General features: G+C 36.8%; 1 pseudogene; it reads left to right on the forward strand.

The window, feature by feature from the left end:
• Window positions 1-26,651: 26,651 nt before the first annotated feature.
• On the forward strand, window positions 26,652-48,767 carry LOC113562702 (annotated as a pseudogene).
• Window positions 48,768-62,117: the final 13,350 nt, after the last annotated feature.

A 62,117-nucleotide genomic window follows, 5' to 3' on the forward strand; every position in this document is an offset into this window, starting at 1 on the left:
CAGTTAAGTAGTGTGCAGCAGGACGGCGTGCTTTGCTAAAATATGTTGTATTTTGCAAGGTTTCACGTCTGTCTTACGTGACGTCACATGGTACATCAGGTTCGCGGGAGAAGTCCCATGACCTACCCCAATCGGGACGGGTGTAAAGGCAGGGCAATATAAACGAACGTTTACAGGCTCGTTACATTTTTATGAGCTCGACGCCACAACTACGCCACTACGGCCATCAACAGAATGTCGTAAACCATCAACCAGCTCTGTCTCCCTTTCGTTTCCTCTCTCTTACTCTCAGTCATTCGTTCAGTCACTCTTACCGATCCTGTCTCTTTTGCTCCAGTGTATCTTTCACCTACCCCTCAACGTCGTCTATCCCTCCTATCGGTCCACGTGGCATTTACGCGTAACTTCCGGTCTGTGACGTCATGTCGCCACTCGTAGACCACTTAGGTTACGTCATTTTATTGACTGTGATCATAAAAGTTTTTACACGCGGACCTCCTGCGTGCCCCTACTTGAGATCGCGGTGAGTATCGGTCGTGGAGGGTTTTATGTCTCGCGCCGCTTTATTGTTTTTACTACTCGCAGACACATTGACCTCCTTTTAATTCGCCGATATGAATACAATGTAACAGTGTTATCTTATTCAAATGTTTGTGCTTTACCTAATCGATATTATAATGTATCGTGCATAAGTGCATAACAATGCGTTGAATGTACTTTAGAATATTCTTACAAGACCGTATTTTTCATGTGTTTAAAAGGTTTACAAAAATATATCTCTTTCGCATTAAAAAAATATTTTTTCTATGTGTATATAAATCTACTTTTTTACATTGCTGTGTAAAATTATTCTTAAACTATTGTACGGAACAGTTATGTTCACACATTCTGATAGAAGACGATATATTCTGTCACTCGCATTTTCCCTTAGTGATCTAAGAATTTTCACGTAGCAGCTGCAGCATGTCTGCCGTAAGAGGTGCGCCATTTTGTTGATACACCGATCTTCATCAGACACCACCCTCTTGACGTCATTGGTGGTTGTGTCGGCCATCATGAGACTCATTATGCAATCGTCTATTCCTGGAATTCATGATGGCCGTCGTCGGCTGAGCCAATCCGTGTGCTTTCACTGGCAGCCATCAGGAAAACGGTCAATCCTGCGCTCTGCCGGCCTTTCTCGCAACTTCCGGCTTCGCATCTTCTCCGCTAGATGTCTCTACCGCTTAGAACCCTGTGCCGATTCTTTTTGACAATTAAAAAGAAGTTTTTAATGATTAATTAAGTAATACATCTTTGTAGCAACAATGATTGTGATATGTATACACAAAACATATTTCTTTGTGCATGTTTCATGCAATATAAATTCATTTGTATATTTATTGTCAATCATTTATTGTTGTGTGAATATTGTTTTATTATACATAAGCAATAAGTAATATACAGTTCAAATTTTATATGTTTTATCTATTTTAAAATGTAACAACATAATATCTTTGCCAAAATACATATTAATTAATTTTTTCTCACTTCAATGATTAAAAAGTTATAAAGTACAATAATTTCAGAATTTATTGCTTGAACGGCTTACATTATGTATCAAGAAAATGAAAGTATTCGATAAGGTAACAGTAGATTGTGCGATTAAAACTAATATGTAAGAGATAATGTTAATTGTACTATATCAAATATCATATATGCTTTGTTTTTTTTCTCATTTTTATAAAAGATTTTATTATCCCGACATACTTTTTCATAAAAGTATTTTATCAGAAATGTTCAACAATAAATTATTGAAATATAAAACAATATATAATTCCATATCAATATAGATTTATATTTTATTAGCATGAAAAAGTATTTATTATCATATTTTATAACTTGTATTGAAGTAACATTTTACACACATAACATTAATTAAATTATTAATTGATTATTATCACTTTATATCATCCGATAATAATCTTATACCGCTACTAAGCACATATGCTTATTACATATTGCTGTACTATGTTTTTTAGTAAATAAAAGCACAAGATATCTATCATGATATCATCTAATAAATGCATCTCTTGAAATATGTAATAAAAATTACAAGTGAGAATTTTGCGATTGACGCAATGGCGCTACTGAAGGTTTATCTAATTAAATATTACGACAGCGTCCATAATGGATCTAGAATAATCTAAAAAGATCAACAACCTGGCTAAGATATAAGCGAGGAAAACGCAATGTGTTAACGCGGTCCGCATACTTCTATTTGTGTAGTCTTCTTCCATCTTCAACGCTATGCGTGCACCAATAGGAAGATTAAATTCACGATACTTTCTTACGGACGTACGGCTTGTAAGACAAGCCAATGCGAAAGTGAAACGAAAATTTACAGTAACCCTACCCACAGAGGCATCGCGGTACTTTAAAGGACAGCGGGGCAACCTTATCCGCATCTCAGATCCGGATAATTATGTCGGCGTGTTTATTACGCTCGGTTATCCGCGACTTTATTTCGTCGGATAAAAGGATAAAAGAACGCAGAGGCAGATATCTCGCAGCCGTTGCGGAGAGACGTTTGCAAAGAAAAGTCACGACTGGAATTCATGATGGCCGGTCTTCTTTCCCCCGTCGATTCCGAAGCAGTTAGCTTGGGCGTAGGTAGGCGAGTGCGCGCGCCTCCGTCTACGCGTGTGCATATGCATGTCGCATCGTATGTGTGCGCACACGTGTAGTCGTCCATATCCCCTGTCTGGACTGCGAACCCTGGGGCAAGATAGGTAATTTCGGTGCGACTTCTTCCCTCACAAATTCTATGCGCAAGACTTTCTTCAGGAGATAAAGCCCTTGTTCATAGCATTCTTCTCCGGATTTACATTTGTTGCAAGAAAGAAGAAATAGATAGAAACTGAAAATATACTAAATGGACATTTCGCTTTTTGCTTTGTCTATAATAAAGGTATGGTTGAAAATTAAAGACTGTTACTCGCACATTGGTGGTTCCTCCGGTTACCACAACTTACTCTTGTCCTAGACATGCTTACTTTTCTATGACTTAAAGCCACCGCTAATTTCTGATCTGGTCGGTGTAACAAAAAAAAGTGCAACTCCACCTGTGTTACGATTATAAACGTTATCAAATTCAATTGCACGCCGATGCGCTTCAGAAGGGTTCAATTTATTCTTATCGGACATTCTGTAGAATCCTCTTCGGCTCTCCGCCGTTGAATTTGAAGCGACGGCAAAAGAACGAAGAGGAACGTCGGCTAACTTGCGCAGAATGTCCAGGTAAGCTGTAGGGATAAACAACCAGCTTGAACGGATCCTTTGAATCGACGAGCTTTGAAGATCCAATGAACCGCTTATTTCCACTTTCTTTTCCCCACCGCCGCGATTCCATATAAAAAAACATCGGAGAACAGAAATAGGAGGAGAGTCGATACGTAACTGAATGCTAGCACCTCTTATATACGATGTTATAAAATTATCGAGTTGATGCTTTAAATTGGAATAAAACAACTGTGTCGCGAAAGGACAGTTCGCGTTCGAGCATTAGCCAGTTTTCTGGTCAACTACCCGTGGATTAACAATGTGAACTGATTATTATATCTATTGTGATGTCATTTGTAACTCACTTGGCTGTACGCTTAATATCTGAGAAGTATATATGCATTATTATTATTATGTAATTATTGCAAGAAGTTTTGTAACTTATTGCAACATTATGAAACTAATCTCAGTTTATGTGCGACTGCAAGAAACACGTTAACTGTGTAAATCTTATCTGGATGTTGCTCTGTTTCTGGATAAAAAGAAAATTTAAAAGCTTCTCTATCAGATCTATCTATCTAGATTAAATAGATTAATCCGGCTCGCGCTAAATGAATTATAACTAAATGTAGGGATGTAGAGAATTTTGTTCCTTGGTTTTTAAATGTTACCTATTCTGCTATAAAATTAATATACGACAAGCTATGTTGTGCTGTCATAAGTATGTGTTTAATTTGATTCATCGCGACGTAATCCGGATTACTTAGTTAATGACCTAATATATCTCATTTATTACGAGATTGAAAATGTAAAGTGTATGATAATGCATACAACAAATGTAAAATACGTGAAACGTAAAATATATGTGATAAATAATTGACAGATAATTACATATTTTGAGTACAAAAGTTCGTATCGAAAAACAAAAGTTTCGCTTGTAAAATATCGAAAATTCATGTTTTATATCAACGAAAAAGATAAATTATATAGTTGTACTTTTTTTATAGTTTTTAATTTTTATATTTTTTATATTTTTGTATTTTATAACTTTTAACGTATTAGGATAGGTCAAAAATCTCACATAGTGTGGATCCGGTTGAAGATTTTGTCGTGTCTAAAGCAGGGGTGGTCGGCACGTGTGTCGTTTCACGGACCTCGTAAACACTCGCTGGAAGATGCAACCGTTATACACACGATCATTACAAGCGCGAGTTGAGTTACGGTAATATCTCCACAAAATGGGTCTGGATCCATTGCGGAAGAGTCTGATTTAAAGGAACGCGTCGAAAAGTGGAGCGTCGTACGTGGTAGTTATTTATATCGAATCACCATGGAATACGTAAGAACTATAAACCTCTTTGGTATCGCCGTCCCAAGAAAATTGGGTCGAGATCAATTTTGTCTGTGCACTACACGAAAAGAATTTTATTTTTTATCCTGTTCTTTTGTCGCGCATCGTCCGGTGAATCATCACTTATTGTTCCACAGCCGCGCGATTTCCGTATGTTTTTGTATCTGAACCAGGTCTACGTGTGTGATGGAACAAGTAGACGTCGAGCTTATCGATAAAGTCTCAAGAGAGTTCTAAACTTATCAAACGCGACGAGAGTAGGGTAGTTGGTTTCGTTGTGTTACGCGGCCCCGCCATTTTCATTCCCTTTCTTTGCTCCTTCCTTTCTTCGCAGCACTCCTTTGCCGGACCATATGGCCTGTGCATATCGGCAATCAAGCGTCAACGTCTTGTGGCAAACCTCGAACCCGTTCCATAAGGAACAGCGACGATTTTCTTCTGGTCGATAATTCCTACAGCTTCTGCGTCTCTCATTGCTCTTTCTTACACGTCATCACTGGTTGTTCGCCATTGGACAACTCATATAATGCGTACTTTTTATATCCAAGAACTCTTGGCTCTTTAAGATAGCATCGAATTTTTGTATCATTTCTTCAGATAAAGCTCGTATTAATACATATTAATTTATTTATTTATTCTGACGTTACACTTGTTCTGGTATTCTGACAGTTATTTAGATAGTCAATGTTATTCTTCATAATCAGAACTTTATGTTACGCAACAAGGCATAAGTTTCTTTATTTTATTCAATCTATACAAGTCCGTATAAATGTTACAAAAGACTATTTTACATAAATAATATTTTATATATTTTATACGCAGCATTTATGAGTAAATTGCGGTACTTAGCCATTTGTTGCTGTGTGATATGATGAAGCAAACAGGATTTCTCTCATTTACAGCATGACATAGGTTATTGATTTACTGCTTGAAATGATTTTTTAATGAATCCCATTGATTTCGCCGTCCATTTCCGTGTCCATTCGATAGATATTGCAAGAATCACGTAATGAGAATCTTTATATACAATCGTCGGTTCCCGGGCTCCTCCGCCGACTAACGACTCTTATCGGATTTTTATACCAATTATATGAGATAAGAATTCGTTAATTATTCGCCGAGTTAGTTACTCCAGCTTCAAGACAGTCTGGTTTTTTACATTATCTATACGTAAAAGCAAGCTCATACTTTTGGCGGAAAAGGTACAGATGCAAACATGCTTATTATGCATACTACCTTGCATCCTTGGACGCTGATTCCGACAACGCATATAGTAATTAGTTAATTATGTAGCCAGCTTATTAGGGCTTCATTGAGGCTCGGAGCTGAAGTTACCGCTCTAATTTACCCTAAAGCTATCGATCCATTTCGCGCTGAAATAAGGAGCTAAAAGGGATTGGCAAAGCAATAAAAAAGATAATCGCCTGCAATGAACAATAAAAATGCCAATTTGTGTCCGACAAAGCCAGCCGAAAAGGTCAATTCATTCCGCAGATGCGTGACTGCAACTTTCGACAACTTCCCTTGAAATGATACTATTCGTTCTGTATTCTTGGAATCTGGGAATAATTTTTTATTAAAGCGTTTTGCAAATACTGTCTCATTTACGCAATAGATTCTGTGCAATCTGATATAATGTTTTATATTCCACTAGGGAAATTGAAGGAAAGAATGTCCATTGCTCTATCCAATATTCTTATGACGCATTTGTGCGAAATGGCAATTCTATGGTATTAATTGAAGCGAATTTATATAAAATAGCCACGCGATGCCACTGAATCAATTTTCATGTTACGATATCTAACGTTTTTCACAGTATACGAATAAATAAGAGCAATATATAAAGTAGCAACAAATGAAGAGCAATAAACAATTGCAATACTCTATGAATGTTAAGATAAAAATTGTGTTGAACGTATAGAAATGTATTTCGTTCTCTGCCATACTAGTACGAGAGTTAATAATCGATGAAGCTCGAAAAATCGGAAACGGATGTATCAGTTTTGATGCTCGGGCGTATCATTACTACAATCCGACGGAACCGACCAGTCCTTTACCTTTACATACTCAAAGAGAATACACGGAGGAGTACGTGGATGGTTGCAATGCCAAACTGTAGTCGAATAGGTGAGCCGGAGCCGCGTATCGATCTGGGTGCTATGCTGTGGACCTGCTCGGGCTAGAGGGGCGAATGGGGAACATGTTGGAGCGACCACTACTACCACGACTGCGTACCAGCATCCACACCCACCTCAAAAGCTGACACAAGTGCTTAGATTACCTACACAATCAACTGTGCTATCACCAGGAGCTAACATGGACCTTCACATCTTCGGGTTACACAGGCGCTTCGAGCGTTTGCACAAGCTCGTCTAACGACACACATCTACCGAATGCACGTATAAGTTTCGTTCGCACTACTTTGTCCAGACATGTATACATAGGTACCAGCAGCCCAGCATCGACACCCACATCATCCCCTCCGCTGCGACCGTGGCTGTCGGCAAGGGTTTCAACCTCCAAATCGACCCTGCCTTGTAGTCAAACCTACCCTACGTGAGTTTCCGTCGATGCTTCCAGGATAGAAGATGAAGGCGTAGACAGAAAGAGAGAGAGAGAGAGAAGAGGGAGAGCAGGGCGTGTCGTTGCGTCTGCAAGGCTCCAGAGAAAAGGTCTGAAAACCTCTCTGTTACTTTCTCCACCCTCGTCCGTTCTTACCCCGGCACGCACAGCGGGCCAACTTTTACCATTTCGCCGTCTGGCAAGATAATCTCCCGGTTCCACCTATAATCCAGCAGGAGGGAGAAAGAGGGAACAGAATCACAATTCCCTATCTGCCTCTGCTTCTGTCGGGTCTTCTGGCTTTCCCGGGAAAAGGGACCATCGTTATTTCAAACTTGCGCCGTGCAGGTGCCGCGAGTTGTTTCACGCTAATGACATAGGCGTCGTTGGAGTTTAATGGAATCAACCTGGAAGAGTAGAAGATTATCAGCTCGTCTGGCATATTAATCTCTTACTGAAGTAATAGGGAATTATAGAGTCGGGCTACATTTTATTGCTACACGTCACAATACTTTGCATATTAAACCGTTACTGTGTAATTATTAAAATATTTCATATTAAAATGTTAAAGTACTTAAGAACCCGGCAATACTTCGTCGATATAGCGTGGGCAATGTGCAGACAACAGAAATCGTGTAATTTAAGTAACTTAACATATGAGGCGTTTTTATTTCAAAGAATATACTTTATATATATTTTAACGTAAATGCAAATTTATAGCTTATGGATTAACGACACTGCGAAATCTGCAAACATAAAAATGATTGTAAACAAGTGTTATCGTCCACAACAATCTTTTTTGAAAATTGTAGAGATTATTGCAGCAAGATAAATGAAAATCTGTCGACGATGAAAATACGTGTATTTTCGGCTGCGAAACATAGATAACTGTGAATTGACAGAAAGAATAAACAAATCAATATTAGTAAAAAGAGTACGTACGTGCGCCGACTGTATATAATGTGGTCGAACAAAAAGTGACGCTGCCGAAGTGCGAATGTTCATCATTTATCATTATTGTATTCCCAACATGTACTTTGCCTGAAGACAAATTCCTCAAGTTGTCTTTTGCTAATAGCGTAGGTGTGGATGCAGGTGCAACATACATATTGCAATGGAATGGAGTCGTAAGTGGAGGGTGTCCGAGAAGTGGGATTAAATTGCCCCTCGTAGACTCCAATCATGGACGCTCAGGGAAAATTAGAATGAACAAGACTGTTCGTGGCTGCGCAGCGCGAATTAAGCGAGCTCCAAGATTTCGAAGCCGGCATTGAAACGACCAGGATTACAAATCGAGCATTAGGAGTACTTTTCCGTATTTATGTGCGACGCATGAGCGAACCGAAGACTTCGCAGCAACCTGCTTAAAACGTCTTTTGGAATGCATAATATGTCGCATGGCTACAGTATATAATTTTCTTTATAAATGACTCAAAAAGGTTCAATGCACGCAATCTAGGTACACAATATTCAGCAGTTGATTTGGAAATACTTCGGATAATTAGCAGAGATACGAAATATTGGGTTGTTCGGAAAGTTCGTGCGGTTTTTTAAGAGATGGCGTTAAAACATGTTTATGTACGTCTTGAGTGGCTTTAATATATAACCTATGTAACCTATAACATATTCTGAAAGAGGACATTTCAACGCGTCATTTACGAATAAGAACATTTTGGATCGATTGAGTTTTGTTAATTTTACATCAATTTAAAAATGGAAGAAAATCAAGTGCATTTTCGACACATTATGTTAGTTTATTTCAAAAAAGGCAAGAATGCCGTTCAACAAAAACGATTTGTGCCGTCACGGAAGTGATGCAGTAGCTGAAAGAACTGTTCATAAGTGGTTTGCTCGTTTTAAGCGTGGTGATTTTAACGTCGAAGACCAAAAATGCTCAGGTAAGCCTTCAGCGGTAAATAACGACCAAATTGCAGCATTAATTGAAAGTAATCCACGCTACATAACGCAAGACATCGCGGAGATACTCCACATGTCTAATTCGACCGTTGCACTACCTAGCATCTTGGAACACTTGGCTATGTGAATCGTTACGAAAACGGCACGAATTTTCCGAATAACTCAATACTTATTGTTTCGTGTCTTAGTATTAGATTATTAATTAAATCACCCTGGTCGCGTCGATGACGATACAAATATTGGGTTGGCCAAAAAGTAATTGCGTTTTTTTTTTATATAAATAAAAGGCGAATTTTTCATGGGAAACCAAAACTTTATTAAACAATATATTGTCCATTTTTTTTTATTATCTTTTGCCATTTTTCAGGCAACTTCATGATTCCGCGCTCAAAAAAGTTCTTATCTTTTTTAGCAAAAAACAATTCCAAGAACGATTTCATATCCTCATCAGCAGTAAAGGTTTTACCATTCAAGGCGTTTTGCAAAGAACGAAACAAATGGTAATCCGATGGTGCCAGGTCTGGCGAATATGGTGGATGTGGTAACATCATGGTAACACATCCCATCCAAGCTGCAACAATTTTTCACGAGTGACCAAACTTGTACGTGGTCTAGCGTTATCATGGTGAAACACAACACCTTTGCGATTCACCAATTCTCGACGTTTCTGTTTGATGGCATCATTTAATTTATCCAGTTGACGACAGTATACGTCTGAATGAATGGTTTGATTCCTTGCAAGCAGCTCAAAATACACAATACCTTTAAAGTCCCACCAGACTGACAGCATGATCTTTCTTTGGTGAATATCTGCTTTTCAAGTGCTTTGAGCAGGTTCATCACGCTTGCTCCACGATCTTTTTCGTTTGGCGTTGTTGTAGACGATCGATTTTTCGTCGCCTGTTATCATACGTTTCAAAAATGGATCATTTTCCTCACGTTTCAAGAGAGAATCGCAGATGTCAATACGCTTAGTGAGATGAATTTCTTTGAGCTCATGTGGTACCGAAATATCGAGCTTACTAATGTATCCAAGTCGTTTTAAATGGTTTTCAACACTCGATTTCGATATGTTAAGATTCTCAGCAATCTCTCGTGTCGTTAAACGCCGATTCGAATCGATCAGTGTCTTTATTTTGTCATCATCAATTTCGATTGGCCTTCCTGAGCGTGGTGCATCTTTCACATTAAAATCTGCAGATCGAAATTTAGTAAACCAATTTTGACACTGCCGCAGTTTTAAAGCACTTCGCCATATACATGACATAACTTTTTATGAGCTTGCACAGCGTTTTTCCCTTTTCGGAAATAATAAAACAAAATATGACGAAAATGTTCTTTTTGATTTTCCATTTTGCAATCGACGGCAAACAAACAATTGTTAACGAAATCGTGTACTTTCTTTTTCTAAAACAAGCTTGAACTGTGAGTTGTTAACCTACATAATGAATTTGCGGTTTAGAATGAAGTTAGTTACATTTCAAGATATGTATGTCCATCTATTGGAAAAAAACGCAATTACTTTTTGGCCAACCCAATATTACAGCGTTTTTGTTTTGTTTTTAAAGGCTGTCTATTTTGCTATAAAATTAATATACGACAAACTATGTTGTGCTGTCATAAGTATATGTTTAGTTTCATTCGTCCTCCTAGTTAATAACCTAGTTAATAATCTATACATATGAAATCCCTATTCTGTCTGTCGTTGAATTGATCGGGTACTTCCCGACATGCTAGAAACACCAAATTTCGCATGGTGATAGGGGTTCACCCCCAGGTAATGGGAAAATTCTTGAAATCTTTAATTTCAACAATGATACGCCTGGCGTAGACAGGCGTTTCCCTAGTATTAGAATGATATGGCATGATTTAATATTTTGATATGGCTCTTCCAGATTGACATTGCAACAATTCAAGATGCATGTTACGTTCATATCTATTATTTACTTTAACATGTATTATAGGAGGGAATCACGTGGAGGATTATTTCATCATCGATAATACAAATTTGGTTCGTTGCAAAATCTTCTTCAGCACTGGCCTTGAAAAGAAAAGAGACTGATAAAGTTGCTGGTGTAAAAAGCTGCTTGTTTGAGCTACCAGGGATTACACGTTCCTTCTACGAAGGACTATCGGCAAAATGGCGAGACGCGGGAGCGCTGAAAAGTTGGCAAAATCCGGAGTGCTGCGTCGTAAAGATATGCTCGGTGGGTCGCTCGGGAGTCGGGCAGAAAGTATGAAATTGCTTATATTTTATAAAAGCGAAGGAGAATGAGAGGGAGGTCTTCGTTCGGGGCGAGAGATGAGGTGGTATCGACGGGCAAATAAAAAAGGCGGCGAAGAAGAAGGCAACGTCTTCTCGTGAATAAACAACAAGCATCATGCATGGCGTGGTAACGTAGGCTGAGAAAATATGGACGCGAGTATAGACACGTTAGTCGCTTGTAAGGCTTGCATTCCGAAAGTGTGGCGCTTTTGTGATTGTGTCCCAGACAAAAGTCCCTTCATGAAATTAGAGCTACACGAACACATGCTACACGAATGATGCTTCACACATCCATGTACAGATGTATATCAAATTTTGGTGTTGCACTTGCAGTAAGCAATTGATAAAACGAATCAGAATGTCAGATAATGTTTATTTTAATGGTTGCGTAATAATTGCACATAGAATATATCACGCCTACTCAGAGTATGTGGAAAATATTTTTAAAGTCACGAGAAAGAATAAAGACACTTTGTACAAGCTCTGTATTATTAGACCGTGTCTATTTTTAAAGGTCGCCTATTTTATATTGCTATAAAATTAATACACGACAAGCTATATTGTGCTATCGTAAGAATGTGTTTAGTTTGATTCACCGGCATCTAAACGCGATTCAGATTACTTAGTTAATGACCTAATATTTATCTATTATTGATTGGAGTGGCTAAAATAGAACAATTTCTATCTTGAACAAACTTTTCCAACGCTTTGTTTAGTTTAATAATTTTTCGAATTTTTGAAGCACAGCTGTTCTCTTTTTATGTTTTATGAGTAATTAAATTTTTCTGGGAACGTGTAAGATCTAAATTTAACATTCGGCATTTCTATAGAATTTTATACTATGTTTTGAGTTATCTTCATAGGAAATAAAACGAGATATCCATCTACTTTAGTATATTATTACTGTCAACACGTCGGTGCTATTTTAAACCATTATATCTTAGGGTAAGATCTTTGGATGTCCTATATTTATGCAGTTTGTAGACATATTTTGGCCCTACTCCAATCCAAAGTTATATCAGATGAGTGGTTGATGTTCTCATACGATTAAAGCTTCCATAATTCTGTTTTATATTATTATCACCTCAATTATTAAATAACTTCGTATCTTTCTCCGTATCTCTCTTGTTATGAAACTCGGCACATCATGAAGATAATGTAATTCTGCGAAATTTACTGCTTACGTGCTTTCTGCAATTAAAGCTGTGAGATATTATGCTTAACGATAAATAATATCGAGTAAAATCATATGTGTTGTACATCGGCGATTACTAATTTATAAAATTTTTAAAAATTATATTAATTATTAAAGAAGAAAGAGAGTCATAATAGCTATACTCCATATTTCTTGAGAAATATTAAGTTTAAAGTTTTTCTGCAGTTGTAATCGAGGCTAATAAGTCAAAATATTTTGTAACATCGCAAAGAACGTATGCAAACGTATGCTGAGATGCAGGTATCGATTTGTTATCTATATATATTTGGAGCTTTTTCACGAATAGCGTAGTCCTTGTCGCTGCATTGTCAAGCTTGCGAAGCGAGAGGGAGGAAATGAAACTATATATATCACTCTACATGTATTACATTCCTGGCCAATATAGTTCAGAAGGGACGAGATCGTGTGTGATCAACGCGCAGACAAAACAGAATATTGTTTCGAAAGAACAATTTACTTAGGATGGGTATACCAACGCTGTGTTGAATTTATTATTAGGGATCTTGGTGAACAACACACTTGCGCCAACACATCAAACCTTATTTTTCAGCGTATCTCAAAACATTTATTTTTAAATTATATAATGATAAATTTGTTTTTTTATTTCTATATTCGCGCAAGGTGCAATCTATCCTTAACTGCAATATATACAATATAAAATGTGTAAGATAAAGCTAAAATATATGTATTCAACTCAGAAATATATTTTAACTTCGAAAGATATTGTCTGCGTGACGAAAAAATGCAAAAGTTTATTGTAACTAAAATAAAATCCAATTTTGATGCAAGATTAGTGAAAAATAGATGTAGAATTTCCTTTTTTTTTAAGATAAAAATTAAAACGCATTGTTCGCAGAACACAATGATAATATACCAGAAAAAATTTTAATTTGTGATAGGAACACACATATTTAAATTTAATTCATTCAATTATTGCTTTTGCAAACATCAATTTGATTCGACGTCGCTATTACCAGTTATGTCAATACGTTGTATGTATCGTAAGTCAATAATTGGTCGGGTGACATGCGCGGTATCTGTCAGGATTTGTTTGAGGAAGCGTACTTTCGGCAAAAGTTATCAATCGAAATAGAGTAGACTAACTTCATACTCCGAATGGACTCGCTTCGTAAAGAAACACATTACTATCTTGTAAATAACTCGCTGAATTAATTTGTTGCAATGTTTACGTGGTGATTCTCACATATTATGTGTTTGCTTCCATGTTATGAGATGGAGCTGGTCACGGTTCGAGACCTTCCACATTGTGCACTCTTGTTGGCAAGAGATCATCTACGGAGATTAATCAGTCGCCTTCGCATGCGGCATAGCCCTTCTGAATTTTCGCCATTATGGAAGCGCCATTTTATCTGACAAATTTAGGACTTTATCTTCTTCTTCTGACCGACTGACATTTCGCCAATTATTTCCATTGAATTATTTATGCTTGTCTCCAATCTATGCTTCTTCTCATGTTTATCATTCTATGAATTTTCTGGCTCACGGAAAATTATTATTTAATTTCACCGAATTTAAGCGCGCTTGGTTTCATCAGAATGAATAAATAGCCACGATCTCCATCTGTCGATCGAAGTTCAATTTGCAATAAAAGCAAAGTAATAGAATTATTGATGTGCAGTTATTCTTGCGTTGTGCATCGATTTTGATGTATTATATTTTTGCTGCTTCACATTCCCTCTTCCACAACGATTCTACAGTTTGCCACCAAAACCACGATGGCTGGAACGACTTTGTTTGCTCATCTGGTCTCCGCGTATCACGAACTCGTGCGAACTCGCATACAAGGGCGGTACCTATCTGTCTTCCGTATCTATCTGAAAATCCACGCGTATTCATGCAACTCCACCTCCATGGTTGCGACGTTGAATTTGCAGCCGAAATCACGGACGAAGGTGTTTGAACGGGTTCATGTATGCGTATTTATACATGTAAGCGCACGCGCATACGTTCACATGCATGTGTTTGCGTGTGTGTTTGTTGCATGCGTGACCGAGCACATGTACGAGTATTCCTGCATTTATGTGTTTCCCGCTTTGCTATTGCAATGTACAGTTCCCCCTCGTCTTCTCTTCTCTATTCGCCGTGTTCAGTTTCCATGTCCTACCAACAATCCAATTTATACGCCGGATTATTCTGGGAAACGTGGAGAACCGAGGGTGGCTTTCAACCCTCTCTCTTCCTCTACCTGGCCGCTGCTTCTGTCGGATCTCCACGAACCCCTTTTTCTATGTGCCTGCATCGATTGCTGCTAAATCGCAATGGCTGGATCGAGGGAGCATACCTCGGCAGCATACCTCCATAGCATACCTCGGCTCGATCGAGTTGGTTTCGCTCAAACATGGCCGATCGTCACGTTTTTTCCTTCTTCTCCTCCCGATTAGATCGGCGCGAGATAGTTTCTCGTTACTTCTCCGCTTTAATAAGATACTGGATTCATTTTAGAAAATGCGCTTGCAATGCAGTTTACACATGCGATGCGATTTTTTCTATTCCGCCATTAGATCAGGATTTCTATAAAATTTTATTTGCGCGTGTAGACTTTGCGTAGAAGCTATCTTTGTATTATTCCGGAGAAAATCAATATTACTAAAATAAGCAATTTTGATGCTGTTGATTTGATTTTATTTAAATAGCTTTGCACATTTCATTGTTGATAACTTGAAATAACATCGGCGAGTATTCTCTCTTTTACTTCCAGTCTCTTCCACGACTTGTTTCTATACTTAACATTCCACTACTTTTTATCTCTACAATGTAATGATATTTATTTAATTAATTAATTTTATTTAATTAATTAATAAAGTTTTAAATAAAAAGTTAAAAGCGAAGTTTTTGTAATATTACAAAGATTTCAGATTTTGTAACTCTCTCGTTACATATTTTATCGCAACATCGGAATCTTTTGCACGCAAATTTTGAAACAAGTATAATTATAAGAATGATAAATATTTTTAATGAAATTTTAGTTATTTCTGTGTTGTGTGATTTATATTTTCGTCTTATCTACTGCTAAAATATCATTTTTATAGATATGTTGACACATATTTAATTCGAAACTGGTTTCAATGAAAAAAGTGGCTGATTATGCTTCTTTATTGCTCTTCATCAACGGCTACAATGTATTCCTTTTCGATTTGTCAGCTTGATTTCTTTATCCGCTTTGTCCGACAAATTCTCCAGCCAACGTTCCCAAGTGGAACAAGCTGGGAGCAATGATATTATTTTCTCATTGATGATTACGCTGTGGAACTCTGAATCTTTATAGAACATTTATGATATGCTACGATGTTCCACGATCGTAAGGTATTTTTGTATTTCTGCACGTGTAGAGAATTCCGCAATATCTTAAGCACATCTTCGCTATACATTACGCATTTTTTGCGATTCTTCTTCTAACTTCGTTGACATCCTTTAAATGAAGTCAGAGATGTTGTGTTTGATAGTCACTAAATAAATAATAAAACAGACAGCCTTTTTATTTTATACACGAACAAATGTTAAGTAAGCGCTCAATATCTTCCACAATTAAATGGTAAAAATATTAACGCAGCGAACGACTGAGATCTACAGATACACTATATTTTCGTTATGTGAACCACCACGAGGATTCCATTGAATTTCTACTGGACTTCAGCAGATATCGTCAATATCCCGCTACCGAAATAGAAAACACTTCACACGAGAGCCACGACCATTTGATTTCGATATTTCTTGCGCATGCAGGATCGACTGTTCTTCATGTCTGGTACGCACTGGCAAAACAAAAATCTACTATCGAAAAATAAAATCGACGCTACCACGAAATTTCTTTATGAAACATTTTGAAATTTTTGGCAGATGAGCAACAGAGTATCTCGATTCGTACCGGTTTTGATTGAAATGCTTGCTTTTAACTGCAATTATGTATTTCGAGTGTTCTCTTTTGGAACTTAGAAGCTTTAGAACTTTGCTGGTTTGCAAATAATTCGATTTTACCGCTGACTCTTTTTCGATTTTTATGATATATATATATATATATATATATATATGCAGACTAGCTTTAATATCTGGCCTTGCCCGGTAGAGTTTGCATTAAACAGTGTTTAATTGACTTGTAGTAGGTATAGATATATATAATAGTATAGATAGATTATTTCCTCTAAAAAGAATTATTAAAAAAAAATAAAGACATTAAGACCTTCTTCTCGTCAAGAGGAACAAAGTGATATAACACACTTGTGGGTACAGTTCATGTTTATTGAGAAAACGCATTTAAAAATTTTTAAATTTATAATAGTATAGAGTATAGATATAGATTTTATGAGAAATATATTAAAAATAAATCTATGTATGTATTAGGTCATTAATTAAGTAATCCGGGTCGCGTCTAGATAGAGATACAAATGTAGCGATGTTTTAGAGAATTTTGTTTTTTAAAGGTTTCCTATCCTGCTAAAAGTAATATAAAATAAGCTATGTTGTGCTGCCATAAGTATGTGTTTAATTTGATTCATCAGCATCTAAACATGACTCGGATTGGTTAATGACCTAATATAATACATGATGTATATTTTATGAGAGAAATGGTATTAAAAATATACCTATGTATATACATGCATCTCAAGAGATATTATAAGATTTATCTATCTGCATATAAATTTGCAACGTATGAAAAGAAAATTCTTATTTATTGACTTTTCGTTAGCACAAAATTGCAACTCATCTTCTCTGCGAAATCTTTAACTTCGATCTTTCAATCTGCAATCCGCCAGGTAAAAATTTATAAAATTGGGACTTCACCGTAGCCGTTATCGGCTTATAAATATCGATTTCCTAACAACTGAGTTCTTGAAAAAGCCGTGTATAACTGCCGAACGATTTATATCGCAGCAGGTGTAACTAAAGGCGGATCTTTATTTACAGGCACGCGGCGGATACGCATCGGCATTTCTTTTTATTGAGATGCACCTTGTAAAGAACACGGATATGTAGCCATCCAAGAAAACAGAAGCGCGCGGAGCGGAGATGTGCGAAGTGTACGTGCAGACGGTTGCGCCGCTTTAGAATGAGGATTTATGTTCCCAAGCGAGACGTAAACAATGCGCGAGACGCAACGATAAATCCGCGGCGAGGCCTGCTCCCTATGTTATACGTTACGTAGGTCTAGAAAAATGCCGTTTTCTGCTCTATTGCCGAAATTACATGTCGCCATTACCCTTGCCACGCAAACGTGTGCATGACGTGAAACTCGTGATTCGCTAACATTTAACATATTTCGATAAATTATAACAGATAACACTCGTAAAAGTTTAGTAACGGTATGATATGACGAATGCTATTAAGCACGCTAAAAGAGAAGGATCGAACGTTGCGAGTTAATGCGCCATAAAGTTGCAACAATATCACCTATAGTGACGTTTACAAGCGCGTTAATGGCCGCGCTTTATTAATAAACTATTAATACAGAAGATGCATCGACTCTTACTCATCGGTCCCCGCTATTATGCAGCAAAACTCAAATGAGAAAGAGGACGAGAAATGTTAAGTACTTGTCTCTGAATCGCGTATTTAGCCATGTGTATTAGTTTGGCGTATACAATGTTGCAATTACAGCGATTACAGTAATTTTAGACGAGAGATTTTAAACGAGAGAGAGAGAGACAAAAATATCAGAATATTTTCGAATAGCAGTAAATTCAGCATCGGCTCCCGTAATGCCTGCGCATTTGTATTAGAGTAAGACAATTTGCATTTAATTGAGCGAGGTTTATTCCTCCGTAATAACACGTCGAGTATGCCGACTTGGACTTGCGAGTGCAGCAAGGTTGCACCGTGGATTCATCGACGGACATATAAATCGTTCGCGTGAAAGGGTTCGTGATGGCGAAACCGCGACGGAGGGCTTCGCCCATAAGGTACACGCGAATACCAGCGGAGATGTCTATGGCGATAAAATGACACTGGCGATTATACTTAAACGTCTCTCCCCAACCTCTTCGCACAATTGTCTCCCATTGACACACAATCCCTTAATTGAACTTTTTATTAAACACTGCACACGTGCGTCGCTTCTTGTGCTACTATGGTATGTTCACTGTGACAACGGACGACAACGAAGAATCAACGATTTCGTCATCGAACCGAATAAAATGTCATTGTTGAACACGGCAGATTTGGAGAGCTTCACCCGCGAAACTACTTTGAACATTAATGAAACTAATTTGAATATTAAATATTTTACTTCAGCTATATCCATATTTGCGACACTTAAAAATAATTCCCGACGGATCTGCCGACACTGCGAAGTTCAGTTTGAGTACTCGCGGGAAGACCATCGCGCACTGTCAGAGAAATCGCGGTATGCCGACGGCGATGGTAAAAGGTTTGATAGAAAGACTCGACTTCGAAAGAAGAACCCTTTCTCTGGCGGTTTTACAACGTAGTAAATAAGGAACTTTCTCCTAACCCTTTTTAGCGAAGAGTCAGGTGGCGCATCAGCAATCCGTGAGGCTGCTTTCACCATTCCAGGTCATCTCTTTATCCCTCGTATTCTTACAAAGCGTTTCATAAAGTAACTAATAATTAAAAAAAGTATCTATTGAAAAACTTCGCCACGTAAAAATTTATATATTGAAGCTTACAGTTGATTACCATTTTTTATTTTATTTCTAATTGCAGATTATTAGCATGCTAAGCTGCCAAACTACCAAACTCTGAAGAACGGTAAGTCTCGAACGTTGCATGAAATGATTGTAGATAATTGCAGATTTTCCGGTAACATTAGAGAAATACTAGCACGGCGAAGAAACGGGTTATATCGTCAAGAAATTTATCATAATTTGAGGTAGCAGCCATTAAAGCGGCGTTATGCTCGTCTTATTTCGCACAGACATAATCTGAATTTGTAAAAAGCGGTTTTTATAGTCCTGTAATTTGCGCTGGTATGCATATAAAATAGTGCAACGGGTTGCTGTAAAAGATTCACAGGGACGATTACGTGGAAATAAAAATGACAATGTATCAAAGAAATGGATTGCATCCGCAAGAAACTAGTCGTAATGCAACAAGAAGTATCCTAGTAATTTTCTCGGCGCTGCCGACTTTCTAGAATGACGATGAAGAACCGCTGAAGCGAAACCGCACGTGTTTTATTACAGGTTTAATTGCAAGTATCCTCGTAGTTGTACTTTACGCTGACCATAGCCAAGGAAAATGTAAAATATAGTCGTGATTATACAATGCCTTTAAGAAATTCTTCTCGTTTATCGTGTCATGCATGTTTAGTGTGGCATGTATCGATGAAAAATAACATTACAGAGTTTTGTCGTTCATGACAGTTTATGAATTTTATCTTCTTGGCTCGTGATAAACTCGAATATTGTTCTCTCCTCAGTCCTATTGGTCTTGACAGGGGGTAGTGACTTCTCTTTTTCGTATATACGTGTTGCGCATACAGATTATGTACATATATATCGAATATTGTATAAGATAAAATATATGTAGATTGGATTATACATGTATACAATATCAGATAAAACATCAATCAATCTCAAAAGTGAGAGATATCATATTAGATTATTAACTAACGTAAGTAATCCGAGTCGCATCTAGATGCCGACGAATCAAACGCATACTTATACTTATGACATCATGATATAGCTTATCGTATTAATTTTATAGCAGGATAGGCAACCTTTAAAGAACAAAAACTAAAACTCTGCGAAACATCGCGACTGTCTAGACGACCTAAACGCGATCTGGATTACTTAGTTAATGACCTAACACATATAGAGAAAATGTTTCAAGATTACCTACAATATTACGTGTTGACTATAAATGTTTTTTTAAGAACTTTAGATTCTCTGCTTCCTGCGTTTTCTTCTCTTAATTTCACGGTAGTGCAAAAATATTGCAAGCGAATTTTCATTTTCTTCGTCTTCGTAAACTCACCCTCTCTCGCGTGCCCACCCCGATATATCTCTTTCCAATGATTCCGTTAGTCGTGGGAGAGATGTAATTTATAACTTCCCTAAGAGGTAGTTTGTAAAGTACAACGCCATTATAAATTCATGTTTACGTCGGGCAGCGAGTCAGTGGCGGCGGCCACGGCGTTGCAGTTCGAAAACGCGCACGAAGAACGCGGCGTTTTGCACTTTGCGACACACCCTGCGCCGTTAATTCGTTACTTTACTTCACCCTTTACGGCGGATAGGTACGATTTTCTTCGCAATTTATAGTAACCGATATCGTCGATGACCATTCGTATTCGAAAACGAGCCGACGCTCTTCTTATCTTCTCTCTCGCTTTCGCGTGAATTCTCTCTTCTTTTCAAACGAAACACATTTCTATCGCGACGATTTAACGCATATGTCGATATACTCGCATGTACTCGAAAGCTGGTAACCGCGTAACGCAAGTTCGCGAGCACTCTAGACGATTCCGTGCAATTTCGAAGAGTAAGTACACAGCTTCATAGCGCAACCCTTTCACGAATGCATCTGAGGGATTATACCGATCATAGATCTTTCGAAACTACTCTACGGCGTTAAGCTGAATCTGTTTCGAATCTTATTCGTCAGCTCGTTGCGAATGTATGAGAACGCGGTTCTTATTAAAGTGTAGCACGTAATATTATATCACAGTTATCTAACACTAGAATTTCACGAATTTGCAATTGCAAAGGCTTGCACGATGGTGTATGCACACGCGAACGTAAGCATATTAGTGATGTACGTATGTGTGCGAGTTACTGCAGAGACGGGCAGAAATTAATTAAGCACAACCAGCATTCGCTATGAATTTCAGGGTTAATATCGTAAGACGAGCAAGGTAATTGCGATTCCATTTTATATCGAATTAATTGACGCCGTTATGCTGTAGTTTTCGCGCTTCTCCACTGTGAACTTTTGCAGTTCTCTCGCGCGATACGCGATGTTTCAAGGCATTTTAAGACGCTTTAATACTTGCATGGTAGACATGTCGCCGCGTATCTCGTTTTGGATAACTGTTAAGTGTATTTCATTCTTGACTTTGCGATATAATAAAAAACGTTTGCGAGCGTCCGGTCTCAATTTTGACAAGATTTAGTCGTTTTAGGACATTTTAAATTAAGGAGCGTATTTTTATAAGTAGTTCTTCATGTAATTCCTCGTGTAATACACTAACAAATTGAAGCAACGTCAATAAGAATTTTGACTAAGACATTTTTTCATATTATATACTCTCGCATCGTATGTTTCGATTAGATGATAAAAACGCAGCCAATAAATTTTTAATATATTAATAAATACTATGTAGTGTAATAGATCAGTTTAATAGTTTAAACAGAAATTTTCTATTAAGAAGCCATATGTGTGATGGAAAAAAACAAACGTTGTCCAACCTGTCTTTCGTAGATATTTATATTGATCTATTCCTTTTTCATGCAAGAACGCAATTCCATTTATGTTGCAAGATTATCGAATATCTCTTCCATGCAAAGATATCTAAAAGATAGATGAGTCCCATCATGCGCGGCAAAAACATAGCAATAAATTATTCAAGTAATGAATTTTCGTATCGATGCGTATCTCTGCAACTTTTAATTAAATATATTGCAAGTTTCTAATATATGATAACTGTGCAAATTAATTTCATCCACGTACGGTTGTGTTATCAGCATTGGAAGGTTTCTGCTCGAACACGATCCAATTAAGACGATATTTGTCGCGGATACCAGCGGAGCGACGACTACCTCGACTATTTAGACGCAGAAGTCGTGGATTACGTTTCCATTATTTCGAAAGTTGCCAGAACCGTGGAGATACGGAGCGTTGCATTTCCTATCCCACGTTCCATGATGGCTGACAACGACGACGTCTCGTACGCCCCACTCCATCCGCGCGCGGCTCTCTCACAAAAGCGACGGGTCCAGAAGGACGAGCCTAGCCTAACCTAACCCTTACTTAAGCTCCCTTTTGCACTTGGCAGCCATGTTGCTCCGAGGGTTGGGCCACCAAAACGACGGCGACTCATTGGCCAGGAGAAGAAGGAGAGAGAAAGAGAGAGAAAACTGGCTCCCTCCATTTCCGTCTTGCTCCGTCTCTCGCTGTCTCTCATTCCGCCTCCGTCCCTTCCGTCACAGCTTTCCTTATCTAACATCCCCTACAGAGTGTCTGTCTGTCTTCTTCCCATTTTTTTTACTCTCAACTGATGACTTTGCCCGTCTCCGTCCGTTTCATTCTAAATTCCGTTCCTGTCTTTACTCTCCTTGCTCTTGCTCTTCTCTTCGTACCCGCAAATTTCACCTCTCTATCTCGCCACTGGTCTCTTCGTCGCGGTAAAGATAGTTTTATTTTTTATTATTCCTCATGTTTGTCGGACATGTTCAGAGTCATCCTCCGACTATGTAGCTCTTTGCGTCCTGCCATGGGGCTACGTGAAATTTATTTCGCGAGTTCGATATTCTAGATATCGCGATGTCCATGAAGGAAAAGCATTGCATTTGTGAGTGATGGTAACAAAATATCTCATTCGAAAATCTAAATTATTCTTTTAATTTTTTGTATATTTTATATATTTAAGTGGTACATAAAGCCTTTCAGTGATTTTATCTACATAATTGTTCAAAACTCACATAAGCGACAATTTTTATTTTTATATAATATTTAATAAGAAATTATATTTATGATAATGTTCTTGCATTTTATTCAACTGCAACTGTTCTATGATATTAAATATTTTAATCAGCAATGTCTAATGTTCCTCTAATCCGGTTGAAGATATTATATTATTATATTATATTATTATTATGATTTTGTATGGAAGGAAGAAATTATACGAATAAAGAAACTTTTTATAATAAAAATATTGAGTAAAAATTGAACAAAACCAGTTATGATTTTATGAGTTTCATGGAATTTTTGAGAAGTTTACTGTGTATAGAAAAACATATAAAAATCATATAAGCCTTCATAATAAAATGATTAACTTACCTGTCACTGCTAATCTCTCTGAACAACATACATTTTGCATCTTATACATATATGAATTCGCTCAATTCGCTTACCGGAAATTGAATGACTCTTAGCTTATTCTAACAAAAAAGTGAAATTTACTCTTATATTAACCAATCCTTTTCTGACCATCTAATAACTTCTATTTTTATTGCCTACAACGAAAGTAGATACTTTCTCCAACCCTTTTTTTTCAATAGACACACGATCCGCCGCTCACTTCTATTCCTCCTTACGGTTTTTCTTCTTTTTAACCCTTTCATGAGAACCTTAAAAGAAAGTTATTCTTGGAGCAATAATACCTGAAGAAAATTTTGTTTTGATGATATTATGTTCAAATAAACTGAGATTTACTTTTTGTTTATTTCGATAGCGATCTATTAATACATATTGTAATACATATTTTATTCTAATTTAATTTTAATAAGGAATCTACACGATAAAGCTAACTTTGTAACTTGTAATTTTTACGTACCGTGAGCGTATGAATATTGTGTTATATACTTGTTTTTTCGTATAAAAACATATTTTGTGGTATTTGACAGTGTATATATTATATCAATTAGTATAACATAATTAGAAAAATGAAAAGTAATTAACTTAAGGTGTTCTTTATGTATAATTATATTATGGTTATTGTAATTAATGTGATTACACTATACTTTAAAAGACAAATTTCATAAAATTTATAAGATAAAATAATTAAAAAATATGTGAAAATATTTTTCATATTTAAGTTTTAAATATTTAAAAACAAAATTAATGTAAGTCATGTAAGAAATTGAGAGAGAATACGTTGTAATTTTTTATGCATTTTTCTTAGTTCATTATAAATTGTATATACATATATACATATCTTATTTTCTTAAGATATTACTTATCATATATTTAATTCTCATTGAATACTGTATATAATGTACATATGTTTAATATATTTATCTAAACAAAGGATATTTATGTAGAAAAAGAGAATTTAAAAGTTTATTATTGTTTATATTATTTTATTTTTGTTTAAGGTTTTATTTATTTACTAATCATGATCTATAATGAAAATGTAATATTATCATGTATTGATATAATATTATTCAATACAGAATGGGATAAATATGTATACATTAATATTAAAAATTACTTCTATATGTGAAAGGAAATTTAACGTTTACTTATGTGTATAAGATAAAAAATATATCATATTTTTTATAAATTATATTATATATTATTACTAATATTTCTACAGCATTATGCTTGATTTGAAAGATGCAATAATCATTAAAAATACTCGAAAAATAATTTACTTTTGTGTTTACAAAAGATACATATATTTATCTATACATGTAATAATGTCATGGATATATAATCTATCTCAAAACATATATCTAACGTTATAAGTAATAGAATAATAATATCTTAAATATATCAATATATGTAATTATGTTTACAATGTTTACATTATTATATTTTATACATTTAATGAATTCGTTATGTACAATGTAACATACAACTATCAAAATTTATTATATTAAACATTTTTAATAAATACCATACTCTCAGATTTCAGCAATTGAAGTAACTAAAGTACGCGTACACTTGGCGCAAGACACTACCGTGCCTCTTGTTATTATGTTCTACTCTTATCTTTCTATTTATATATTCTCTATCTTTTTAAGATTTTATATTTTATAGCATGAAGATTATTGATATCTGGAGAATTGCGCTGATGAAAAAATCCAACGTCGTTCGGTGTAGCCTCCTGTTACGTATACTGAAGGTATACCGGACAGGAATACACTCAGGATACATTCAGTATACGTACAGGGGGTTTCACATTCCTCATCGAATAGTGCTTCATCATCAATGGGTGCCCCAGCCTCAGGATGTCAATGCTGATAAGATGGACGACCGTCTGGTATTACGTATAGTAGTCTAATGTTACATCTCCCGGAAGTGCTGGCACGTTGCGACAGGCGACCTCGATTATTAATCCCTTCCATTTTCCAGTCAGGTAAAATTTCGGTGAAATATAAGTAATATGAAATAATATCATAGATTTGCTCTTCGATTTCGTGTTCATATTCACTTTACTGCAGACGATGCAACGATGTGAGCGATAATTTGCGATGACCCAATTGAAATGAACACGTTTTAAGCATCAGGACGTGTATTCATATGCGTTTCATGGCTGCACTCCCTAGTTTGCCTACACATAAATAACACCCAAGTTATTAATGAATATTAAAACCTGATTGATAAGGTTGGGTAATCGAAAGATTTATCTCAGAGTCGCTTGGGGACAATAGGTTGGCAGATCTAGTCATGCATCTCTGAAAGAATTTCATGCAAGTAAAAGGGCAGAGAATAATAATTAATCGGCCATAAAATTTTATCGTTCCATGGCCCATGAACGAAACCATGATCTCTTAAAGCCCATGAAGTTTCGAAGCCCAACGTGCCGGGATGTTAGACCGGTTGCCTGCTGTTTGGGCTACTGCAAGAGTCTTTCACCGAAATGAAAGCCGTGTCGAGTGAAAATCGATCAATATTCGTCTACTTGCAAGCATGCATTGTTATTCGTGTATATATATATATATATATATATATACAATATATGTTTACTATTTTATTAGTAATTTTATTAGTAATTATCATAATTAAATTTAGAATTATTTGTAGACTATGAAACAGAAAATTCGAAAGTATACTGACCTGTCATTATTGTTACACTGTCGTTTCCTCCTTTCTCCCTTCGGTCAGGTCAAGTTCCATGGCGTCATCATCGCGTAGATGTTGTATTCAAGCGTCGCCAACTGAAATGAACCGATACGTGAAATCTCTGACGTCGAATCCTTTTGATACATATTGAACACCGCACACTAAGGACTTCGAAGTTGTCGCGGACATTCAGAGTTCTCAATCACAACAGGCACTTCGACTTCGTCTTCACAATGTACGAATGACAGCTCCGCTCGGTTTACATGCTACGAGTGACGTTCACGGTGGATGCGCTCGGTTCGTTTCGTTCGCTGATTCGCCGAGTCGTGGTTTAGTGCGGAGGAGAGCGCCCAACGTAATGAGGAGAAAGAGAGATGGATTTCAACGACCGTGCGAGACAGAAAAGGAAAAAGGAAGAAAGAGAGTGAGAGAAACGGATGGGACGGAAAAGAGTGCGCGATCGGAAAGCGAAAATCGAGAGAGGAAGGTGAGCGCGGGAAGAAGAAAGACGAATAAACTGTCGTTCATACGTTAAGTGCCGACTGGAGGGCCGAAGAGATGCAACTGGGGACGGACGTTTCCTCGGCCTCGAGACGACGGTGATGCGTCTCGCGGATGACTGTCGGCGTCGCGGCGCTCCGGCGTTGCACGTCACTCGCGAGAATCGAGTCCCTTCGTTTCTTCGCGTTGCCGGCTGCCCTGGCCGCCTAGATTTCTCGTCGCCCAGGAACGTGCCGCGAGCGACGAAGCGGCTTCCTCTGACAGCGGTTGGCCGACGATGCCGTAAGAGTAGTGCCGGGCCGACCTCGCGACGCCGACGCCATGCGGCGTCGCTCTGTGCCCGGCTGCGTCTAGGGACGAGCCACGTCAATGTTGTGTGGGTTTTCACCACCGCACACACGAATGCATGTACTCTTTGGATGCACGGGGGGTATATAAAGTCGGGGTGGATATAGGGGCGACCGGGAGGGGCGGCTCTTGATAACGCGCAGGGTCGACCAACCCCTCTCACTCCATTTCTGTTCTGGCACTACCTCTCTCCCTCTTCTAAGCTTCCCCTCTTTGTCTTTCTCGCTGCATCCGAGCAATTTCTCTTTCTTCCGCATATCTGCTCTATCTATTCTTTCTCTTCATCTCTCCCTTCCTTTCTTTTTGCCCGCTTTTTATTCTCCTTTTCTTTCACGTTCATTGTCCCTGTTCGTTTGTATCATCTTCTATTTCTGTCTATTTCGTTCCATCTTCTTCGTTTTTATCAGGGTCGATCAACCCTTCTCCGTTACCTGTTTTGCCTTTATTTACTTCTTTTCACTTCTATCTCCTCGTGTGTTTTCTCTATCCACCGTATTCTCTATGTTCATCTTTTTCTTCTAAATGTTTCTCTTTCTCTCTCTGATCGTTTCTCCTCTCATACTATATTCTGTTTTTCTCGGCGCGCAGTTCTGCCGCTTTTGCCCTTCCTTCGAAGCGAGCCGGCGTCGATTTGATTTTGCCGCGTCTCTGTGTGCGATATCGCTTCGCTCCATGATCTCCCCACTGCTCGCAGCCTCTTGCGTGCGACAGCGAGCATGAGCTTCGTACAACTCCCCGTGGATCGAGAACATGGTGTAGCCTGGCGCCACCAGACGGCGTCTCCACAGAAACTCTTCGCCCCTGAATCGTGATGTTTTTATTGGGCGACGCTCTGTTTCATGAAAAAGAGAAAGAGAGAAAGTATATACGTACTGCGGTCCTCTTCCTGTACTTTTATCTCCCCCTTTCTCCGTTTCTCTTTCGTTCTCGTAGACGCCAATTCAGTTTACTCTTTATCCAGTGTACGAGTAGAGTTGCGTGATATCATGAGTTTGTTACAAAATTTCATAGTGGTGAAAATTATTAACTTGGTGTGTAAGTCGTTTGTGCATCGTAAATTGAAGAAATGGGTTGTACACGTCGAATTGAATCTGCAGACATGCCAAAAACAATTAATCAGATTTTTACGCTAAACCAAGCACAATATCAAACGTTGAGACATTATACAGTTGACGTAGTTTTACATAAGCATTTATAACAGAAAGAAAACATCAAATATTGTAGTATAAAACATTATTTTGAAAATAAAATGTATCTTCAGGTCTAATATAATTTATTTAAAAATTTATTGTTTTTGAAATGAGAGTAAAGTAGCTTGATAATTTAATTTAAAAATTTTCGCGTGCGTAAACCACATTAATAGTCTAAACAATTCTGAGTTAGCTATTGACTAAACTTCTTCCATGAAAATCGGGCAAATGGGACTTCAAGTATTGAACTTCATACCTTGTTAGGTGCTGCCATCTGTACGACACAATTGAAAGTATCGCTTACTCTTCAGCTTCAGATATACGTTTACATGCATGCATACTAGAGCAAGCGATATTACGAAGGAAAGTTTAATTGAAAAAGCAAAGTACTTGAATTATAGACAATTAATTTCTTGTTCTACATATTTACAATATATTGTTAAGAATATTTATAATTTTTCAATTCAACGTTTCAACACATCAGCATTAAATACAATTAGAATTATTTTGATTAAATGGGCAATTTAGTATCATTAGAAATATTACTGCGCACTTTTGTTCTTCCGCTCTTTTATATTGTGACCATTAAAGCGTGTACATTAAGAATTATATGATTCCATTATGACTATTAATTTTGATTTATAATTTTAGGCATTAATATATATGTTGTAATTTATGATATAAAAAATATAAAAAATTATTCATAGCATATATATATATATATATATCTACTTCGCATATTCTTCGCATTATCGTATTGACTTATTGTGTGTTTTGTCTTTCAAAATCTACTGTATAAAAAAGTAATTGTTAGTTATTATTAATATAACTCGAGTTGTCAGTTATTACTGCAACTGAATTAATATAACTTATATTATTCAGTTATAATTACTTTGAATCTTTACAATAGAGGGAAATTTGAAAGCAAATGGTTTAAATACGGATAGTTTATTTAATTCTTTACAATCTTCTTAAAAACCAGATATTATATGTATATAAGAGAGAAAGTGTTAAGTATTCTTTTTTATTTATTTAGTCATTTCTTTTTTCTGTTTTTTTTAAATCATAGGTATATTTTATCATATCGGATTAGTGAAATGAATGTCTTGGCTAGATTATTTTCGTACATCTTTCAGTTATTAAAAATCTATTTGTAACTAACACTATATATAAGTATTACACGCGTTTTAGAAATAACAAATGTATCAACTTAATTGTAGTGGTGTAGTATCAATCTTGGTGATAACAAATACTTCAAATATCAAGACACGTCGTACTGATGCATTCTACAGGGAAGAAGAGAGTCAGATAATATAATCTCCTTTTAATTTCTCTGTCTTACTAAGCTCATATTTTTAGCTTTGCCTACGCCACTGTACATCTCTTGCGACTGAGATCCTAATATATGCAAAGGAATTCCATGGTATCTAGTTAAGCGATACCGCATAAAGAAACGCGGCTGTAAGACGCCACCATGAAAATCCGAACTTAATCGTCCGGATCCCGTGAAAAAAGAAACGAGAGCGAGGCCACCGACAGAAAACTCGATCCTCCCTCGAGGTTTTAACGCGAAGCCAGGTTGTGCCTTCGGGAGTCGATGTAGTCATAAGCAACGTAGGTACACTAAAATCGGTGGCAATAACTTCGCACGCATCTCTCTCGGTAAACCGTCATAAAAATGGAAAACGAGCGAGAGGTAACTTGAAGACACAAGGCGCCTGAACAGAATGGGATAAGGACCGCGCCGGAATAATAGGCAAGAGGAGTATATATATCAACGTGAGTTTGATAATTATAATAATGACCACCGTGTGGCGTGCGTTCATAAGCAAACCTGCTGAAGGAATATTCAGTAGAAAGCAGCAGTTAACCTACAAAGCATACACGTACACATTTGCTTATTATTATCTGTAGCTTTTCTTCCAGTCATAATGTAGCCGAGTAGCCAGAGGTATTATTACGCAATTACTACTGCAATTTTGGTCGCGCTTTATACGAATATAGATCTGTCCTCCTTCTTCACGTAGCAACATGTTGAAGTCGTCTGGTAAACCCAGACATCATATACTATCGCAAATTTATGTTCTACCTGCATTTATCTGATTATAAGTAATGAAATAACGATTATAATATAAAGTACTTCAGTTTCTAGTATAATCTTATAGCAATATAATTTATTAATAGAGGCGAATTCTTGTTTAGAAATTATTATTGAGCTATGGGGCAGTAATGTAGAATGGATGCATTTATCTTAATCCACCAAGTGTTATTGTCAGTAAGATCTGTGAAATATTTCATATTTAATCGCGAAATTATTTTACCCTCACTCTTTCTAACAATATCCTGATATCTTACTGCGTTCACTATATATTATTTTGTTTAGCTTTTATATACATATAAGGAAGATTATTTTGCGACACTTGTATATAAATATATATTTCTATCATTTTCTAGTGTGTTGGCAATATTATCAACTGAGCTAATAATTCCATAGTTCAATAGAACATAAAAATTAAGCAAATTAATTATTTCTATAACACATTTACGTAACATAGAACTAGACCGAAGAGAGAAAGAAAGACAATATAGGATTAGCCCGGGCAGAGATCCGGTATCGTTCTGGTTCGAAGGGGCGAGCCTGCCCGAGGCAGGCTAGAGGCAGCCCAGCAGGCAGGTTCGCACAGATGTGCGGCGGCCATCATGAATGCCTGTAAAATATGTATTCTCGTGCAGCCCGGTTGGTAAGAGAACAGAAGGTGGGGAAGGGATAGTAGTGTAGCAGATGAGAAAGAGCTGGTAGGGAGAGGCGAAGTGGGGTTTGAGCGTTTGGAGCAGGGGAGAGGAAGAAAAACCGTCGGAAAAGAGAAAAAGGGAGGGAGGAGGGGAATGGGACAGCAAACGCATCCAGCTTCGGATGAGCAGAAGAGAGGAGAGAAGTGCCGAAAGAGGGAGAAGCGTAAGGTGAGCGAGGAAAGAGGAAGAAAGTGAGTTGAGGAGAAAGAGGGAAAGGGACCGACGCGCACTGTGCATGCATCGCAGTTTTGTTTCACTGCGAAATAGAGGCAGAAAAGGGCGAGAAGATATTGAGAGTACGCTATGCGGAATAGAGACGACCGGGCGCATTATAATGTCTCTGCCTATCGTGCAATATCCGAGCACCCGACGGAAGGGTGGGTGCATCTATTGTTGAAAACGTGTGACACTGGTAATACGTTACGACGCGACGGCTCTCCAACTAGCGTATTAAGTACATGTAGTACCAGTGATGTTTGTGACGTAGAACAAGTATATTTGCAACATTGCATATTACATCGACGCGATGCTCTTGGGAATGAGTACTGAGAGAGAACGAAACTTATAATATCATTTTCTTATATTCAGACAAACAATTCGAATAAATCGAATAATTGATATTGTCACGCCAATGTATGCAAATGTATACAAAAACAAAGATTACAATTCCTTTATCTCTGTTTTGCCTTTTTTTATACCATTCTCCTTTCGTCTATAATTATCAGGGATGGATCATCTATGAAATATCGTATAAGATACCTAATCAGATGCTCGATATTCCAATCTAAGTGTCCTGTTTCCAATTTTATATCAGTATTCATATCGAATTTGGTCGAGCAATAGGTTTATGTACAAATTCACAAACGTACCGAATGACAAACAATATTTAAAAAGAAGAAATATTCCGCAAAAGAGGCAGACACTGTACGTGTGTATGCCAGCTGAACAAGTATTGTGAGCGGCCGACTCTGTGTAACATGTTCTACGACTTTACAGCTTTGTGTAATGCCCGCGTCACCGCAACGATATTTACGATCGTCCACGGGATTATAATATCTTATTTCTGCGTGACATCCCGGACACGTATCCGGTTCTCCTAGAGCGCATGCGTGGGCCAATGCAAAATATTTTCAAACTACGCGCGGTTATTCTGTCCGCCGTGCCGTGCCGCACGTGAGCACGTGCAACGCCTCAAAGGAATTGCTGAACAGGACGACGCTCGTCTGTGGAACGTATCGATTTAACAATATTGCTATCTTCCTTATTACCTTCGGTAAGGTAATCCGTTGATATCGCTGGATTTGAAGTGGGGGTTTACAGCAGAAAGGCAGAGGAAGAGCAGAGAGGGAAGAACGTCAGTGGGGAGTTTAAGATGGGGTATTCGAGAATCGAGCGAGACGATCTAGCGTCGTCGTACGCTCGCTCGCAAACTTAGATACGCACATACCAGAACCCAAGAGAGATGCTCTCGGAATAGGCCGTTATTTACAGCTCGCATGAATCACGGATATGCTGAGATAAAGCTAATGCAACACTTGAATATTTGCCTACTACTTTTTATAATGGGCAACCTCTCCTTTTATCTGCAGCTATGTAATTCACAGTCAGCGTGCAATTACTTATTGCACACTACATGCTGACTGTTATGACAACTGCAAAAGTGTTTCATTAAGATTACATGACTCGTCACTTTTTTATAATTGACTGTACAATTTTCTGCAGTGATTGTAATGATCGAAATATAAATAGACTGACAGACACAATCACAAAAAAGAAATGTGAAATTGCAATTAACGAAATGATGGGAATAATAATGGGAATTAAATATTAATATGATGATAAGATAATAAAATGGATACGAATAATATAAGGAAAACTTCAGATTTGTAATGGAACCATTATTTGTGAACAATTCAGATGATCAAATATCGGCATAGCTGTTGGTTGCCTCTGTTCTAGTAAGTTTTATGCTGACCTTTAATATCCGATCCCATTTGGCCGTCTGTTTGCCAGCCTCCGCATTATTTCTCCCTACACCGCAACTAAAAGAACATACATGCTCCTCTTCACACGCTCTTCCACTTATAACCTCTATTCCAATAAAACTTCCCCCTTGCTGAAAATGGTAGTGGTAGGAGGTGGAGGGGTACCTGCTATACCCTGGACTGTGCACTCGGTTTCATAGGATGGTCACGGCGAATGGGCCATCCCCCGACACCTATATCCTCGTCTTTATTTCTGCCGGCTCTCTATATAAGTTCCTCTATCTCTTTCCCTCTAGCCGATCCTCTGTGCAAATACAAATAGGAATGCATATTGTGGAACATAACTGCGATTATCTTGCGATATCACGTTATAAAAGTTCGAATTCTACTAATGTACAGTTTATATGCTTATTCTTGAAATATTATCTTCCTTACGGCGTAAATGGCAAAATGAAAATAATAATGGAGTATTAATCGCGCTAGTAAATATTATACAATCGAGGCTTCCATGAATTAAATTAATAAGATCAATAATATATCAGCAAGAAGTTTCGGAATGTCAGAATATGCTACGTACAATTGTAGTGAAATATTGAAAAATAGAAGGAAATTGGAAAGATGTACAGGCGAAAGAGAAAGATGATCGCATATGTATAAAACAAAGTGCAGAATTTAAGATTGTAATAATAAAGTGCTTGAAATACTAGTAGGTGCGATGCAATTGTGGATGGAACCGGTATTAAATAGCCCATGTTAATATCTGTTTTTATTCGTTATTTAATTACAAGGTAATGCGGAGAATCCAGAAAGGAACAGATTACTCCCGGACGAATGTAAAAAGTACACTTGTGTTCTCTTTCTCTTGATTTTATTCAGCACTACCAAACCGGCTACTAATAATCCTGAATGTCTTGACTTGCTGCCAGACTTCTTAATCTGCTGTTTAATTTCTATCCCATCAAACAATATCAATATGATCGATTATGTTTCTTCTTAACAGATCAGATTGTGATTGTAAAACTGCTGTTTAGTAATCTCTAGTTTGAGCTTATTTAAAATCAGATAATGTGAGTAATAAATTATTAATAATGATTAATAGTTTATTAGTTAATTAATTTTTAATAATTTATTTATTAATTTAATAAGTTTAATAATTTATTAGTTAATACAACTAATTAAGTAATAATAGTTTACAGTACGTTGCGTTTTATTAATCTGTTTTGTTCGCATTTCTTAGCTAGTTACTTCATTATTTATCATCTAAGATAAATAATGTAGAGATAAAATTTTCAGGATAGCGGCAATCAACTTTGACAAAGGCCATCTACGTGTGTGTGTGTGCAATTTTGTATTCGAGCGAGTATATCAGTATGTAATTATTAATATCAGTCATCGAGTCATTGGATTTTGACCACCAGTCCATTTACGATTTCGATTTAGTTTTATACAAGGAATCTTATCTGTAGTTGTACCTCTTTTATCGTCGCACTATGTATGTCTATATGTATCTACGTGTGTGTGGGTGTGTGAGCATGCGCGCGCGTGTGTATTATGCACCAATGAGGGCGTGTAGAATAATATTTATATATACAGATACGTATACACTAATAATATATTGTACCTATTACCTATTTGTACGTGGCATTATCGGCATGAACGAAATGAACGGAGTGAACGATAAATAACAGCATTACACGCGGCTTGAAGCGGCGCGTTCAAGCTTTCCGAAATATATCGGATGAAATCATCGCCGCGTCGCGCACTCGCGCGATAGAAGCAACGAAAACAATTCCGCCGCATTAAGATACGACGTTTCACGTTTTTGTTAAAAAGGTGAGACGCGCGGCGGCCGATCGTCAACTTCTGATTTTAATTAAAACAGGAAAGAGAGAACGACTGGAATTGGAACGTCGGATTCCCTTTCTGGTTGAATCGAGGAACGATTACAGTCGGTCTCCCGTTTCCCTTCTGTCCGCTCTTTGCCTCTCTTCCCTTTCCTCCGCTCACGATTCTCTCCTTTTCTGCCTCTCTCTTTCTCTCCTGCTCTTAAGTTACCTACGCAGACAGAAATATTCGCGGAGAGCTCCGCCTCGTGCCGCCATCATGCTCTCAACCGGCGTGCGATTATTAGGCACTGTAATGCGTATTTTCTGAAGTGACGTCGGTCTTTTTTTGGGCCGTCCTACGAATCTCTATAGCAAATTGTTCTCAATTTACAAGAAATTCTCAAATGGCACGGCTTATCTGTACGAAGTGACGATTTGTTTCGAACTCTATTTTGCTTGTTAAAATTCGTATTCTTGGTGCGATTGAATTAACATCAGGACACGAGCCAAAAACTTATATGTGGCACACAACGTGGATGTTCCGCTCGAAATACAAATGTATTCGTGGAACACTGCATTTTATCTTGATTAAAATTTTCTTAAATATACATTTTAGGTGCGCACTAATAATACAAATTATACATTAATTTTAATCTTTGTTATTAAGATGATGAAAAACAACACTACCGCACTTTTACAGAAAGATGTGACGAAAAACTGTAATAATAATTATATATTGTTTCTACATGCAATTCTGGATAGAAAAAATGAGAGAGAAGGAGGGGAGGAAGAGAAGAAAGAAAGAAAAGAGGAAAGAGGGAATGTATAGCGTTTTAATGTTGAATCGTCGGTACTCGATCATTATTATTTCTCATTTTGCCCGTTCTTCTCGCAACATCCACAGATATTGATCGGTGCCGATAGAGAATCGCTACGCATGTCTACGTGCACATACACGCTCGGTCAAATTCCTGATGTCCTTTTTGCTCGTTCATTTTGGCTGCCCACAATCTCCCATAGGCGAAGATTATATTCCCCTTTCAGTACGAGCCAACTGAATCGCCCATTCTCCTCGAGGAATCTTCAGAGTAGCCCGACTACGTTCCACGGCAATTTGCATATTTGGGTAGGTTAAATCTAAAAACCGTCCGGAATGCACGACCAGTGAGATTGGATAGACGCTAAATGAGTTCATGGCAATCTTATAGTAAAGAGATAATGCGTGCGTATGGCGTGTTATAGGTGCGCTTCGATGAGGTGATTCCGCGGTGTCACGATCGCTCATATATCACTCTGATAACGCTCTTGAGCCACGAGTTATGAGCCAATGGTAATTTCAGCTATATAAATGTCCTCCATGGCCACGATAATACGTTGAAAAGTCCAAAGCCTATGCTTTCATCAATTAAAATTATCATGCTGTTTTTTTCGTCTCTTAATTAATATCTTGAAGATCTAAAATCAGGCAATGAAAATTATGCAACCCTCCCCCCACACACAGATATTTGCATTAATTAGAATTTCATGAGAATAATGAGTAGTATTAAAGTTATTTGAGATGCTACTACAATTTGGGCACGTGCCATGGAATTTAACTGAAGCTCAGACTTCAGAAGACCCGAAAGTTGTCAGTGTCTTCTCACGCTAATGCGGCGTAATTGACGGACATGTAAGTTATTAAAACAAATGCAGCACATTCCAGGTGGAAGTAAATCATGGTAAACTCCAATTCGTACTCGTCGCGGCCGATCAGATTAACGATCATCGCATGTCTCAGATTCTCATCTAGCGAGAATTTCAACCACGAGGTGTTCGGTTATAAATGTCATAGCGGAATTTACGATCGGGCTCCCTGACTTTTGACGATCGTTAAACTTTGCCTCTCGACATTCCAGTACCGTGTATTCTATTTATTTGCTATTAGCGGAATTATATTTTTGACTTTTACCGACCAGAATTTCATCGTGTGGATGTGGATCAATTAAAGGCGTACGCAACAATCCTAATTTTATTAATAAGCTTCAGCCACCATTAGATTTAACTTTGAATGCCTAATTCATACGTGATTTACTTCTCATATTAGCAATGATTCATTACTTTTTATAATGCTCTACTCAAATTTGAAATTATTATTTTATTACAAATTAATTTTATACAATTAATATTAATTGCAATCTTTGTTACATTGATGATGAAAAATGACACTCCGCTGCACTTTTACAAAAAGATGTGACGTGATGGAAAAACGCTTGAAGTTAATCGAAGGCTTGTATCGGCATGAAATTCGTTTGAAGAAAGAAAATGTTCATATATCCGCATGTAGGTGATCGTAAGAACGTTTGGTCACAGCTGCGAACAAAAGTTTCCCATTTGCGGAACCGTGCGCGAAACGTACAGCTGGTAAGTTTCATTGGGAAAACTGCACGGCGTGTGCTGCAGGAATGTAGAACATCCACGTCTCGAATCTCTCTAATTGAACTCCGCAGCGAGCGCCATATCCGCATGGCATTTTACTTGCAAATTAAAACACCTAACGCCCGCTTGGAAACAAAGAGATAATTACATTTACGCGTACACGCTGTTACACCCTCCGGCGCGAGATCATGTAGGAATATCTTGGGGCCGCTTCGAGAAAACCTATTGAGCGTATCGCAGCGTTTATCTGTCAGCCGAGACTACGCACCGACATGTTCGATGTCGTCCGCCACTATCCGAGATCTTTGATAGAAGTAACAAGGATAGCGAACGAGTGCGAGGGAGACGTCAGAGATCAGTAAATGAAAGAGAAGGAGAGAATCGTAGAGATCCTCGAGAAACTTTCGAACTAAATGAGCTCTGTTCAGGCGTATATTTCGCCGACGAGATTCTCCATTTTCCATTCTCGGCTACGCGATAGCAAAAGTTGAAAATGGCCGGCCATTGCGAGCATCCTGCGCGCTTTTAACCAGGCTTCGACCTTCCACTCGCTCCCACCCGCCTGTGCATGCACATGTACCCGCGTACGTACACGCATCCCCGCAGGACACATCCGCGCGCGCGCGCGTGCGAGCGTGTACTCTATGTAAACGAAATGTTGTATGCCGAGTAAAAAGGCGGGCAAACTTTGCAGAGAGGCACCGACACACGCTTTTACCTACCGACTCGACGTAACCCGGTTCATTTCCCGTCCACTTTATATGCAGACGATCCTCCGTCTCTCTCCTTCCTCCTATTCGTTGCTCCCTCTCTCTCTCTCTCTCTCTTTCTTTCCTTGCTTCCCTGTTTGCCTCTTCTTTCGCCTAGTGCTTATATGTATTCCCTTGTACTCGAAACTATCGCGCGAGGTGAGCTAGCGCCATCTTCGCCCTTCTTGCCCCTTACAACGGTAGTCCTGTTCCTTTGTTTAATCTCGCGCTTGAATCTCCGCAAGAACGTTAGAGGCTTCTTCTTGACGCTTCCTCTTTGTTCGGCCATTATAGTGCAGCCCCTATTGCGACTCGCAGCCATCTCAGACGCGGCCAGATTGTTCACTTTTTGATGCATCACACGTTGATTATTTTTATTATTACGTGACATATCATACTAGTCTCATATCCCGATTTTGCGGGCGGATCTTCCGTTTGCCTTTCGGCCTTTTTTCGTGTTATTTGCATATTCCTCGTCTCGCGATAACTCGTGAGCAAGATAAGACATGTCGCGCTTCTCTATTCCTGTCTCGAACTACCGAGACTTAATTCGATTGTTTATTGCCGTGTCTGCGTGTAAAGCACGTAGGAAATTTTTTGGAGTTTGAAGAAGGAGGGAGCACATACATTATATTACGTTAATGTCTTTTCGCACATTATATTTTTGAAGAGAAGTGTAATTGCGAGGAGATCGTGCGACTAATGATTTTAATAATATCCCTGAAGAAAGAAATTTAAAAAAAGAAAGCATTAAAATCAAAAGAGAAAACATTTTTGAGCACAGACATGTAGGAAAGAAGAAACGAGAGAAAGAGAGACAGATCGTTGTTCGAGCCCACCATGTTGCATACCAGCAGCCGAGTATCATCACACGGACTACACTCGAGTTTCTTAATGTAATTTTCCTTTTTTGCCTCCATTCGCTTTACGAGCGAAACTTTTGCCTCTTTCTCCTTTCTGGAACCGTGTTCCTACCTCCGTTGCACTCTGCACCACCTCCACCTTTCCAATACCACTTCTATCTCTATCACTCCGTGGCTCCGCTTAGAACATCTCATTCTCTCTTTTTCCTTCCTCCCCAACTCTTTCTCGCTTTCTCTTTCTTTCCCTTTCTCTCTCTGCCTTTCTTCTTCTCTTACTCTTTCTCTCACTTTTTTTATGCGTTCGTGCGGCCGTTCGCACGAGTTTGCAAACTTTCATGATTCCACGTTGCGTCTCTTCCATCCTCCTTTTATATCCCGCTTGCCCCTCTTTCTGTCGCAGCGTTCAACTTCGTCGAAATGTGTAGGGCGAAATCCGTGGCATCGTTACGTGTCGAATTTACAGGTTAAGGGGTTGCATCCGATAAGTCGTATGTTCAATAATTCATGAATGCGCCCCGCCGCATTGTTCACCGACATGAAACTCAAGCTTGCCGAAGACCTTCCCATTACCTAATAGCAAATTTGTCACCGTTGAATCGCATGGAAGATTGTCAAGCAATGAAATAAAATTATATCTAATTAAATGTCAATTATATTAATGATCGTTCATGTATATTTATATATAAGCAAATATGAAATACGTGTGATATACGACATCCATGTAAACGGATGAATTTCTTTTAATTTTATTTGAAAACCTTCCGAGGTTGTTGTTATTAAATTAGCGGAAACTAAGAAAACTGGTTTCTATATTTATCGGTTTGATCTGGAGATTTTACGAGCGAGGAACTGCTATAAATAGTATATTAATACGCAGTTCATTAAATGACGTCATTTTACGACGTGTACTACTATTTTAGTAAGCAATACTTGGAGGATGCATGCTGTTCTTTGACGATAGCGGAACTTTTCAGTCGAATATAACATCACATATATCATGTTTTTCCATATATACGAATAGTTTTGGAAAGAAGACATAGTATTTTCTTTTTAAACTGCATTTAATAAGTTTGCATTGGCATTTATCGAGAAATAATATTTATTGAAAAGATATACACATTAATTTGATCTCATTTATTCATTGATTATATGGGGCGTATACGTAGACTAAATTTTAAGGCAATCAATTTAATTGCCATAACTAGCAAAAAACATTTTGTATTTCTGTTAAAAATAATCTTCGTTAAAATTTTTATGTTAAAAACGCGACATATGTAAATTTAATTAAATTGTCCTCGTGTTAATTAAATTTATGTTTATTAAATTTATAATCAGCTAATGTGAGAGCAAGAATTTCATTCTACAACAGTCACCATATATGTATGTTGAATCAATCTTTTTCAAATATTAACGCAACGAAGACACGCAGTGCAACATTACGCGAATCACACGAATAACATTTTTCTTAAGTAAAATTTAACATTATAAATATTTATTTTACATAAAACTTGCTTCCAAATATTATATTATGTAATTTTCCTACTAATTTTATTAATTAAATTACTAATTAAATTATCTACATAATATTGATGTCATTAATTATCAATATACAATATCAATATATGTATATGTATTGGACAATACTGATATCTTAATGAATTGACATATTCGCATTACTTTAACTCAACACAAAAATTTGAGTGGACTGTTTAGCACATGTGAAATGTATTGAACTTGACACAAACTTTTTGCTATATACATAATAAAGTAGTATATCTAACTAAAAACTATTCACTGTTCGATTCCAGAAACTAATCAAGTAAATCTTTTCAATGGAATCAATATCCCATCTATATTTATGTTCACATTTATATTTACTATATTTTTACCAATAGACATCTATATTTGTTGATAAAGACTGGAAAATGCTGTATAAACTATATATTGCTTTTAATACATCGTAGGATTTTCATCCTTCCGCTTCAGTTCTTCATTTACCTCTGCCATCGCGCAGCAAACGGTTGGGACAAATGTTCCGAGAACGATGGTTAGGCCATGTCTCATGGATTTATGGTTTAATCGCCTTGTCTCGGTCGAATATATACCTGATAGCTTCACTTTTCCAGCAATAAGTCCCGACATCCTTTCTTCTCTATTTCTTCACCCGTTTGAGAAACCAAATTCTCCTATAAATACCCGTAGGTATGTCAAAGTTAATTTCTGCTAGGGATTTTCTTGAATCATCCAGTTACACCGCAGAGCCCTTCGCATTTCTTTCGCACCCGAATCCCTCTGAACGAGCTGAGCTAAGTGCTCCGACAGAGATAGCTAGAGAGATTAGATTACGCTCGTGCGATACAAGCAGGATCCAGGGGTAATCCTTATTACTATGTGAATCCCATATTCGAGCCACGATTCGTAGGGTATAACCGCTCCCTAGGAACACTCCCCAGTCGCGTGTGCTAATTGCTGAAATGTTATTTACGATTCCCAGCCGTCGCGACGCTTGACTGGCGCACACGTTTCTGGAATGGGAATGCGGTTTACCAATGCTCCGACATCGAACATACTTTATGGGGCTCTCACTTGAAATCGCGAAACTCAATTCGATGAATCTCTCGGTGCACAGGCTGGCACGCAACGAATTCCCCATTTCCATAATCTTTACGACGTAATTTTGCCTCGTAATGTTGTCGTTTAATGGACGATGAGAATAGAGCAAATAACGCGTTAAAAACTTAGTTCAAGACAATATTGAGTTTGATCCAAATGTTTGGCAATTTGTAACGTGAATATTTTTAAACATAATAGATCTGTATTAAGATGATTTAATTTATATTAATTTATTGTTAAAAATTACAACTGTAGCAGAAATAATCTGTGACGTAAATAACAAAACTGATTTCTACATGAATTCTACATGAACGTAAAAATATAGTTAGAAAAGCTGTCCATCTGCGAAGAACAAAAGTTGTGCAAAACTTTCACTATCCTTGAATGTTAATTGTTAACTAGTTTTACGATGTCGAATGTAGTGACGTTGTAGCAAAGCCGGACGTTTCCAGAATAGAAATGCGGCTTACCTATATCCGGACGTCGAGCGCGGTTTATTACATTTGCACGCGAAATTGTGCATTCTCTGCAATTATGCCGAGTCGAGCAATCGGTACTCCAGTTGTGAATAACCGTTATAACGTTATTGCGCTGACGTCTTAATACTGAAATATCACATTAGATATAACGATGAAACGCTCCGACAATATTTTAATTTTTACAATATCGATTATACGAATTTTTGTTACTTGATCATTTCAAGAATCGCAAATAATGTAATAATGTACGTAGCAAAAATAATATGAAAATGAAAAGTTGTAATAAAACATTTATTCAAGATCTAAACTTTTGCAGAAAGAAGATATTAAACCATGTGCTTCTATTTAAAGGAAGATAAATAACACTGGAAAATATAGAACGGTTGTATTTATATGTAAATTGTATTTACATGTAATTATGTTTGATTAAACATATAAAGTTTAATAGAACTAATATCTAGCGGTCTTTCAGTTTATACTTCTAAGTTGAGCGGTAGTAACAACATTATTTATGATGCTTCTGCAAGTGACAAAAGTGACTGAGACCGTCAATCCTGTCACACATTGATGATCGCGCACATCGGACAAGTCGCAAATTATCCGCCATTGCCAAAATGTTTGTTGTGAGAAGAATCACCGCGGAAAATTACGAATATGGACATTAACACGGTCGTAAATGCAAACGATCTCATAAAACGTGTTATTAGATGAGATTTATTAAGCTATTTGTAGGACTTTGTCGCACATATAATTTCCGAGTTAAAGATTATGTAAGTCAAGTGAATTTCTCGATGTAAATTGTATTACTCGTAACTTATAATTTTTACGAATACAAAATAAGTTTAAGCAATTTTTATTGGCTTTCCTGACTGTTTGGAACAAGTGTAGATATATATACATGAAGTAATATTATAGAATTAATTGCTAAAATCTGATCATAATTAATCGGAAACAATTGTTATACCTCGAATATGGTAGCACAGTTCCTGATTCACCAGAAATTACGTAAAATTACGTAAAATCCAGTGTTAAATGGTGAGATATAATAGCTTTGTTGTTTGGACATCAGCACGAGCTCAGTCGCATATACTTAAAGCGTTATCGGTTCATAATAGCAATATATCTCCAGTTAAATGAATGCTAATTTATGTTGGAAAAGTTACATTACGAGAACAATGTTAACCATGCCAAAAGGCTGTTCCCATTGTCCATTTAATGTAATACGTATTTATTGTTAAGTAGATAGACACAACTAATTTATGTCGTGACGCGAATACTATAGTCGCACACACTCGCGGAATAGATTATGTCTGATGATTGCGCCGATATGTATCGCGTATCTTTCTCACAATAGCGCATGTGCTCCACTGAATGTTCTGCTTATTTAACATTTCACGTCTATATTTTTCTATCCGTGACGTCGATCCGCGGTTACGCCTCCGGTTAATAGAAAAAGAATGCAAAAAGCAAGAGAGAGAAAAAGTTACACCACAGAGATTGCATGCGAGAAAGCCATTAATAAAGTATACGGTCTCTTAAGATTCTTATCGTAATATGTTTTCCACTGTATTTACTAGTGCTTTACCGAGAGAATGGCATAAGAGAGATTTGTGTCGATGATATCTTCCTTCACGTAATTAATTTACATTGTAATTTAAATGATAGATTCACTATTGCCGAAGATGCTTATTCCCAAATTGTCTTAAAGATATCAAAAACCTAATAAAACCGTAGTTTACTTGTTTAATCGAATATAATAAATTACATTGCATGTTTTCTTCTATCAATACAATACAAAATACATCCATCTAATTATCGAATCCTGGATTGTCAAATTTCCTTCTCTCCTTTGCTCTTTCTTCTTTCTAACCATTTCAATTCATTAATAAAAAAACGTTAAACAAAACTGTCGTCGCTGAGCAAAAGGAATTTGCCTCCACTTGTGTGCCTTGAATCTCAACTCAACTAACCCTTTCCTTCTTTTAATCGCTAACAGTGAAGCAATAGAAGCTGATGTAATCTTACATCCGTTAATACCCTGGTAGAAAGATCAGTTTATTATTGAAAAATTGTTGAAACGAGTGCATCGCTTGCCCGAAAGCGGTTGCCATAATATCAATCGCGGCAACATCAAGACCCATCGGATCGAGTTGAAGTTGCACAAATGGCCGCCTTCCCTTCTCCGACCGGTAGCGAACTACCACGAAAACTTTGAGAGCCGTATGCGCAACATGATGCGAGATTGCGTGCGTATTCTAAGATGGCTGCACGCAATGCAACGTAGCATTCATGGGTCCATGTATCTGCCGAGAATGCTGAGACGTCCTGAGAGTCAGTTCCCGCATAGAATGGCGTACAACGCACAAGCGATGATTTTACGAAACTCTTTCTCTCTCTCTCTCTCTCACTCACTTTCTCTCTTTCTTTCTCAACTAATATGAATCGAGTATCCACCGAAGATATTTATACATGAGCGTTTGCTACACTGCAGAATATAAACAGCGAAATGTACGATTTAGTTATTATGTATATAATCGAAATAATTGCCGGTACTATTGCTTGTTAATAACAATCGCATGAGATAAAATGACATTTAGAATAAATTGGACGCGAACGGCTGTTAAACAAACTTATCCGCAATCATGAATTTGATTTTGCAAGTTTCCAGTTAGAATAATTATGATATTACGTGATATTATCGTACTATGTTTTTATAAATTACTTTATTAATTGGTCCATTAATAATTCTTTATTCTTTCTTTTCCGTCTATCGTGTTTCTTATTTTTCTTTCACTCTCTTCCTCCATCGTTAACTGCGAAATTATCGGCAATATGAATTTCGACATCTCATTATGTAATGCATATTCGTATTATTGCATATGCGCGTTACAACGTCGATATATTACCTTACGAGAAAACTAAGAAACAACATTTACAAAATTTTCACATTTTACGATTATTTTTCGTAATAGCTAGTAATTAACATATTTTTTGCGTGAATAACAAGTAAGTGTTTAAACCTCTTGTACGCGTAAATAATTTGAATTTTATTTTACTTTACATATTACTTTTATGTATTACTAATGTGTAAGAAGTGTTACTATTTTGTATCTTTTATTAGACTAATGTTCAGTAAATGTTGGTACAGCAAGTATTTATATATTTATATGTATATACGCATTGACAAGAAATTAAAGAACTGTTACATTAGGTAATTGTTTAGAGAAAATCAAAGATTAAATTAATATAGTTATTATTTTATAATAAAATATATTATAAATATTAATTTATGATAAAATATAGTTAAGTAAAGTACAATAAAGTTAAATCGAAATTATTAATTCTTATTATATTTGAAAATAGTAACATCGCTTATAGCGCTATTAAATATCGTGTCTGCCATATTATACAAGTTACTGATTTGCATTGATTTGCATTGATAACATTGATGCGTTCATTTCTTGCAATTTTTAATGTATCATAGCCACAGTGCAATACGAAACGATACTCCACGCAAGAAAGGGATAGGAGGTTACAGTGGATACCTTGCAGAGCACGAACGAAATTAAGTTAATTATAAGGCTGTGAGTCCGAAACGACGTAGAAAACAGATTGTAGAATAAACGGGAAATTCATAATGATAACCTGCGGGCCGTAAGAAACGCAAAAAAGTAATGGAACGCCAAGCAAAGTTTGCAATACCGGTGAACGCTTGAAATTATTATTATAGGAAGCGTATTCGTGGCGTTATCACAGCGACCAATAGATAGTAAAAAATTTTCAGCTACGTGAAATTGGAATGTAGCTCAATCGAGCTGTAGCCGAAACTTCCATTACGCGAAGAGGCAACCATTTTAAACTATTTCAACTGTTGTGAGAGAGATTTTCATACTAGGTCGAAGTATACGTAAGAATTGAATTTATATATAAATGTTATATACATGTAACATATGTATATGCATGATATACATACATGTATTTATTTTATTTCACATTCAGATATAAAGTGATAATTAATAAGTATAAGAACATTTGCATTATGGATGTCTTGTAAAAAATATATTTCATCATCTCATTATGTGGCGAGTAATCGGTTTGCAGTTCTATTTCTTTTGGCATTAACGAGAAGCAGGATTGGGTAGTAACTAGTTAAATAGTTAAAACTTAAGGTACAAAGTTAAAAAGTTATTAACGTTTAACTTAATTAATTTTAAACATGTTAACTTTTAACTTAAACTAGTTATTTTTAAATGCATTAACATTAACTTATTAACTTGTTTTATACAAATTAAAATAATTCATCAATATTAAAGTCGTGTGAAAATGGTTGGTCGCAATGCGTCAAAAAAATATATGTTAATTGACTTTTAACTTTAATAAAACTTTAATAAACTTTAATAAAGTTAATTTAAGTTTTTAACTTAACTTCAATTGAGTTAATTTCTGTTTAAGTAACTTTTAACGTAAACTTAGTTACTTTCTGGGTGGGTTAACTTTAAACTTAACTTAGTTAAAGAAAAAAATGAAGTTACACAACCCTGACCAGAAGTAATGACGAGCAAGCGTGTGAACGTACCTTTTCTACGATAACACCGAATGCGACGCAGTTACACGGTCGTCCCGTGAGTTGCCATAATTTTGAGGGAATACCGTAATCAGACGAAATGTCTTAATTAAAATCTAGCATCAGGCTTCGATCAATCGCTAACAGCGGCGATGATTAAGATCGTAAAGGTCATACGTATATTTGAGATATCCACATTTAACGAAAATATGTGCATGCATGTAGGTACATTAATGCCGTCGGACGTAAGGAATTTACTACTTGCGATATCAGTCGTACATAAATGACTTTCCCTGGTTTTCCTACATGCGTTGGTCACCATCGAGATGGGCAATAATGTCTATTGATTTTTTATAAAGGAATCAAGTAGGCGGAATAATAATGGCAATCACGGGATCATGTTATTTCATGAAATATTACGTGCTATCTTACGTGTACAAACGTCTTTTATGTAACGTCTTTTTATTTGACTTGAAAAGTAAATTATATATGTACGTATCTCTACGCGAGTGCGTATGTTTATATCTAAATTTTCTTATTTATGCGATTAAGTTAATAGTCTCAAGAACAGAAGCGATGGCATGTAACATCACTGAATTACTTTACACACGTTGCTTCCCGGGGCATTGTCGATCAACGTAGTCGTTTGGTGTCCAGCCAGTCCATCGCATGGTACTGATTGGCTATCAAATAATGCACTCAACAAGTCGTCAGCGCCACTCGCAGAACGTCACCCCATCCGTCGACAATCAGTGTAATAAGTGACACGTATTACACAGCTCCACTATCACAAGCACAGCGTCCGAACGAATAACGATAAAGCGCGAAACGCGATTCAATCGCGAGACAACGGTTGATCCATGCTTCTTAGACAAACTTCAACGGTAGAATGACAGAAGCGCAGCGACGCGACACGCATACCGACGCGAACACTAGCACACCGGTTGACGCACGCACTTACAACACAGGACGAGACATGCTAGAGAAGCATTACGGCGAAGGTTCGGCCCGAGGAAGGCTGATTACCCCTTTACGACGCGCCAAGGTCTCATGTCCTACATGAAGACTCTGTCATTCCGATAGTCGGGGTATGTCCGCGCCGCCTTGCGTCCTCCATCATAAAAAATCGAAACACTATGCCTTTTTTCTGCTTCGCACCTCGACGTTGTATCTAGCTAAGAAAGAACAATTCTGAATGCTGAACGGTGGGCGGTGGTTAAACTCTCCGTGGGACGAAGGCCGAAAAGAGGATCTTTTTATTCCGCGTGTATACGGAAGCAAGGGTTGCTATTTGCTACGGTGGTGTCTCAGCCTTGACGTGTCTCGACAGTAAAATGCACAAAACAACCCTTTTCCGCTGACCACTCGTTGGCGATCCGGGTCCGTGACCTTGGCTCTGCTTAAAGTATGGTTAACAGCACCGCGGGCTCTTTTAGTGGGTTATTGGCGCTTGTTAAAAAATTTCCGGTTGCACCAGCTCTTCTCGCTCTTGTATGAAACGTGCGAGTTTTTATCATCACGCCGTTCGTTGTTCGTAATCAGAGAACTGAATAGATTTCATGCATATCTCGAGACGAATGGGTACGTTATCATGTGTTATATAAACTTACATGCGTGTGTGGAGTATATTTCTTGAAATTCTTCTGCAGCATAATTTATTACATGTGCAACGGTCATCGTTCTTGACAACTAAGCGTTATAATTTGTTTCAAATTTTGGTGTATTTGTGATATATCAGTATTTCTCATTCCAATCGATATTCTTCGTGATAAGATTTGTTCCGTGTGTACAGAGATTTCTCGTACAGCTCTTCCGCTATTTCTTCGTGTCAACGTTTCCCAATCAGCCACGCCCTAATGAGCCACGAGCTGCCCGTATGATACTTCGCGGTCCTTTGTCCGAAGGTCTTATCCCTTTAGTTAAGAAACACTCAGGAAGGTATTGATATTGCGACAAGGCAAGGACACAGTTTCTTTTCAGGCTAGTATATTTTCTAGCGCGTTTTGTCGTCTTTTACCTGTCGGAAACAGGTTAGAAACGAAAAGAAATTTTCTCTGTTAGTACAGAAGATGAAAGGATCAGGAGATTTGATTGGCAATTCTGAGATCGTTAGTCGTGAGAGTTTTAAGTCGTCACACATGATTCTTTTTGCGTAGATCAGTAAATCAGTCATTGTGCGAATCTATATACTGTTGAAAACAAGTTAGGAACGAATTTTCTTCATTATACAGAAGATGAAAGAATCGAGGGACTTGATTGGCAATTCTTGATTATTAGTCATGAGAGCTTAAGTGGTCAGATATGATCCTTCTCGCGTTTATCACGTAAATCAGTCATTATGTGCATCCAATATACTTTATTAATGCCATATATTTTGTTTAAAATGCTCGATAAAAGGTTCGTTAACATACATAAGGTTTTTTTAACAACGTTTAAAATATTGCGACATAATGAGCTCTCGCTATACAGAGTTCTTTCATAACTGCATAAATTTGGCGCCGATCATTTTGTTATTTATGTTGTTGGTGGTGCTAGTAATTTACAAGATGCCTACTACTGCACGAGAGTCAATGTTGCTTAAACATAAACGCGGCCGTCGCTTCGTGACACAACGAATTACTTCTCACGTATCAGAATCAAGGTGACTCTCGAACACACTCCGTGTGTTTCACGGCATGATTTATGCCTGGCTGATGGTTTGTGTGTGCAGTCACTGGTTTTATGCGAGCGTTTTAAATGGGAGATAAACATAAAGAGGCCTTTTATGGCGCCATCAAATAAACAACTTGACTCCTCCTTCTGCTTTGCTTCTCTACTTCGCTCTGCTTCGACAGGCCCTGCTCAACGTGTCCCTCTTCAGGATCCTCCGAGGACTTTCGAAGCGACGATTCGGCGGCACTTGTAAATCGGTTAGGCTCTTCCATTTTATGAGGATAGTGCCCTGCTTGTTTCAAATCGTTCATACATCTTCTCGGTAAAAAACGGGCTCTTCTCTTCATTAAGCCGAACGCGCATGGTCGAACGTGCTCTGATTGAAGTACGTACTTTCATTGGTTATCGTCGGAGTTCCTTAAATGAGGCGCTATCGGGTACGGATCGATACCAGATTTAAAGTCAAAGGTTACAAAGTTCGTAGTGAAGAGCATTGGAACACATCTTGTTTATCGGCACGTTTTCACATGAGATAATATCCGAATGGAAAGATATACGTATGTATCTTGAAAGTTACACATAATATATTTTTTCTGACGGCATCAAACTGATTATAATAGTGAATTCTTCTATCAAGCTACATAAAACCGATTCGAATCAAAACGACGGCAATACATTTATGGTGGGAATCATGGTGGGAGTGGATTTATCCGAACTTGCGTGTTTTCACAACAGAAATTAATGTGAAAATTGCCACTTACCGATGTCGCAGTGCAGCCAAATTCGGAATCCAGGAATAAGCTGAGGGCGCGCGGGCACACACGTACGTACGCAATGGCGACCATGACAGGCGCAGAATTCCGGCGTCGCGACGCTTGTCGGGCACGCGGCCCCAAGGTATCGACCACCGTGGGTGCGAGCGGTTGGTCGGTGGAGATCAAGTAGCGTGGAGGTCGGATGGGGGGATGGTAGAACGAGTAAGAGGAGGTGGAAGGTTAGAGGGTAGCGTTAGGCACCACGCCCAACCCTGAGCGCGATCTCGAACCCCTATCTTCCTCTCCCAACCCCCTGTGGAGACAGGCTGCCAGCCACCCTAGGAGCGCATTATCATATATTTTCCTTTTATATCCTTTTCCGAACTGCACTCTTACTTATCGTTGTCCCTTTTTCGACTCTTACTCTCCTGCTTTATCCGCCACTGCTGCCGTCGCTGCGCGCGGTCCTTGTTTTTCACTGCTCGATTCGCACAGAAAATGACATCTCGCCTTTGGTCACTTTATCGAGAAATAGGGATTAAAGAGGTTTTGGTTTTTTTCATGATTGGGGAACATTTTTCGAAGCCTCCGTTTACCAAGACTAGCAGTTTCGTATCGCTTGCTCGCTCTGTGTTTCATTCTAGTCGATCGAGCGGCTTGAAGGCTGCCGAACTTCATCTTTCTGGAGTCTAAATTCTAAAACGTTCTAATTTGAAAAAAACAAAATTTTCAAAAACAAAAATAAAAATTTTTGATAAGCAGTATATTAAGATTTTGTGTAGAAATAAAGGTTTTAATATGCCGAACATTAATTATAATGTCGATCGTAACAAACATCTCAACTCAGTTTTCATATGCATACACTAAAAAATAGAAATTATACTATATTAAAAGAATAAAAAAATAAAACGTATAATAAAAAATCAAATTAGATTAAAATCTTTTTATTGCAGGAAGTACAAAAAATTTAGTAACAATATTTGTATAATTTTAACATTATCTTAGTTTATTTATATTATATAGAAATTAAATAATTCTTTCTCTCTCTGGTACACTTAAATCGGGAACTGAAAAGTAAAGGAGGTAGATAAGAAATTCAAGCGCAATTATCATTTGAATGCTGCAAGGTTGCCTGCCATGAACCTTCGGTTTTCGTTTCCACACAATATTATATATTCGTACTAAATACTTCTGGCCTGTGTACGCCGTCCGCGTTATCCGGATGGGATTCTATCGCACGTACTTTGGCGGAGAACTTATTTTCTCGTGCTGTTGTTTGTTATCGAATTTACTATAGTCGCGGCTAAATTTTACAACAATCTCGCATGTGAACATAAGAGAATCGTATGGTGCGGCGGGCTGATAAAGTCTAAGTTTTCTCTAATAAGTTAGTGCTGTTGACGCATAATTTGTAATTCAATACAATGCAATTTGTAACGCTCAATTATGCTAATCGATCGATGACTCTAAGTTTCTTTGATGATGTCATTCGTTTAAACTGTGCTTCTGCAAAAATACAAGTCTATTTTCCATATGATTTAATCCGCGCATTTAATTTAAGCTTCTATCGTTTTCAAAGCACAAAAAGCAAAGATATTTGTTTATTAAGTTTAATTTAAAAATGTTATCGGTGCAATGTAAGCCACACATGTTTTGAACAAAAATATAGAAATACAACTTAATATATTTTATTAACTTAATATAACTTATATCTTTATAAACGGAAGTTCATGATGACAAATACAAGAAGTAGTTTCAGTGTTTCCTATTTTAATACGTTACATATATTGTATATATTTTAAAAATTCAAAAATTTCTTTTATTTTCAATCAAATAAACACGATTTTGTGTTTATTGTCACTAATGCGTTGGACATTTCTATGTTGTTGAACTTTGTTGTGATATGTTCGATCTCAGAAAAGCCGTATGCGCGCACGCACATAGTAAGCCTACGTCATCGTCGCTTTACGACACAAGGCCGTGCAATCGCGAGCGATCATCCACCGACCGACATCGTAAATTCAATGGGGGTTCTCAACCTTATCGACCCACCATAACTCTGCCGTGTTAAGTCTCGCTGAACGCACAGTTTACGTTGTTAAAGACCAGTTCACCGCATTCTTTACCGGAGACAAGCCGTCTTATACCTCGCTTAAAACGTATTACAGTAATACGACGACGCTATAGTTTACATAATTTTAATTGTACTTTACTCTCTGATAAGGGAACAAGAATCTGCAATCTATTAATGTTTTTGTGTGTATTGTATATTGTAGGCGTATATTTTAAGAACAGATTTAATTGTAAATTGTAAAAGATTTTTTCATTCACGAAGATTACATTGATAAGTTAAATTATTTTACTGAATATAGATATTGTGTTGTTTTTTCTGTATATTCTTTTTTTGCATTCAGTACTTCATATTCTATGTTGTTCCCCATCATTTTTCTTCATACTCATATTCTTTCGATACAAACGCACGTTACAGTTCCTAGGATTTCCGTAAGAATTCTCATCACGTCGCAGAAGTAACAGTTTGCATCCGACTTGAAATTAAAACATAGGATGTGGCAGGATGTAACTCAGACGAGGTGATGGGATATTTTGTTGCATTTACATACTAAATCATTTTCTAAAAGTGTAAACTGCGTACAAGTAATTTATTTCTTACACGTTGCTTTAATTTAATAAGAAAAGAAAGTATAAAATTTGTGCTTAAATAAAATACACACTTGGAAATATTTGGATGACATAAAACACTAAATAGTTTAAATATAAACATTTGTAAAAATTATATGATGTCGTAAACATAAAGTTACAATCATTGCACAATGAATGAAAACTCATGTGTACTGCGTATGAAATGAGCATAATGCAGCCACCGAGATTCATGCATTTCTCGAAGGACCGTACTCCACGGTGGCCGTTTCGTGCGGTGTGGTCAAGAACGGTGCAAACGACCCTCCAAGGCCAACCACGCAACCCTTCTATGGATTCGAGCAGCGCCTATGCACTTTACTTTATGTCACCCTGGAAAACCGCTTTACTAGTATCCCAGACCTTGGTTTCTCAACAACGCAGAATTTTCTAGTGTGTTTTCTATAGATCATCTAAACTAAGTAAAACTAAGTTGAAGAAGCTTTTACATTATTTTTTTGCAAATAACGAAAAACATGCAACATACATTTTACATATCAAAAATTGCGTATGTATGAAAAGCAGATAAAATATATTTTTTTGGAGATGTTAATAATATGTATATATATTATTGTGTTGAAGTAAATTTTTAGAATATCTATGAACTTCTCTACTACGCAAAATGTTATAGAATTTATAATACGAGTAAAGAATTTTTAATATAAAATGTTAAAACGTATTGTAGACCTGCTTTTAAAGAATTTATTTATTAAATATGCATTTTTGTTAGTATCGCGATTAAATAGCCGTTCAAGTAATGCACACTCTTTTCTTCCGTGCAAAACCAAAGCATCCGTTCAGTCGCTTTGAACGCCGGCGCCTCAGCGCGCTATGAACAACGATTTGGCTTTCGGCGTTGACTTTTTGTGCGAGACAGTGGCTCGTATAACGCTTTTATTAAGCAGTTAAAGTTTTATGAATGTGTCAGTCGACGGACAGCTACTGCGGGACGGTTTGCACCGTTGGATGTCTGAGAAATGCTACTGCCACATGTTTCGGCGACACAGCAAGAGATGTCACAAGTTGCTTCTTTGAATCAAAGGAATCGACAAAACTTTACAAAATTTAATAAAACATTGACTTTTAATCGATTAATTTATTTCATCTCCTTGAAATTTCGAACATGATATGCATGCACGTATGCACGTATTTCTTTGGAAGTTAGATTCGAATGATTATAAGGATAACATAGCACTTTTAGGATATTGGTGGAGCAACCAAAAAATGTGATGCAATAAAAATATCATTAACGACGAAGTGGCGATATCAATCAATACTTTTCATAATACATTTTCCTAATAATATTTCAATAATAGGGAAGACCTAAATATAGTAGAAATTTTTTAATAGTATCAAATAAAATGTTATCATTTGTTCGAAGCATAGAGTGGAAGATGCGAGCTTTTTATAGCCTCTTAAGATTTATTGGCAATAATGAGCATATATGTGTTTATGTGCTTGTGATGACCGACAATTTATACTTGTTGAATAGATACTCTTTAATAGATATCAGGGAATAACTACGTAAACAGAACGTATCATGTAAAAGCAATAAAAGTGCTATTGGTAGTTTTTAACAAGTACATTAAAATTCATGTTAAGATTATAAAAGTTCAATATATCGAAATACATGTGTAAATTGTTTTTGAGCAAGCGATTTTCATATTGAATTATTTAAAATTACTTAAAAAGATAAAGAAACGGAAATACTTTCTTGAAAATTAAGAGAGAATTGCACAATCATTTGTTTAAGATATTTATATCAAAATTTACGACTAGCAGGAAAGCTAAAAGATAAAAACATGTTATTACAAATTCATATTTTAGATAAACTTCGGTTTCCTACAATATACGCACACACATAATTTTGTACATGTGCATGCATAATAATTTTATCTATATGCATATGTTTTTCTAAAAATGTATTCACGTAATTCAAACCGTTTTACAAGTACTTAGCTACAAGTTAGTTTTGTTTTCAGGTAATCATAGATGTGCGAAGAGTGAATCTTTTTACATATATTAAAACAAAAACTTTGCCTCTTTATATATCGCAATGTACAAAGTTAAAAATAGTCTAAACAGTCTAAAAAATAGTCTAAAAAATAGTTAAAAATAAAATATGGATAATTTTTTTCTAACGCCATCCTGACGACATTTGGAAGAACTATTTATCTCTGAAGGTACACCTTAGATTTTCATGAAAACTGCGGAGTGCAGGAGTAAGGGAAAATCTTGCCAATCGGATTCTGTTTGATCGGCTGGTTCCACAGGGAAGTTTGAAAATACGTTAGGAAGGGTGGTATGTCAAGGATACTAGTCTCTCTACCCCACGACAGATGACGCTAGTGTGACGCAATATTTTCGCAATCACTTGCAGAAGCATCTTATTTCTCCTTTTTCAAATTAATTTATGTTTTAATCAGACGTACAATCTCGCTTATAAATCTCCTTTTCTTCCTCTCTCTGACTCTTTCTCGCAGTATATACATTGAATTATTTAAAATAGATAATATACGATATACGATTCATCCAGTCCATTCTTATAATAAAATCATAAGTATAAGGTATTAATAACTATATTAATTACGATATTAATAAAGCGTTTTCATTACATAGATTAAATATTAATTGCATAGATTAAATGTACTAATTAAATAGATAACAGATATAGCAGATAGCTATTATTAAGCAGATATAAAAATCAGATTACGCAAAACGGGATTCCAAAATATTTCCTACAGTCCAATTATGATCGAGCTTGATGCAATTAATAAAATTTGCAACTCCAGCTTGGTCAATTTATAAACTTCGCAGTTCAATAAGTTTTTCATAACGCAACTTCTTCAGGTGCTGAAAACGTATTACCTTTCGACGTCAATGTTTATTATACGAATAAAAAGAAAAATTAAAAACCGAGGTGAAATGTACAAGTCCATTGATTCCATTTAACTGAAACCTATAATATTGGGTTGTTCGGAAAGTTCGTGCGGTTTTTTAAGTAAAATTCAAAGATATTTTTTATATTCATATATATATTTAATCAACCACATATGTGCCGTTTTGTTCCACTACCATTTGTCAACTGTGAGGAAGTTTCATGATTCCGGATATCCAAGTCATCATTTTTCTGAAGAGTACCTACCTGAGCGTTCTTGGACTTCGACGTTAAAATCACCACGTTTAAAGTGAGCAAGCCACTTCTAAACAGTTCTTTCATGCTACTGCATCACTTCTGTAAACGGCACAAATCTGTTTTGTTGTCTGAACGGCATTCTTGCCTGTTTTGAAATAAAATAACATAATGTGTCGAAAATGCATCTTACTTTCTTCCATTTTTAAATTGATGTAAAATTAACAAAAGAGTTTTCTCAATCGATCCAAATGTTCTTATTTGCAAATGACACGTTGAAATGTCCTCTTTTAGAATATTATATATGTTATAGGTTAAAGTAGGACACAGATAAACATGTTTTAACGCCTCTCTTAAAAAACCACACGAACTTTCCGAACAACCCAATAGTATTTGCCTAGTATAACTAGTATGAGCACTCTGTCATTTGTTTGGCTTTGCGTCGATCCCTTCTGCGCATCGCCAGTTTTTTGGGAGCGATCAATGAGACAATTGTTGTATGTGCAGTAGTGCAAAATCAGTGAGGCTGTGGCATGCTTTGACGGATCAAGCATTGGATTTTAGTCCAAAAATATGGCGGAATACCACGTGATCAAGAACGAAAAGATCAAAGGGCCGACAGAGAGTGTCCATACTGGGTACACTATGGTATTTGTGCGTCTCATATGAATGCTATCTTATTTTTATACTATTGTTTTACTATTGTTGCATTGTCATACTATTCTTTTACTTTTGTTAGGCATTGATATTGTAATTAAATATAATAAGAACATTGATTCGCCGATTCATATCGTTTCGATTAATAAACTGAGCGTTGGAAAAGCAAAAATATATCGTACAGCGAATTTAGTTACGTTTATTGTCAGATGGTGACAACCACGTGACTAGATGAGATGAAGAAAGCAGTTCGTTTCTACGAATATTTCTTTCACCGGAAGAAATCTGCTATTGTTTATTAAATTATTTTGAGTGACAATCGCAGTGTTATTAATTATGAATCATCGACTCGTATTTTCAAGTTCTAAATTTGACGTTCACTGCTCGGCGTTGTGATCGCTGCGTTGAAAGTCACTCAGAATCGTGTTTCGGCAATTGAACGGCAACAGCAGAGAGAGCAAAATTTCTCAAGACAAGCTACGAAACTTCGCGATAGCTAGAAAGGGCGCGAACTTAGCGGCAAAACAGAAAAAAATAGCAGCAGGGAGCCATTGACCATTCGGAGGGAGAGGAACGGAGACAGACGGGGAAAGAAAGGATATGAGATAGCCGAACGAGAACGTTCTCTGGAGCAAGAAATCGGGGGAATGTTGCCCGGTTTAACCGGCAGTCGGCGGTAAAAGTGAAGTGGGGGTGTACCCACGCGCATGCACGCTTCCCGACCGGGCATTTTATGTTTTGATGGTGCAATAAACCGCCGTAAAGCAGCAGTAAAACGCATCGAGTCACAAGTCCGACCGTTTTGCCTCGCTCTCTTCTCTTCGCGTCGCTTCTCTATTTCTCTCTCTGTCTCTCCCCGTCGCGCTCTCTCTTTCCCGTTGGTTGTTTCTCGTATCTTCTCGCTTCCTCGTTCCTTTCTCAGCAGACGTCGTTAAGAGGCCCGCCCCGTCCACGGGATTGTCACCGTCACACGCCTGTTCACTCGCTCGTCCCGCACGTTCCGGACCTTCCGCACATCATTACGTCACTAACGTCACGGTTGTCAGACGATCGGTTGACTATCACGTGCTTCGTGGTGGACTCTTTGACGTCACGTATACTGCTTCGTAATTAGTACTTCATAATATACGAAGAAGTACAGCTCATTGCGCGAAATGCAAGAAACAGGCTCTAAATTTTGCTAAACTTTATAATTTATTCCATGTCGCGCTAGTTTTGAGAATATTGCTTGAACAAGTTAAATGAGTTATATTCATATAAATTAGTTGACGAAATAATTATCGTCATGTGTAGAACAGTGTCTGTCATATGAGATTACAAAATAAAATAGAGTTTCATTTCATAAAGTTATATGGTGATGTAACTTCATTTCTCAGCGCACATATTGAGAAATAAATTTATCCTTTCTGTTGGTTATTATAATAAAGATTATGACGTAACAAACAATTTGTGTGACATGAATATTGTTTGTGAAGAAATATGAGTAAAATATTTGCATTACTTTTATCCTCAATGATGACAATTAGTTTTTAATTAGTTTCACATTTATGGGGTGAAGTGGATGAATGTAATGGGGTGTACATAAGTTTCTGTCGTTAACATTTAGGTTACAAATACAACATTAGAAATAACTTCAATAAATTTGCTTCTAATGTCTTATTTCTAAATTCCTTCTATTTGTTATAAAGATTTTATTGTATACTATAATAATTTGTATGCATTTTTGTAGATAAACTGTCTACAAAGTTCGTAAATCTCTCGCTAGGTAAAATGCACGTTTTTTTCCATTAGAAACTCAGTCGATAGTGCAGACGTGAAACCTTGACCTTGGCGAATCTTACATTTTATTGTTCAGTGCATCATAAACTGTAGATTTTATTATTTGTCAAGTTCTTTTTATTCTGTGATATTAAGCAATTACACAATATTATGCAATTGTTAATATTAAAGTGTTATACACTTGTGCATATTGTTTTTAAGTGATAAATCTGACATTTTTGAAACTCTAAAGTTGAAATAGTATACATATAATAGACAATAGTCATATAAAATCGTATTACGTATACGTAAGAAGTATTTATTTATTTGTTATTCATAGTTTATACATAAAAGATGTCTATGCCAAAATCTGTGTTTAAAATAAAACACAGATACAGATACAGATGTACATGCGCGCGTGCGAAAAAAACGTAAAACGAAACATCATTAAATAACTGAATTAAAAACAATAATCATTTTATAATATTAATTGTGTGTCATGTTAGTAATGTTAAGTGTTATACTGTGCATAATTTTATTATACAATGCTTCTGAAGTAGTATTATATAATTACATTTCGCATATATTATGTAATCACATACATTTATGACCATTTAAAATCTCATAATTCCTCTTTTACATACAAACTCATCTCTGATATCTGATTGTCTTAACACGTACAATGGCTCTAATTGGGGGGCTCCCAGAATCTGACAATCCTAGATTTTTGTTTATCGTTTAGGCAAAAGATATCGGTACACGACCGGGGGTCGCGAATTGCTTTTATCTTCCTGGAGATGGCGCACTAGGTGCGTTTCTCCAATCACTAGGGCGTCTCCCCAAATGAGTCGAGTAACATCCGCTGAATGCTTCCTAATTCCCCTTTTTTGTGATCCAGTTCACCTCTGTATTATTCCTTAAAAGTTTTTCACTTGGTTCGTCGAAGGATTTGACGAGGATCTAGCGATAGGGCGGCACAGTCCATGTTCCAGTAGGGGGATATCTCTCTTCTCTTCGCACATCTTTCTGCGGTGACGCTGTAGACGCTCCGTGATATACTTCACTCTTCATTGCAATTTATATCTTGTGATAGTTGAGATATGAGTAGATGCGTGGAAATACGCAAGTGCACTTGCACACTCAATACCTATATCTGGTTTATTCAATATAAATGTAACGATTCGTATTAATGATAAATGATGTAATCAATTGTAAGTACTATTACTAGAAATTTGTTTAATACATTATATAGTTTACACACACACACACACACAGAAGATATCGTAAATAAAAGAATTTGATAATAGGATTTTTATGGTAATATGTGAATTTTGTGGATTTCTTCATATCAAAACTAATTAATATTTTTTTATGAATTTGATTTCAGAGAGGAGTCTTCGTATAATTCTCCATATTTTATACGGTAAGTGTTTTGTACAAACAAGTAAGTTATTTTTCAATTAAATTTAATTAAATAGGTTTAATACATTATTTTTTATTTATTTCGACAATTGACGTATGTAAGTGCGAGGAATATGTGAGAGCGAAAGTTATGACTTATTGCTCATTGCACTAAAGAGCAGTTAAAACTAGATATTAGAAGAGCATACAACCATTTCTTTGCTAGTCACGATTAAGAACAGACTTATTAGATTGTTGACTTGATGCATATTTATGATTACGTTACGGTTATTAAATTTTTATGAAGTTCCTGAAGTTATTAATTACAAGTTAATATCTTCTTCCTTGTATATATACACGCGTAATGCCGGATGTAAGAGTACTTTTGTAACACACTCTTGGAAAGAAACATTTCCCTCTTTATTACAACTTATGATAGAAAAGTAATCTCTTTTCCTTTTTTCTTTCTTTAAATCTATCAACTTGCGCGTAAAGATGAGATAATAAATCCACATATAATAATAAATATATAAATAATAAATTTCTGAGTCTATGAAGCTCAACAATAAAATATCGACATAATTACAATATATTAAGTATGTCGTGCATCGTAAAGATGTCGAAATCTAGATTATAAGTTTTACCCATCTCCTGCACTTTACTGCCTTTACGTGCGATATTCTCAATACACTTTCTATCATGGCATTCGCACTCGGCATAAGCCGTTCCCTCTCGCAGGTCGCATCACCTTTTGTTCCAATGTCGTGACATTATTTTCACACCAAAACCATGCAGTCGCGATATTCCAACTGGGACAAGTTCAACGGTTTCCAAAAATCGACAAGTCAGTAGTTCGGCAGCGACTGATTACCGCCAGCTCCTATGTTACTTGGAAAAGAGAAAGAGAAGGGAAAGATGCGAGATGAATTTTTCCTGCACTTTTGACAGCTCTAAAGCTGCGTATATAGATTAAGGGAGGCAATTATTCAAGATGCTTTAATGTGTTATGATGATCTGTATTATAATGATATGTATATAATAAATAGTTATAATTTTATCCTTCACGAAAAATTATGGAATGAAAAATGAATACGACATATTTCACAAAAAAAAGAAATAATTTAGGTTTGGAAATCTTCTGATAATGACTCATTATTGTATCAACGATATGACAAAGTCGCTCCGGAATAAATAAGTTTTGCATTTGTATGCAAGGAAATTTAATTACTAAATCCTTTTTATTATTGACCAAAACTGGCTAAACAATTAATGATCATACACACGATGTTTTGACCATTGTTTTTGGTCCTTTTCAAGCGCGAATAACTCTTATATAGCGTCACAAGTCATTTTTGACTGAAAACGACCTGTTTGAAAAAGTAAGATAACGATTTTTAAGGAGCACGTCAGCAAACATCTAATGATGACAAGATACTGATGAGAGACAAGGAAATTTACTTTCTTATTGACAATATATGCTTGTTATACATGTTGTATGTACATATACATATAACAAGCAGTATTTATATACATACATATATATTGTTTAAATAAATTAAAATGTGAAGAGAGTACATGCGCATCCAAAACAAAGAAATAAAGACACAAGAGAATAAATACATAAAAGAAAACTTGAGTTTTCTTTTATGAAAAGCGAAAGTTTTATGAAAAGTGAAATGCTTTTATGAAATTAAATTTAAAAGAATATATAGATCAAGTTACTATGTTTGTGATATAAAATGTAAGGTTATTTTGCCGATGGATAAATAAAATTGATACAATTGACTGAAGGCAATTAAAAATAAAAAAGGTAGGTGCATTTACGTAGATTGGATGTTTGAAAAATGGTGATTATTATATCAAATTATTGAAAACAAAGAAGTAAAAGAAATTTCGCTAGAATGAATAGAAACATCTTTTGCCTGATTGAAAATAATATTATGTAAAATTAAATAAGTAACTTTTAGTTACAAATGAAAGAATATAAGTGTTTAAATGTTTTACTTCAAAAGTTAATGGTTGCAATTATTTATATGAAAGTCTTGCAATTAATATGAAATAAATGAAAAGCAAACAATGTATAAGAATAAATAAAAAATGGGGAAAAATGCCGTTCTGATGAGACCTAAAAGAAAGAAAAAAAATAATTTCAAAGAATAGGATAGAGATAACGTAAGAACGAGATGAAAAGATTGCACTCAACGAGAGAAAGAAAAAGAGAGAGATAAGTGGAGTAACCCAGAAAAGGACAGAAAATACCGTGTGAGACGTTGGAACGTTGCAAGGTATAAGGCAACGTGGCCGAGCACGACTGCACTGGCAAGAGGCGAACGTACGAAGCGTCGGACGGACGGAGCACGCCGGGTATACGCGAGCGAGCAAGCGAGAGATGCCTGAGAGCTAAGTGAAGGAAGAGAGCCCGAAGCATAGTCGAAAGCGAAGATCGGAGCGAGAGGAGAAC

This window comes from Ooceraea biroi, chromosome 10 (genome assembly GCF_003672135.1).
Source record: "Ooceraea biroi isolate clonal line C1 chromosome 10, Obir_v5.4, whole genome shotgun sequence".
NCBI classification, from domain to species: Eukaryota; Metazoa; Arthropoda; class Insecta; order Hymenoptera; family Formicidae; genus Ooceraea; species Ooceraea biroi.